The sequence below is a fragment of the Xyrauchen texanus genome, chromosome 1, assembly GCF_025860055.1.
Source record: "Xyrauchen texanus isolate HMW12.3.18 chromosome 1, RBS_HiC_50CHRs, whole genome shotgun sequence".
Classification (NCBI taxonomy): domain Eukaryota; kingdom Metazoa; phylum Chordata; class Actinopteri; order Cypriniformes; family Catostomidae; genus Xyrauchen; species Xyrauchen texanus.
The window spans coordinates 15,406,392-15,478,480 of record NC_068276.1 but is presented as its reverse complement, the minus strand read 5'-3'; the positions used below and the strand labels follow the sequence as shown (position 1 = coordinate 15,478,480).

Below are 72,089 nucleotides of genomic sequence, written 5' to 3'. Positions count from 1 at the left end.
CATGATTACTCAAGGATAAGGATAATGTTGGAGTGATGGCTGCTGGATATAGGACCTGTCTAGGTTTGATCAAAAATGACTTTTTTCAAATAGTGATGGTGCTGTTTTTTACATCAGTAATGTCCTGACTATACTTTGTGATCAGTTGAATGCCACTTTGGTGGATTAAAATACCAACATCCTTCCGAAACAGCAAAATCTTATTCCAAACTTTTGGCCGCCAGTGTGTGTGTGTGTGTATATATATATATATATATATATATATATATATATATATATATATATATATATATTAACACAAATGAAACAACAGTTCAAATAAGTTATTTTATAGCACTCAATTACAGTATTTGCTCGGTAAACATTAGGTTATATTAACAAAAGATGTTGTTCTACTCTATGCTCATACTGGACTTACATTAAGATGACCTTTCGTACATGTATTGGATAATATTCTATCTGTCCATTTGTATGCTTCATTATACTTTTCATGAGTAGGGTCCTCTGTAGTGCCCCCTGAGTTATTTTTGCATGTATCACTGCACAGCCGGTTGAAGATTATTATTTCTTGTCATAAAAAATACTGTATATAATATAGTAAAAATGTGAACAAATGGGTTATGCCTGCTGTACTGTATTTGTTATATTTATTTAATTTTTATAGCTGTAAAAATAAAAGAACTAATATCATCAATCTGGTTTGATATCTCAGACATTGTGTGTGTGTGTGTGTGTGTGTGTGTGTGTGCGTGTGTGCGTGCGTTTGTGTGTGTGTGTGTGGGCATGTTTATGTGGTTTACGAGGACAATGTTTTAGGTTACAAACTGGTATCACGCTATACTGGTAAGGGTATTATGCTATAAATGTGATTTATGAGGAAATTTCTAGTGTCCCCGTAATTTAAATAGATTAAAAAACATATTAAACAATGTTTTATTTAAAATTTAAAAATGCAGAAAGTTTTGGTGAGGGTTAGTTTTAGGGGTTGGGTTAGGATTAGGGGATCTATAGTATACAGTATAAAAATCATTATGTCTATGGAAAGTCCTCATAATGATAGGTAGACCATCGTGTGTGTGTGTGTGTGTGTGTGTGTGTGTGTGTGTGTGTGTGTGTGTGTGACAAGTGCTAATGTAAACAGACTTTGCTGCGTGCATTGGATAATCGTGCTCGATAAGCATTTTTTCACTGAGTTATACAAGTTTAAAACTGTAATCATGGTGCTTTTTTGATAATTTGGCTGTCTGTTTCAGAAAACAAACGTATTATATGCCTGAAAAGACTGTTTGAGTTGCTGTTTGTGTGAATGAAAATCACATACCTAATCAGCAGACGTGGCTGTGTGCAAGGGAAGATCACGTTTTTATATGATAGCTGTGCATTTACAAGCTGTGTTCAAGTTTGTAGTGTAATTGGCTGTTGCTGAAACACATATGTGTGACGCTACCCTGCGGAGCCCTTTTATTAATCATCACATGTGTGATGGTACGTATGAAAGTGTTAATGTGGAAGTTTATTAGTTGAAGTGTCATTTTGACATCACTTCTTATTGATGATGCACTTCTCACAACAAATCAAAGTCCTCATGCAATATAATAATTTTTCTGTCAGCCTGTATGTGCTCATCTGCACAGGCAACTCTACACCTACACATGCATGCATAATCACATAAAGCTGATGTGGTTTCAAACACAGAATACACATCTAAGGTGTGATGACCACACCATCTTTTTCCAAGGTCATTGGAATTTATCTTAAGATCTTAAGAAGAAAAAAGAAACCGCTACAAATGTAAAATACAACAATGAAAATGGGGGTAAGTCAAATTAAGAAGTGTTTGAATCAAGTAATTGTACATATCTGTGCAATTAGGCTGAAATGTTCAGCGAAACAGAGCATGAAATAACCTATCCAAACTTGTTTTGTTACTGAAAGTGGCAACTTTGGAATTAATAATTCTTAGTTCATACAGACTTCGTGTTTGTGCATGTTTTTTGTTATTTGTGTGTCAGTTATTAAACCAAAAAAAACTGTTACATTATCTTGCCTTAAACTTGAGAGTGGCATCATATACCCGAAGTCTTTAGTTAGAACAGCCAATTAAATTTGACTTTGTCATATAAGAATATCAGAGAGCCACCAATCAGGTCCAGGATCAGTTTCCATTTGATTTGGTCTACTTAGATTAGTTACCTTATCATGCCTCATTATTTACTTTCAAATCAAAGCAACATGAACACAGTTTACTTCCTTATCTTTGTTTGTAAGTATGATTGATAAATTTATGGTAGATTTTTAATTCATTATTATTAATTATGATTGATTGTAATTGCAATACCAATTACTCATTTTCTACTTTTACACTTATATGTATTCATTATCAAATGCTTTATATCCAAACCAATTAAAATACTATATAAGTTTATGTTAACAGATTGTGCACCACTTCATTCTGATTATTGCTGCTTCTTGAATTCAGGTTGTATCGGGGCAGAAAACATTGGGCAACCAACCAGTTTACAATTTTCTAAACTTGGAGATAATGTCACAATTGAGTGCTACTTACCAGAAAAAGACTTTAATAACATGGTGTGGTATAAGCAGGAGTTGGAGAAGACACCCCAACTTATATCAAGATGTTACAATTACAAGAGACAAGCTACATTTTTTGATGGATATAATGATGGTCGTTTTAATGTTACAACAGACAAAGGAATTTTTCATTTACACATTTCAATGACAAAGAATGAGGATATAGCAACATACTTTTGTGGATTGATAACATTAGGTGAGCTGCAATTTGAACCTGGAACATTTTTGATGCTTCAAGGTAGGTTTACTTTTCGTTCTAAAATTACTAAGACAAATATTTTGTTTGTGTACTGTAATATCTGCAGGAGATTGTCATGTAAATTATGAGGGCTGGTTATAATGAGTACCCCATAAGTGCGCCTGCAATACAAATACTTATTCTGTGAAATATTTTGTGATTTTGCTTTTAAGGAGAGCACACCAATACAACAGTTCTTCAGGAGCTCATTTCAGACGAAGTTCATCTTGGAGACAAAGTCACCTTCATGTGCAGAGTAAAAATAGTACACGAGAAATGTTCAGGAGGATACAACGCATTTTGGATCAGAAAGGGCTCAGAAGAATCTCATCCCAGTATCATTTACACTGATATAGTGAAGCAGTGTGAAGAGAGCTCTGACAATGGTTCTACTACAAAGAGTTGTATTTACAACCTGATAAAAACGAACCTAAGCATAACTGATGCTGGCACGTACTACTGTGCTGTATCTGCATGTAACAAGATAATGTTTGGAAATGGGACTACACTGGAATTCAACACACAAACAGGTAACATTTGTGACCATATTAAATGAATTAAAGATTTCAAGAAATAACAATATAAATGTAAAATATGTGTTTCAAAAATATTCATAAATGATCATTCATTTCAGAAGTTCAGTAAAAAATATTCGTTTGCTTAAACGGATTTAAATAAATGGAAATTTTGTAAGAATACAAAAGTAATAAATTAAAAGTTTCAACCCTAGATGATCAGGAAGAGTGACATCTAAAAATATATTTCTCTCTTAAGGTATCACTTACTGTATAAGAGTAAATGATGATGCACTTTGCCTTATATGCCTTACATATTTTTAGGTTACAAACTGATAATTTCAAGGGTATTATGCTATAAATGTGGTTAATGAGGACGTTTCTAGTGTCGCCATAATTCAAATCGCTTAAAAACATACTAAACAATGTTTATTTTTTAAATATAAAAATGCAGAAAGTTATTTGTGAGGGTTAGGTTTAGGGGTAGGATTAGGGGATAGAGTCTACATTTTCAGAATTTTTTTATACTTACAGTATAAAAATCATTGTGTTTATGGAGAGTCCTCATAAGAATAGCTACACCAACGTGTGTGTGTGTGTGTCATCATGTCTAATACTACTATTTATACAGTACATACTACTTATAGACAATTGTTTTGTTGCAGATAGCAGCTTCACAGCAGCATTGTTGAATCCAGTGTTTCTTACACTGGTCTCATCAAACATCATTTCTCTGATAATAATGATCTCACTTGTGGCTGTGAAATGCAAACACCAAAACGTCTCATCAGGTATCATATTTAAAAGTTCTCAAAATATTTTGAATCAGATTCCTAGTTTTATCTGCAAGTCTACAAACATCTGTGTGAATGTTCATATGTTGTCTCAGTTTGTGTCAACAGATCTGATCAAAATACATCTGAAGGTACTCAGGTAAATCTTAAAAAAATATATATATTATTCTTTAGTTTAAGAGTTATTTTAATGGTATTAAATTAAATATAAATTAATTATGACTGATGACTGTACATTATTGTAGTTCCTTGAAAAATATTAACAAAGTGAATAACTGTAAATTAACTTTTTTTCTCAAGTCCAGTGTGATTCCTTAAATGCATTTGTTTGAATTATTTACAGAATTCAGTTTACTTACAAAGCTTATGAGCAATTTAATTTGCTTAAAGGAAATCTTTCTCTAGCAGGTTGGAGACACAGAAACCTTGACATACACATCTGTGAGTTTCACCAATAAACCATGGCCCTCTTGAGGTGCTGAACAACAAGACATTTCCAAACACAATGAGTTGTATTCAAAGATCAAATCCTAATAAAATAACTATGGTATACTTTAAGTCTTTTATTGTTGTGTGTCTTTGAGTGATCCAAATATGAAAATAAAGACAATCTAAATGCAATTATTGCATTTCATTTCACCTTTTGTTTTTTCTGAAATGATGGTGGGAGATGCTTTAACCTACACATTTAAATGACAAAAAGTTAAACTGAAGTTTACACAATACCAGTAAAAAGCATATTTACTGTAGCTGTAAATTGGAGTATTATAAGTTAACTTTTTATTTACAATATTTAACTTTGAAAGTCTCTTAGAGAATGAATATACAGCATAGATGCATGTCACTGAGATATCACATACTGTATTTGACATGAGTTCAAATAAAGAGTTAAATTAATAAAATATTATTTAATAATTTACATAAAAACAAGTGTCAATAATTTATTTATGCCAGCAGTGTTGCCACAATATATAGTAACAAGGACCTGATGGACTTTAATGGAAAACACCTGTGTCATGTGTGGTGAGGGGACAGCCTAGGGCAAGGGTACTCACATTTCTATGGAATGAGATCTACTTTTTCATAATGATTTATAGCAAGATCTACCAAACACAATAAATACATTGTCTGCATTGAAATTTGACGATTCTCTATACCTATGCCTATACCTATACCTCTATACCAAAATAAATTGGTGGTAATGCTTTACACCTCGGGTGTGCATTATTTTTCAATAATTCAACGGTCCGGAGTCAATTATTCCGCTTTTACCTTGATTACCCCAACTTAATGCATCATTCAGGGTTTTATCTCAAAACATTTTATGTTTTTTGTCCCTAAAACACTCTTGTGAGTGGAACTTCTTTCTTCCACCATGGATTCAGCATCTTGCTTTGAGACAGCTCAAGCCTTTGTTGCTTGTTTGAAAACGTCACTTTAGAACTAGCAACAGAGGATTGCAAGGCTTGTGCTGCTTTAGTCAAGGACTTACTGGAGTAATAAGGTAGTGTGTTTGTACATGTATGTATGAGTTTGTGTGTGAGTTTGTTTTTGAGAGATTGAAAGAGAGAAACTGAAATAGTTTCTGGGATTATCTTTTATGTTGCAGCTCTAATCAGAAGTAACATCGCTTCAAAATTGCCAAGATGTAAGTTTAAGCACTTCTCAGCAGCAGTGAGTGTTTCCGTTTGAAACCTTTACAACAGTTTTCAACCCCACTGAGATGCAGATGTGCACTGACATGACGGCTGTTTTTTGCTTGTGAGTGTGTGTATTATGCATATAATGTCTGTGTGTACACGTGTGTGAAATCTTAAGAGAGGGGAAGTGGAACGTGAGGTTGTTTCCCACAGATATTTCAGATAATATAGAAACGGTTGTATTGATCAAGTATATCTAGCTTTGATAAAGCTCAAAACTTTGTTGCTAGTTCAAAAACATCACTTTGGAACTAGCAATGGAGGATGAGCTGCTTTTTGGAATTGGTGTAAAAAGGTAGTGTGTGTGTGTGTGTGTGTGTGTGTGTGTGTGTGTGTGTGTGTGTGTGTGTGTGTGTGTGTGTGTGTGTGTGTGTGTGTGTGTGTGTGTGTGTGTATGTGTGAGCGTGTATTTATCACTTTGTGGGGACCAAATGTCCCCATAAGGATAGTAAAACCTGAAATTTTTGACCTTGTGGGGACATTTTGTTGGTCCCCATGAGGAAAACAGCTTATAAATCATACTAAATTATGTTTTTTGAGAATGTAAAAATGCAGAAAATTTTTCTGTGAGGTTTAGGTTTAGGGGTAGGGTTAGGTTTAGGGGATAGAATATAAAGTTTGTACAGTATAAAAACCATTATGTCTATGGAAATTTAAAGAAACACAACGTGTGTGTGTGTGTGTGTGTGTGTGTGTGTGTGTGTGTGTGTGTGTGTGTGTGTGTGTGTGTGTGTGTGAGAGAGAGAGAGAGTTGAATTGCCTATGTTTAAAGTGGCTCTCGTCAGGAATAACATCGCTTCAAATTGTAAGTATAAGTCTCGGCATCAGTGAGTATCACCATTCTTGTATGAATCTTTTCCATTGCTTTAAAATCCCAGTGAGTCGCGGGGGTGTGCTGACTTTGCTCAGGAGAGAGTTGTGTGAGAGCGAAACAGAGTGGGAGGGCGAAATACATTGAACCATTAAAAGTTGCACACATTAAAAGTTATTCCGGATAATAAAAACTGTTTTATTGATCAAGTTGTGGGGGTGTGTCTCTATTTGTTGGTTGCAACTCGAGTCTCGATGTGTGTGTATGTATGTGTGTGAGCGTGTGTAAGTGCAGGGGAGATGAGGGAGCACAAGGGCTCTTTTAAACTGAAATTGAAATAGATGTAGTATATTTTAGACATTGCATGACGTTATTAACCGATTAACCTTTAACCAATGTCTTTGTTTTAATTGGTTATTTTGTTGTGGAAGCCTGTAGATCTCTTTGAAATAACTGCAATAATTTAGCGAAGTGATATGGAACCGTTACGCGGTCAAAACCTGGAACTACTTCATAGCCGTGCTTTTACTTGAAAAATAATTGACAAATGTGAGACTTCAACTTCTACTGACTCCAAAAGAGGAGGCGGTGGGTGAGTTGTGACATGCGATATGAACATACACAGCCTTGGTGTTTTATGTATGCCACGGTCGCTGTGTTGTCTGTCCAGACAAACACATGCTTGCCCTGAATCAAGGGCTGAATCCTCCGAAGGGCCAGCAATACTGCCAGTAACTCTAAGCAGTTGATGTGCCATTGGAGTTGGGGCCCTGTCCAGAACCCTGATACTGCTTGCCTGTTGCACACGGAGCCCCAGTCCGAGTTTGAGGCATCTGTCGAGACCACGACGCACCTCGAGACCTCCAACTCTGTACCGAGAAAAGAGATGCTCCGCACAGGGGAGAGCTTGTTCTTCTTCAAGTTGACCTGAAGCCTGAGTCGGTCGAGGTGCTGAAGCACCAAGTCCCTATGCGCACACAATAGATCCAGCGGGTGAGCTAGGATTAGCCAGTCATCGAGATAATTGAGGATTCGTATGCCCTTCTCTCTTAAAGGGGCCAGGGCAGCCTCTGCGACCATGGTAAAGACACAAGGGGACAGGGAAAGACCGAAGGGGAGGACCTTGTACTGGAAAGCTCGCCCCTCGAATGCAAACCGAAGAAAGGTCTGTGTCGAGGAAGGAACGATACATGATACGATACTTCAGGTCGATGGCCACGAACCAATCCTGATGTTGTACTGATGCCAGGATGAACGTCTGCGTTCACATCCTGAATGGAAGCCTGTGTAAGGCCTTGTTCAAGGCAATTGTTCAGGTCCAATATTGGGCGCGACCCTCCCCCTCTATAGGGCACAACAAAATAAGGGCTGTAAAAGCCCTTATCTGACTCGGCTACGGGGACAGGTTCTATTGCTCCCGCCAGAAGGGCGGCAACCTCTGCTCGGAGGACGGAGGCACCCTCACCCCGCACCGCAGTGGAGAGGATGCCACTGAACCTGGTCAGGCTTCTGGAGAATTGGATCGTGCAGCTGAGGCGAATCATCCTGATGAGCTACCGCGAGGGGCTGGAGAGCTCTAACCAGGCCTCCAGACTCCCCGCCAGCGTCACCAATGGGACGACTGGATTTATCGCACCCGGGAAATGTGGTATTAAATGTAACATAAAACTACTTGCTACTGCTCTTAATTGTTTAATTATATTCCATTAATACTTTTTAAAACTACTACAGCCACGTCCACACTTATACGTTTTTGTTTAGAAATACATATTTTTCTCTACATTTTGGCTTTCCATCCACACTGAGACAGTGTTTTTGTCAGCGAAAACAGAGCTTTTTGTAAATTGCTATCACAAGAGAATAAATTTGAAAACGCTGTCTTCAAATTGTAGTGTGGACTGGGAAAACAAATACTATGATGTATTTGTTGTCATGTGACGCTGTCATGTGATCCATTCAACCAAAACAATCAAGATGGCAGCCTATGCTATAGCGTTGCTGTTGTGCCTGATATTCACTTTGATAGCATTGTTAAAGATAATGATACTTTGTACAACATTCAAATTGCAGTAAATGTTATGTAGATCCATGAGAATGCAAACAGACATCTTTCTCTACATATTTTAGACCTCCTTGGAAATAGCCCCTCACCAAACTGTTATTTTCTGCACATTATTTTGTGAAGATCCAAAAATATCAGAACTTTAGATGGGATATTTTAGATTGTCAGCAGTGTTAGCGTGTGGTGCTATTTAGTCATTAATTGTTGTTTATTTATTTATTTTTTTAATACTGATAGTTAACCCTAACACTAACGTTCTGCTTTGTTATCCCTAATCTTAAGAATTGGTTAAATAAGGACATTTGTCAGTGGTGTTACCTTCAGTGGTGTTACTGGTTTCCATTACCTGTCATTAAGTGTAACACCAGTAACACCCCTGACAAAGGAACATGTTAACCAATGGTAAAGAAATAAAGAATTAAAATAATTAATTCTACAATTATTTTGTGTGATTCATCTCACCCAACCCCTTTCAACACAAGTCTGTTCTAACCTCAATTTTCACCACAATTTCTTACCACAAAGAAGAAAATAGCTGAAAATAATTATCGCCCCCATTGAGGTAAAAGGTTACTTTTGGCCTGTATATTCTGGTCTATATAAGCCACTGCTCATAGCATGTCTCCCCTCAGAACTCTGAGGATGGTTTCTAGTGAGATGTGCTGTGAGATGAACTTAAATGTGTAAGTGAACTTCACTAAATTATATAACATTGGCTGTACAATAAATTTATCTGTAGAGTGCACCATATTTGCTTTGTTTAATGGGCTAATTGTATGCTGTTGTAGGTGAGAAAATGGATGCTAATACATGTGAAGTGAAATGTGACTCAAGCTTCTGTAAGAATGCACAGGGACATTGTGACTTCAGTTTGAGCATTGAAAGTTCAACAGGCTCCTTACGTTATCAATGCACGCTGATTAACCACTCCATTTGCGGATATTCAAGTCAAGTTTGTATAGGTAATAACCATTGCATTGCTACCAGTTAAAGGATAGAAAATAAAGTATTTTTAAGGTGTTTTTGTTACAAGAATTAAGCAATAGAAAAATCAGTCTTGTGAACATCAACTACATAGAATATTCACTAGTCAACCTCTTCCAAATGCAATATGCATACATATTCAATAGTTCTGGTTTCCAGATATCTCTGTTAAATGTTGCACATATTCAGTATTTGAAATTATTTGCAATGCTGGACACATAACCAACTGTCACTGCAGTTGATAATTTTGAGTTTCAAAATATTAACCGAGTTTTGTAGCCAACGCTTTGAAAAGGTTTGTTTGTGCTAGTGTTTTTTATATATATATACCATATATATATATAGTATATTTGCATAACCAAAGCAAATGTTTTTCATTTAATCAAGCTCAAAATGGGCTTTTCCATGTGGTGTTTGTCTGCAATACTTTGATTCTGCTCTTGAGTGGAATAGTCAACATACTTCTATGTAAAAGACTGAAGAGAAGAAAGTGTGAATTGTGTGCAGGTACAATTCACCTTTAAATGCTATTTGAAATGTTTTATCATTTAAATTTGTATTATTTTGATAAATTAAATTGAATCTGTTTTTCACTTTTGGTCATGCAATCAATGTTAATTCCCCATTTTATTTTATTTTTTTCCTTTCTGACTGTCTTTGATATTTTCCTTCTGCAGAACAACCATTCAAGCACGTTCCATCAGAATCGGACCCTACTCAAGTAGACACATCATCCCCTGATGTCAGTTCATCTCTTTTAAGTCTTGTAAGCTCTATCTCTTTTCATTATAATCACAATGACCGTGATGCTAAAACTTTTTTTAACTCTCTTTTTAATCACAAAACAGGTTAGTCTGCACCTTAACTACTCAACCGTGCAATTCGCTGGAGACAACACAAACAGAGAGAGCCAAGAGAGTGAGCCAAGAGAGAAAACAAGAAAGGATACCCTCTACTCCAGCCTTAAATGTCACACGTCAAACATCATTGATGAAAACTAAACCATTTATAGTTATTCCCATATGTTTTAATATTGAACCAAATATATTTCCCCACATTCTGAGGTGCCATGCATTTATGAATTTGTATTTAAGGTAAGACATTTTCAATAAGGTTCAATTCATTAACATTTGTTAATACATTATGTATCCTGAACTAACAATGAACAATATATTTTTTACAGCATTTTTTAATCTGTAAATGTTAGTTTACAAAAATACAGTTGTTCATTGTTAGTTCATGTAAGGTCTGTGTGCATTAACTAATGTTAACATATACAAATTTGAATTTAAAAATGTATTAGTAAAACCTTATTGTAAAGTGTTTTCCATATTTATCAGTTTGATAATATTAACCTGTCTTTGTTATTCTTAACCAGTAACAAATTTTCACCATATCATCAGCAAATGATTGCTAATGGGTCAGAAACCAACAGGATTATTACAGGTAGTAAAAAAAAAAAAAAAAAAGAAGAAAAAAAGATTGTGTGACGAGAAGGAGGGCCTGGCCGGGCTGTGAGTGTGCCCGTCTGGTGCTGAGCAGCCCAATCATTGGGAGAGAGATAAAAGGAGTCATCGGGATTGCTGGAGAGAGAGACACACACACACACTGAGCTGTGTGTGTCATCAAGTTATTATGTTTCACTTCAGTGTTTTAAGTTGTAATTAAAGTCTTGTTGAGTGTCAATCCGGTTCCCGCTTCCTCCTTTACCGACGAATAAGAGTCTTGTCTGCCACAGAATGATTGTCAATTAATGTCAACAAAAGATTGACGATGATGTTGTTTCTGCAGCTTTATATCTATTACAACAACAACAACAATAATAATAATAATAATAATAATAATAATAAAATACATAAAGCTACTCATTTAGGTATTACACAATTAACTTTCTGCTGAAGCTTGTGTGTACCATTTTATTGTATATCTTATCAAAAATTTAGCAAGTGCTGCAATATCTTTTACATTTTTTTTCAATATATTGAAGGAGTCTAACAATGTACACCAATCAGGTGTATTATTTTACAATTATAACAATTAAATATATCAAAGCTGATGAGTATAAAAAAACAAATTCACTGTATTAACATAATTTTTGTTGTTTTCTTCCTCGTTGTCTTTGTTTATGCCTTGTAATGGGGTCAGAGACAATTATGCACAGTATATGTAATGAGCTAAAGAAAGCTTCTAGTACAATATGTGCCCACAGGTATGAGACATATGTATCAAGACAGACACACTGTGTGGTTTCAGAGACAGGATGGAAATGTTTTTTTAAGTGACCTTATTTATCACAGCAAATCATCTACGACACGTAAAAGGAAAATAAAAACAGACAGCTATGATTTTTACTGCTAAAGATGAAAGGTAAGTATTTCAGCAGAAATTAATGTTTGATTAAAGCATAAATAATCATGTTTGCGAAGGCCTTTATTACTCCTTTGACTAAATGACTGACTATTAAACTATTCAAGTTGTTTAAAAATCTCCATAAGTATGATTATTAACTGTGTTTTCATTTGGAAGCATAAAAATTATTAAAAGATTTTAAACCAGAATCGTTAAGTGAAATCATAACTTGAACCAGATTAAACAATTCACATCCTAGTGAGGAAGTGCATATTTGATTATGATGATTCCAACTGTGCCATTCTCATCAAATGTATCTGCTACTAATCAAATAATGAATCTATTAGCATTTTATTTATAATTTACCATTAATGCGTAATTCTGTCTGTGATTTTGTGTAAATGTGTATATATGGAAATACAGCTTTAAAAGTTTAGCAAGCTAATTCATCACATTCATTAAAATTGCAGAGATATATTATGAATGATCACAGGCTGATTTTATAATTATTGTCTCTCTGCTCTGAAAGGTCTTTCTAGAAAAGCCTTACCCAATGGTGGAGAACCAGCTTTTGTGATTCTTTTTGAATTCATATAATACCAAAAATAAAACACAGCGATAATGATTAAAAGAAGGAGAGTTCTAACAATGGAAAGCAGAACGAATGTCATCATCTGTTCTGTGGAATCTGCACCTGAAATAGCAACCATTGTGAGTTTAGTGTTAACACATGATAAAAGTCAAAATGCGATATATCTTACAATAAAAAAATTAAAAATCATACCTGTAATGTCCAGTTTGGTTCTATTTTTAAAGAGTACTTCCCCACATGCAACAACAGCACAGTAAGTCCCAACATCAGAGAAGCTTAGGCTCCTCTTAGAGAATTTGTAGACACATCTACGTGCTCTGGAACCAGCCTCCAAGCTCCACTCACATTGATCAAAACTCATTCCATATGCTTTAATAATTTGTGGATGAGATTCCTGTGATTCACCTATGAGCCAGTAGACACTGTGGTTTCTCTCACAAATCTGATTGAGAACTTTGCACAGCACACTCACAGTATCTTCTGGATGAACTGGATATAAATCATGTTGTGTGGCAAAAATGTGGCCTTGTAAACCTGAATTAAAATAGATCATGATCAGCCACATATTCATATCTATAAAGAATACATGCACTGATTTATTTATTAATTTATTTTAGTTTTCAGGCTAAAATTTCTTAACCATTATTGAGTTAGTTTGATGATGTAACAGACATGTCATAGTAGTGATCAAGTTGTGATTAAAATGTCAACCCAAACATTGCAAACGCTATGTAAAGGCTATCAAAAGTTTTACCATAATATGCAATGGATTAACATTTTGCCAATACTAAACACTAAAATGACCCAATAACGAAGTTACCTTCAACTATCAATTTTGTCCCATGGATAAATTCCATTACATTGGAATAAGCACTTCCACAGTAGTATGTCGCAGAGTCTGAGAACTGTAGGTTATTTATCACCAACTGATGTATCCCTTTTTCATTTAGCACAGAAAAGCGGATATTATTCTTGAAATTATGGTAAAACATGGCTTTCTGATCATACTTGTAAATGGTGGAGATGAGCCTGGGATTCTGCCCAGGTTCATACTTGTACCAGGAGAAGTGCATGGCCATTTGGTTCTGGTAAAAGCAAGACATATTAACAGTTTCTCCAAGTTTACCAAAAACCTGGCTGTTACTTTGCTGCATTGCAGTAAGGCCTAAAACAAAAAGCAAACTTGAATTTTACAGGTCACAAAAAAATCAGCTTCAATATTGTAAATACAGTTGACAGATTAATTCTGAGATAATGATAGTTCAACTTACTGATTGGAAAGAGGAGCAAAAAAAGTCGGAAGTGTAGCATCTTTGGATCAATTTGTCCTAAATGAGTATGTTACAAGTGGGAGATGACAGAATGAAATTCATCACAGATGCATTATACAATATGAGCAGCCAATAGGATCTATTGTGCTGATGTCACCAAGAAAATAGCACTGTCCCAGATACTTTTCCGCTGATTTTTTCCTACAAAGGTGATAATAGTTTTAATTTCTTATACACATAAATGTACAGATAAGTAACACCAGTAGCTACCATCAGTAAAGATTGTATTTGTGCATCATTACAAATGTAAAAGTTGTTTAAGGGGTATGCTGAGGAAAAAAATATCTCTAAAAACATTATGACATGGAAGTGTGCTGAATGTGGTTTACTGCCCGTCATGTGGAAACTTGACCTTCTTTAGTTTTGAGTATGTGATCACAAAAGTGTGGTGTAATCAAAATTGTGATTTGCAAACAACATTTAATCCCCACAACCACCCCTCCCCATCCCCAAACAAATATCCCAGTGGTCACACATAAGTAGATCAGACAATCACCAAAGAAAATAAAAAATAAAAATATATATATATATATATATATATATATATGTATAATACTCAACCAAAACTACACTACTGTCTTCACGCCCCACCACAAGAGCCCTCCACAAACTGCAAATAATTGCCCCATTTCCTGACAAACAAATCGAAGTTACCCCGTCTTCCCTATGACCTCTTCAAAAGCTGCCACCCTCCCCATCTCCGTGCACCACTCCGGAAATGGGGGCGCACCAGCTGACCTCCAACCCCTCAAAATAATCTGCCTGGCGATCATCACACAGGTCAGAACCCAATTCTCTATGTGACTATTCCCCACATCGATTACCACCCCATCAACCAAAACGCATATCTGGGACAAAACGAAACCAGAGTGCCCACCATGTCAAACAAACCAATTCTGAATCTTCAATCAGAATTTCTGGATCTCAATACACCAATAAAAAAACATGGTCATGTCTCCATCCTCCGATTGGCTTCGCTAGCAGGTGGATATGTCTTTAAGGCCAAGCCTATACAACCAAGAGGGGGCCCAATATAATCTATGTTGTATCACCTATCTCTTTAACTTTTGCTACATGAAATGAGGGACCAAACAGACCAATTTTACTCTGGAGTCAGGTGTATTAAACAGAGTTACACAGCACATACAACTTCAACATGACACCAATAACTGATAGTCAAACATTCTAGAAAAAAAAAAAAAAAGTCCAGCTCCACAAAACACAGTCTTTAGTTTGCAGTCAGTTCGGACCATACCTTTGCTTTGTCTTTGTTAAAGAATTAAGTGAAAAAACAGTACTTAAATGCCAAGATGATTCCATAGCAAAGTTCAACCAGAAGAGAGATTTGGCATACCTTTTTGAAGTATAGATTTGCTTAACAAGTTACAGTCAAGCACTAGATGGAAATAAACTCTCTTAGTTCCAGTCTTCTCAGTTGTTTAAGCCATCAAGAAATCCATATATGCACAGAACACAAACCAAACTCTATAAACAAAACATGCAAAAATAACAAACCAAAAACATATACTATAAACATTCATTGTTAACAAAGCAAAAATACCAATGACAATTACTTATGGATGAGCTTAGAACTACAAAGTCCTTCAAACAGGGTAAAAAAGGCCTAAACCACCATGAGGTGGTTTATAGGTGAACTCATGCATTTCTTAAACAGAGCGCCCCTAATGCTCAGGTGAGTCATGACAATGACTCACTGAGAAGACTACTGGTATATCAGTAACAGGAAAACTGTTACAATGTAAAATCTTGAATTGTATAAGATGCACCCTTGCATCTCTAGATTCAGACTTGATGTTTTTAAGAATCCTAGCCCACACTCCCTCCTCCAATATTGTTGAAATCTTTCTCCCATAACCTTTTGAAAGAAGTTAAAGGTCCAACCCCTAGAATTAACAAGGAGTAATACACTGATGTCTCATTACCTTTCCAAAAGCAGTAATCACCACTCCCAGAGTATCTGATGCTTTGGGGAGGGGAGGGTGTATGCTACTCCCAAAAATAGTACAGAGTAGGTGGCGCAGTCGTAAAACCTAAAAACTGAGATCTGAGGATCCCAAAATGTTGAACCAAATTTTCAAAAGATCTCAACACTCTCATTCTCATTCTCGAGTGCAAATGCGAAATAACAGGGTGTAACTTAATTTCTCAAATTAGTTTGATAGAGAGGCTTTGCAATGGCGAAATAGGGGCAATAATTTCCTGTTCAATACCAAACCAGGGAGGGGTAGAAGTGACCAATGAGCCAAATGTCTGAGACCGAATGCATAATAATAAAACGTCTCGGGTTACATGTGTAACCCTTGTTCCCTGAAAAAGGCGTAATGAGATGTTGCGCTGCTAAGTGCTACGGGGAACAGCTTTCGCTGTGAGCCGAGCTGAATAATGTGTGTAACACGTCAATGAACATTGACCGGAATTTATAGCCTCGGCTGATGTAATCATTAGATGCACCTGAGGCCAGGCTATAAATGGATACGTCACCAGGTGTCGTCAGATACTTCTTTTTGAAGAGCAGTCCTGGGACGTCCCAGTGCGGCAAAGCAGCGCAACATCTCGTTCCGCCTTTTTCAGGGAACAAGGGTTACACATGTAACCCGAGACGTTCCCTTTACAAAAGGCTTCACTATGATGTTGCGCTGCTAAGCGCTACGGGGAACGCAATACCCACGCTGCCGCACTTGGGGCTGTCCGGACCCCTACGGTTGTGCAGTGTACTCACAAAAACGCGAGAGGTCTCAGACATGAGCTTGAGATGTCGACTCAAGGGCATAAGAGCCCGGAGTAGCATAAACATCTAAACCATTAAGTTTTTGATGAATGTGTGCGGAGAGGACCAGTCTGCCGCATCACAAACCTGTTCAGGCATGAGCTGAGATGTCGACTCAAGGGCATAAGAGCCCAGTGTAGCAAAGCATCTAACCCACAAAGTTCGATGAATGTGTGCGAAGAGAACCCTATCGCAACACAGACTTGTCATAAAAACTGATGAATGTGAGCGGAGAGGACCAGCCTGCTGCATCACAAACTTGTTCAGGCATGAGCCGAGATGTCGACTCAAGGGCATAAGAGCCCAGAGTAGCAAAGCATCTAACCCATAAAGTTCGATGAATGTGTGCGGAGAAAACTCTATCGCAACACAAACTTGTCATAAAAACTGATGAATGTGAGCGGAGAGGACCAGCCTGCCGCATCACAAACTTGTTTAGGCATGGGCTGAGATGTCGACTCAAGGATATAAGAGTCCAGAGTAGCAAAGCATCTAAACCATAAAATGTGATTAGTGTGTGCGGAGAGTGCCAACCTGCCGCACCACAAACTTGTTCGGGGTCAACTCAAGGGCGTAAGAGCCAAGAGTGGCAAGAACATCCAAACTATAAAAGTTTAATGAATGTGCGCGGAGAGGACCAACCTGCCGCACCACAAACTTGCTGCAGAGGGAGACCTCTAGCCAAGGCTTTAGAGGAGGAGAGCCCTCTGGAAGAGTGCGCCCTAAAACCTACTGGCGAAGCTTGAGCAGCGCCTCGTAGGCCCGGGCAGTAAGGTCCCTCACCCAAAGTGACAACCCAGTCACGGCTTCAAAGTGAAGAACTGCTGCCCTGACTTTACGCCACTAGCAAATGCGGTGGACATAATTCTGAAGGGCACAGACTGGACAAAGTCTGAGTAGTCTTTAGCTGCTCCGGCATTACAAACGGCAGGGAGCAGAAGGCTTAGAGAATGACTGGCCAAGGGTCGAGAAAGGCACCTTGGGCAGTTAGTCAGGGTGAGGATGCAAAGAATGCTCTTGGTCCTACCTGGGGCAACTCAAAAACAGGCCGGCAAAAGAGACAGAGCCTGTAGGTACCCAAGTCTCCTTAGAGACGTAATTGCCATATGAAAAACCATCTTGAGAGTCAGAAGTCTACCAAACGCTGACTCTAGAGGTTTTAAAAAGGGGGGTCTTACCCTATGAAGAGGTCCTAGCAAGGATGCCTCTTAGAGGGCACCCCGCCCACCAAGGTGTGGCAAACCGAAGTGGAAGCCACATAGAACCCGGCAGTGGCGAGGCAAGTGCCCGCTGACAGTTCTTTCCACAGAAAATCCAGAACTGAAGCAAACTGGTAGTTAGCTGGTTCTATAATTTGAACTTATTAGAAGGAAACGCATGCAGGCGCATTTGTGCCATGTATGCGCCACCACGATCAGCACCCCTGACTGGGTGACTCGGGGAGAAGTAGAGGAGACATTGCGCTATCAACAGAGGCGAAGAGGTCCTCTTCTGCCCTGTAAAATCTATCCAGATCAGTTCCAAGGGAGGGAGCCCTAACGCTTGCAATGGTCTCGATAACTTCAGGAGAAAGCCCTGTGAACCTCAGTTGGTACCCTACAGGGGCCAAGCATGAAAGGTTTCACAATTCGGGCCGGGGATGAATATGCCCCCTGAGCCTGAGAAAGAAGGTCCTACCTGTTCGGAATCGCCCAAGGCGAGCCGTCGAGGAGAGATATTAACTCCGAGAACCATATCCTGTTTAGCCAGCGCAGCGCCATTAATAGGAGGCAAGACCCTTGCTGGTGAACATTGCCAAGACTCCCGGGAGCAGAGAAACCGGGGAAAGAAATGCATACAGACGCATTCTGGGTCATGTATGTGTTTTAACATCCAGACCCAAGGGGGCTGGGTGATTTCAGGGAGAAGAAGAGGAGACATTGAGCTATTCATAGACGCGAAGAGGTCCTCTTCTGCCCTACGATCTCACCCAAACTTATTCTAAGTGGAAAAAGCCCGGCATTTAAAAAGGTCTCGATACCCTCAGGAGAGAGCCCTGTGTCCCTCAGTTGGTACCCTTAGGGGCCAAACATGAAAGATTCCACAATTTGGGGCAGGGATGAAATATTGCCCTGTGCCTGAGACAGAAGATCCTTCCTGTTTGGCATCGCCAAAGGTGAGCCATCGAGGGACGAGATTAGCTCCGAGAACCAAGCCCTGTTCGGCCAGCGCGGAACTATCAGTAAGAGGCAAAAACCCTTACTGGCGAACTCTGGGCAACTACTACCTTAGGGTGGAGTTCTTAACTCCCCCGTTGGTATTTTCTGTCTGGACCATAAATCTGCTCCCATATACGGGCATCCAGGGATATAACTGACCTGAGTGACAGGAGCTTGCCCTGGGCCCTAAGGAGAACCCAACGTGTCAGAAATACAGCTGACAAGAACGCGGGTCTCCTTGATGATTTATGTAAGAGGCTACCACTGCATTGTCCACCCGCACCAAGACATGGCAGCCTCAGGAGGAGGTATTTCAGGGCCAGAAATACAGCCATCAACCCGAGACAGTGACTGTGACAACCGAGCTGACGACCCTCCTATCCCCTTAAGCTGGACGACCACTTAAGGCCGCTACCCCGCCCATCAGGGAGGCGTCTGTCGTTAGCAGCCTGCGACAACAAGACGCACCTAGAGTGGGACCCAAGGCAGAAAACCGGGGTCTGAACCACATAGAAAGGGAACGAAGCCTGAGGCGCGTAACCCTATTTAGCCTAGGGGTTTTGGCCCTTGGAAGAAATCCCCTGGCTTTTGGCCACAACAAAAACGGTCTCATGAGCAGAAGGTCCAGAGGGATCACTGTGGACGCATTCGCCCTGAGACCTGGAAATCATTGATACTGATAACAGTGCAACCTTGACCTAGCCTGACTTTGCTCAGGGTGATCTAAATGGACTCAATCCTAGCGGGTGACAGTTGTGCCCGCATTGAGATTGAACTCCATACGATGCCCCGATAGACAGTGTTCTGAGTGGGAGAGAGGACGCTTTTCTTGGCGTTGAGCCTCAACCCCAGAGAAACAGATGAGCTAAGACGATGTCCCTGTGCTGAACTGCCAGTTCCTGGAACTGCGCTTAGGATCAGCCAGTCGTCTACATAATTCAGAATGCAGATGCCCCAGAGTCGCAAGGAGCCAGCTACATCATGCATTGTGAATGTGCGGGTAAAAAGGGCTAGGCTGAGTGAAAGAACCTGACCCTGGAAGACTTCGCCCCTGGAAGTGAACCTCAGGAACTTTCCATGTTGTGGCAGAACTTCTAAATGAAGTATAAAAGTGCGTCATAAGATCGATGGTGACCAGCCAAATGAGTTGTAGGGCTTGAGACACGACCGTCTTGACAGGCATCATCTTGGACTTGAACACCCACGGGTAGTTCAAGCTTTAAGATCTAAGCCAGATGCCACCCCTCACCCTCCATGGGAAACGGGAAGTATTTAGTGTAATAACCTAACTCTCTCTCTGGAAGGGGAACACATACCATGGCCCCTTTAACCAGGAGATTGAGTTATATATATATTTTTTTTACATAAAAAGAAATCCGGTTCACGGTAGTGAGAACATGCCGTTGAAACACGGAAAATCGGCGAGTGAATTAAATCCTGACGCCCTTATAAGACCCACAGAAAATAATATATCCGGCAGAAGTTCCCACGCTGCCAGGATCTCTGAGATGGGTATTATATTTTAACACTTCCTGTTGAGGGGTTGTCGAGTGTTTCGAGTCCTGAATAAAATGCAGGAACAGCGAAAACACCCAACTGGGAGGAACAGCATAGTGTGCAGAGCAGCATAGTGTGCAGAGCAGCACCAGCCTGACCTGCTGCTTGATAAGCCCTTCCCACTAAAGTGGAGGTTGTCCTACAAGGCTTTGAGGGAGAGAGGGCTTCTAAGTGACGATGCCGAGCCCGGCAGAGATAGCCCGCAAGTGTCTCTTCGACCGGCGGCATCACTGAATACCGCCGTGCCTCAGCACCCACGACAGTCGAATATAATGGCGTCGAGGGTATGTGAACACGGGAAGAAAATATATATATATATATATATATATATATATATATATATATATATATATATATATATATATTTTTTTATTATTATTTATTTATTTTTTTTTTATTTATTTTTTTTTTTTTAGGGGTTCTCCATGAGCGAAAAAGCTCTTAATGGAGGTTTATCAAAGAAGGGAAGGAACCCATGAGGCGTTCCCTTTCTTAGACTGGAAGATAAAATCTATCCCCTAATTTGGAGTGTTTGGGGGTCTCTTTTTCGCGTGGCCAGACCAATCTGGCAACTGCACGAGTAACAACATCGAGCAATACCTCCGTAGATTTTTTATCGCGGACGGAAAGCTCGGAGGCGGGAAGAGAATAGTGATCCACCTCATGATCCGAGAATCAAGCAAGAGCCCCACGAACGATCTTCTTTTCGAGAGTGCTGACTCCCGGAAGCAAGCGAGGAGGGGACAACGCACTCTGCCTGTTAAAGCAAATCGCAGTGCTCGCACCCACCCTGCTGCAACGCGAGAGCAGCGTGCTCCCAAACAAACAGCAAAAACTGATGTGTGTCGGCTTTAGCTATAGAGCGAGAAGAGGGGAACACGCACCGTTTGCGGCTTTCAGTCATTCTCTCTTTTTTTTAGAAATATATATATATATATATATAATATTTTGTAAACAGAAGAGAAAAGAGAACAAAGAACAAAGTTCACTGCACACTGTCTAACTGATTCTAACTCCTAACAGAGGAAAGAAAGTTTTGACAGGGTGTGTGAAACACACAGAAACAGAATCACTCGAAAAAAGAGTTTCTGACGACACCTGGTGACGTATCCATTTATAGCCTGGCCTCAGGTGCATCTAATGATTACATCAGCCGAGGCTATAAATTCCGGTCAATGTTCATTGACGTGTTCCACACATTATTCAGCTCGGCTCACAGCGAAAGCTGTTCCCCGTAGCGCTTAGCAGCGCAACATCGTAGTGAAGCCTTTTGTAAAGGGAACAACATTTTGTGTAGGCCTACCCCACCTTTGTCAATCAGCCTATGTAACTTATTGAAATGTAATCTGGGAAGCTTACCATTCAAAATGAAGGACTTCGCTATGCTATCAAATTGCATAGGGGGACATATATAGGGAGAGATTATAGCAGGTAGTTAAATTTTGGAATACAATACATTTTTATTTATAGATGTGTCTACTGGAAGGCACCAGCTGGAAAGACGTTACTGGGCAGTATGCGGTAAGAGCCAAGATTGGATTTAGACCAATTAACTCTGTATCCTGAGAACTTGAATAAAATAATGTATAATTCTGTGGAGGCAAGGCATAGAACTAGTAGGGTCGGAGACGAAAAATAAAATATCATCTGCATAAAGCAAAAGCTTATGTGCCACATCTCTTACCACCACCAGTAGGGAAGAAATAATCTTCCCTACTTATTGTGGCTGCTAATGGTTCCAGGGCAAGACAAAACAATAATGGGGAAAGAGGGCAACCCTGCTGGGTGCCCCTATTCAGAGTAAAATAATCTGAAATTAATCCATTTGTTTTTACTGCCGCTACCATGTATCTATAAAGTAACTTAATCCATTCAATAAAAGTGTTCCCGAACCCTTATATTTCCAAAATCTTAAAAAGATAATCCCATTCTACCATATCAAATGTCCTTTTAGTGTCAAGTGAGATGGCAGCGACCACAATATGATCATTCATCACTGACCACATGATATTGATGAAACGCCTAAAGTTATCAGAGGAGCTACAGCCCAGAATAAACCCCACCTGATCTGTATGTATAAGAGATGTCATAACTTAATCGATTAGCCGTTTTAAAAAAAGAAATTTAACACCTAGTTGGATGAGGGAAATTGGGTGGTAACTCTTACATTCGCTTGAATCTTAGTCCTTTTTAAGAATCAGATTGATCCGGCTTGTGTCATGGTTGGCGGAAGCTTTCCGTTCTTTAGTATTCTGTAATCTTCTAACAAAAGATGAGCCAGTTCTGTAGCATAAGATCTAAAACATTCAGCCATCTGGCCCTGGAGCCTTGCCTGTAGGCAGGGCCTTAATTACCATGTCACGCTCCTCCAAGGTTATCTCAGAATCAAGAGAATGTTTTAGCTCAGTCATCAGTTTAGGGAGATCTAATGGTTTCACAAAGTTTCTAATATCTTCATCAGTAGATGAAGACGTAGAACTATAAAGATCAAGATATAATTCTTTAAAAGCATTATTAAAATCAATGGCCAAGGTTGAATTTTCACCAGCAGCAGATTTCACTGAGGGAATGGTAGAAAAAGACTCTCTGCTTTATATATCTTGCCAAAAGCTTCCCTGCTTTGTCCCCAGACAGAAAATATGACTGTCTTGCCCTAAATAACTAAAACTCCACCTTCCGCGACAAAATATCATTATATCTGTATTTCAATCGGGTCAATTCTCTGAGGCCATCAGATGACATTTTGTGCTTTTAATATTCTCCCACAAGTGGACTAACACGTTTTTTTACTGAGATGAACTGGGATAATTTTAAAATGTCACAATCTGATGATGATAGTTCAGTATTACAAAACACTGATGATGAACATTTTGCTGGGATTAGTGTGCATGATGTTCAGGGACAGATTCAAGAACTCAACAGAAAGCATGACAAGACCATGGCAGCTATCAACAGTTTGAATAGAGAGCCTACCAGGTCTTAAGTTAATGTGTCAAGAGAGCATCACATTTCAGTGATTTCAGCAAAGAAGGATTACAGATGATGGACAGCCAATATGTGTCCACTGTAATGGTGTAGGACACATAGCTAAGAGTTGTGTGAAGAAAAACAAACAGACTGTCACAGAGAATGCTACATAGTCAGTGCAGCAGTGAAACCTTGCAACCTCACTTGCTGTGAGCCAGGCAGAGCGAGGGGAGTCCATAGGCATGGCCAATACCGGTACTTGTCATTAACAACTACTCCAGCATGCTGTGGGAAAATGTCCTGTCACTAATCTTAAGATTAGTGGTGTAATGGCCTGTTGTTTTCTTGATACAGGAAGCCAAGTCAGTGACATTTCTGAGAGTTTCTTCAGAGAACACCTGTCTGGTGTTGGCTGAAGATTACAGCTGCCAATGGTTTAGACATACCTTACCTAGGTTATCTTGAGTTGGAGGTTGAACCATGTGTATTACCCTACCAGAGCATGGTTTTCTAGTAGTCAGAGACTCACAAAACATGTGTGCTTTACCATTCCTCAATTGGCATGAACATCATTAGCAGATGTAGACAATTGGTTCATGCAGAGTTTGATAACACCCTAGGTGGAGAGTTGCAGTCTGATTGGATGGAGGCATTTCAGCAGATGCAGACTGCCAGCCGTCTAGAGAAGAAAAGCTTAGTCCGAGTAACTGGAAAAGAAATGTGTCGATTACAGACATCTGAACGCAAATACCAAGTGAGATGCATTTCCTCTGCCTAGGATAGATGAAAGTTTTTATGCACTACAAGAACTTTTTAACAGACTAAAAGAAATAGGTCTCAAAGTTAAGCCTGAAAAGTGTAATTTCTTGCAGCAAGAAGTAACTTTCTTAGGTCATCAGATCTCAGATTGAGGTATTGGTACTGATCCAGGTAAAGCTGAAGTAGTCAAGCAATGGAAAATTCCCAGTACACTTAAGGAATTACGCTTGTTCTTAGGGTTCTGCTTTTCCTACAGAAAGATCATTGAGGGTTTTTCTAGAATTGCCGTCCCTCTTTATGACTTGGTGAACCTGTGTATCAAGCAGATTGGCACTACACACGAAGAGTTTAGTGCTTTGTGGTTATCAGAGTGTCAATCAGCATTTGAGCTGCTGAAGGTGAAGCTTACTTCTGCTCCTGTGTTAATTTATGCATATTTCAATTTCCTTTCACATTGGAGACTTATGCGAGCAGTGAAGGCCTGGGCACTGTCTTATACCAGCAGTAGGGTGAATGTAGGAGAGTCATAGCTTATGTCAGTAGGAGACCTCATAAATCATAAAGGAATTACATAATTTACAGTAGCATGAAGCTTGAGCTACTGGCCCTCAAGTAAAATCTCTGAAAAATTCTGTGGTTATCTGCTGGGTTCCAAGTTTGTGGTCATCACAGATAATAACCCACTGTGCCATCTAAAAATGGCCAAGCTTAGTGCAGTTGAGCATAATTACATAATTAGCCGCCTTTGCTGATGCCCTCTCTAGGCAGCCATCAGCAGGGGAGCCTGCCACTCCTGAGGATGCAGAATATGACGATTGTATTGCCATCTGCAATATAATAAACAAAGGAACAGCCTTAGAGCCTGACTTAGTTGTGGTTGGTGAAAAGTGCTGAAGGGTTAGACAGATTTGTGCTTTAGAGTGTTAAGTAGAGGAAGGCAGTAACCCTCAAGGAAGTACGCCTACTCTGCCAGGTTATACAACAGCTGAACTGTAGGATTTTAAATAGAAAGATCCCACTCTCAGTTCTTTCAGAACCTTTGAGGACTGTAAACGAAAGCCCATCACTCGTGAGAGATCTGGTCTATCAAAGCCTGTACTGTCACTGATAAGGCAGTGGAGGTGTGTTAGAGAGCTGAAGGCTTTCTTTATCGCATTGTGAATGACCAACATCTTGGTGAATGTCAACAGCTGCTCTTACCCTCATGTCTAAAGAGCAGGTCCTTGAAAGTGTTCATGACAGTATGAGACATCAGTGCACACAACAACATTTGAGGCAACAATGCTTCTGGGTTTGCATGTATAATGATGTGGAGCAGTGGATCAAAAAGTATCAAGGGTGCATCTTAACCAACATGCCACAGCCAATGATACATCCTCCTATAAAGCCATTAGTGACTTCAAGGCCTCTTGAAGTAGTGGCAGTAGATTTTACTGTGTTGAACATGCCTCTGATTGCCCTGAGAACGTGTTAATAGTGACTGTTTTCACAAAGTTCACACAGGCATTTCCCACCAAGGATCAGAGGGCTGATACCACTACCAAGATCATTCTGAAAGAGTGGTTCATTAAATATTGTGTGCCTGAATGATTACATTCTGATCAGGGCAGAAATTCTGAAAGCAACATGTTTGCCGAGCTATGTAAGATGTAAGGTGAAAACCCACACCACACCGTTTCGGCTTCAGGACAACGCTCAGTGTGAGCGCTTTAACAGAATGCTCCAAAATCTGTTATGTACACTTCTCCCTGAAAAGAAAAACCATTGGCCAGAACACCTTCCTGAGTTGTATATGCTTATAATGTAACACCACAAGCAATCACTGGATACTCACCACATTACTTGCTGTTTGGAGTCAACCCACATCTTCCAGTAGATGCACTGCTAGGTCAAGAGCAAACTGTGGACTGTTGGTTAGTGATTCATCAAGACGGATTGAGAGAAGCTTATGAGTCAGGAAATACGAAGAACAAAAGGCTGCTGAGAGACTTGCCCTTTTGAATGAAAAGGTCTATTGCCCTGTGATTGATGTGGGTCAGCAAGTATACTTGCGTTACAGAAATTGGGTAGGACCAAAATGCAGAATTCATGGGTTCCTACTGTATACAGGGTCATAGATTTGCAGGGTACCACACATACAGTTGAGCCCCTTGAGGGTGGACCTATAAATAGGGTCCATAGCGTTGACTTGCACCCTTGTGCTAACTCTGTTCCTGAGCCAGAGGTGATGGAAACCTGTTCTCCCACAGCACCAAAATTGAGGGGATTCTTTGTTTTTGAGCAGGTTGAGATTGTGCATTCTGATCCTGCTTTTGTTGTCTTAGAAGTTGCATGGTCCAGAGAGGGTTGAGTATCTGAACCAGAGATGAAAAAGCCTGTACCAGCACCAAGAAGAACTGAAAGATCAATGCTGTTCACTCAGTCCTGAAGTCTTCTCTCAGGTGTTAACAAGCCTGGGTAGTGTCTTCTTTAGAAAAGCTGTTAAAGAAGTGAAAAACATGTATTAATTCATCAGGGACAAATCACTTTTAGCAGGGGAGAATGTAGCCAAATGGATACATTTCATGTAATTTAACTCTAGTAATAAATTGGATGCGACCCCTTTAAGGATCGGAATTTACGGTACTCATTCATGTTAAAAGCGTCAGAGCATGCGTTGTGCTAGAGAGCTCCCGGTTTTGTCATCATTTGAGAGTTCTTTGGGATGCATATGGGTCGAGTGTGTAGAGTTTGACCACATTTGCTGCGCATGCAAAGATCTGGGTGTGTAGATTTATAATTTCTCATTTAATGATTTATAGCCCAGTGTTTTCCAGTTTAATAAGTGACTGTGATGCATGTTGTATGTGAAGACGTGTAATGCAAATTTTCATTGTTTTGAACTGTTGTACATGCCCTTAAAGCCTGGTTGAAAATGCATGGAATGCTTTGAGAGATTTAAGCATTTGTTCAGTGCATAAATATTGTGAGTAAAAGCATGTTAAATTCATAAAAAAGCTTTTAGTGATATTAGAAAGTAGTTAAGTGCATAAATTGCTGTAAATTATATAAGCATGTATTAAGTATGTATGCTGAAAAATATGGGTGTGACGAACTGGACATTGAGGCAGATTAAAATCCAAATGCAGGAAGTTTATTAAACAATATAAGCAAACAAATCCAAATCGATGTGTGGAGAGACATGGTCAATATAACAAGCAGAGATCCAGTAACATGTAAACAATCCAAGATGGCAAACCAGTGATCTAAAGACAATATCCAAATAAACAGGCACAATGGTCATAATGTGAGGCAAGCATTGTCCCCTCTTCCATTTGTGTCCAAAGAGTTTAAAGGATGAGTTCACCCAAAAATTCATAATTTAATCACCCTCATGCATCCCAGATGTGAATAACTTTCTTTCTTCTACTGAACACAAATTAAGATTTTTGGAAGAATATTTTAGCTCTGTAGGTTCATAAAATGCAAATTAAGGGGTGCCTTAAATCACATTTAGCCATCATAAAAGTAATCCATAAGACTCAAGTGGATTAATTAATGTCTTCTGAAGCGAAACACTAGGTGTTAGAAATAGATAAATATTTAAAACTTTTTTTTTTACTAAAAATGTTCACTTCCGGACAGCTGTTTTTTACATATTGAAGAGGATGGAGTTCAAACTGCAGATCACGTGATGGAAGCGCAGTGTTGTTTATAACAGAGGAGCATAGATAATCATACAAAGATACGTCATTGGGTTGGTTTGGATCTGTCAACTGCGGTGCCATTTTGAAATGGTAAACAACGTGAGCTGTTTGAATATATTTCAACTGAATTAAAACAATTGAGAAATACTGTATAAAACAATTGATTTTAAGATGTTTATTATAAGGTTAGAAAAAATATATAAAAAAAAAATTTCGCAAAATATTCAGATATATACAATACATAGTTTGAGAGTGAATGAAGACCAACTCAATTGCATCACTCACAGTATATCATACAATTGGGCAGTCACTGTGATTTTTTTGGGGTTTTTTTGGCTGCAATTCTCTGATTGTTGGAGCATTTCTCTTCAGGATCATGGGTAGAATAGTTCTTTACCAAGAATTCCACTATTAAATACTATTTCTAAAAGTGCTAAAAAGTTTAAATAAAGCGGGCTGGTGACTTCAACAGAACAACCTTGGAGCTCATGATAGGTCTTTATTTTATAAGTAATAATTTATTTGCCTATGCAATGGCATAGTTCCCCTTCTGTCGCTCTCTCCACGTTGTGTCGGAGAAGCGACACTAGGGGTCTCTCTTGAGCGCCGATATTCACCTCTGACCTATTGAAAAGGGCCAATGAGAGTTGGCAGTCAGTATTTGCATACCCCGCCCCCGCATACGGGTATTTAAGCGGGGCAAATACGGAAGTTTAGTCAGAAAATTTCTTCGGAGCCGATGGTCTGTCTGCAGTTTGCTGCGAGTCTACACTGTTTCCGGTTTCCTCTGACGATCTGCATGCTGTTGGATCTTGACGGCGCACAACAGCGGCTTTCTCCTTAACATTGCACGGCGTGCATTGTTGCCCCTGAGCGCTTCGACAGCGCAGACACTTACACACACACTGTGTATTAAAAGAGTAATTTCCCTAAAAGAGCAAATTTCTCTAAAAGAGCAAACACAGTGGCGTTGAACGTCCTTTTGAGGACGCGTCTTTTTCAAGATGCCCTTCCGCCCCTGTGTCGTTCCTGGATGCGGTAGAGTGCTCTCCGCTTCAGACGGCCACAGGCGCTGTCTCGTGTGTTTGGGCCGCGATCACACCGAGGCGGCATTTGTGGATGGTTCATGTTCTCACTGCGAGGACATGACCATGACCACGTTGCGGTCGCGGCTTGCTTTCAACAGAAAGTAAGCCACCCCAGCTGCACCCCGCATTGCTCCTTCTTCCCACGGGATTGAGGACGATGCGGTTGGCGCTGGGGGCGATTTGGAGGCGGCAGCGGGTGCAGTTTCGCCGGGTAGCCCCCCGCGAACCTCCCGTTCCCCGACACGCTCGCTGGTCCCCGTCCATGCTCGCGGCGATAGCGGCTCGCCTCACGGCCTGGCTGTCTATCCTCCAGAGTCCGAAGCAGATGAGCTTGCCGCTGCATCGGAGAGTGCGGTGTTTGATGCCGAGGACTCCCCTGGACTGCCGCCTTCGGGCCAGCAGGCCCAGGCTGAGGCCGACGCTCAGATGTCCGACATGCTTTCCCGGGCCGCCGTGAGCGTGGGGTTGGATTGGAACCCTCCGTCCTCCCCACAGCCTTCACGGTTTGATGATTGGTTCCTGGGGGCAGCGCGCCGTTCGCGGCCTCGCATCCCCCGGTCCCGTTTTTCCCGGAGGTGCACGATGAGCTGACGTCTACGTGGAGAGCCCTGCTCTCCGCTGGTCTAGGTGCCACACGCTCCACTCTCTCCACCCTCGACGGCGGAGAGCGCCATGGATACGATGCGATTCCCCAGGTCGATAGGGCAGTTGCGCACCATCTATGCCCCGGTAGCCTACCTCCTGGCGTGGTCGCCCCGTACTCCCATCCAAGCCCTGTAGGACAACATCCTCGCTCAACGCGAGGGCCTGCAGTGCGGCTGGAAGTGCTGCCTCCGCCCTGCATGCGATGGCCCTCCTGTAAGTCCACCAGGCCAAAGCTCTCAGAAACATGCACGGGGTGGACCTGATCCTGATGTGCTGCAGGAACTGCGCTCAGCGAGCGACCTCGCCCTGAGAGTGATGAAGGCCACAGCGCAGGCACTCGGACAGACGATGGCCACCCTAGTGGTCCAGGAACGCCATCTTTGGCTCAATCTGGTCGAGATGCGTGAGGCCGATAAAAACCGCTTCCTGGACGCACCTGTCTCCCAGATTGGCCTTTTCGGCGACACCGTCGAGGACTTCGCCCAACAGTTCTCTGCGGTGAGGAAGCAGACGGAGGCCATCTCCCACATCATGCCCCACCGCAGACCTGCCGCTACGGGCCCTGCCCCGTCTGCCCGCCGAGGGCGTCCCCCTGCGAAGAAACCAGCTCCTGCTCTGCCTCAACCCGGGCCCAGCTCTCAGCCCCAGCGTCGAGCACCCCGCAGGTGGCGCACGCCCCCTGTCTCACGAACCCCCTCTAGGACCCGGAAGGCTCCCAAGCGTTCCTGAGACAGCCGACCCAGAGCCGAAGACGTTAGCTCCGGAGGTGGTAAGACCGCTCCATCCCCCGGTGGAGGGCCGGGAGGAGAATCCTTTGTTTTTTCATTTGCCACACCCCCTGATGGGGGCTGTGGTACCCACATTCTCAATAAAAGAGCTATTTCCTTTGCCTCTGGGTCACCTGGCCCGCAAATGCCATTCTCACGGCAATCTGCTTTCAGATTACGACAGTCCCGGTACACCGGACGCGGCGACCCCGCCTTCCACCTGCCCACGACTATCCCCCGGCCGGCCGGTTCAGACGAGTCCAGAGGACGCCAGCATCAGACCTCCTCCTCAGTCACGAACCCGCCCCCTGCCGGGTGCGCGGAGCAAGGTAAGTGCTTTGAGTCTATTCTCAGCACCTCAGCCTCAGGCCGCAACGAAGCCGCCCGACGCTGCATTACCTGTTCTGCCCCGCTGCGAGGCCCTGCCGGGTACGTCCAAAATACTCGTCCCTTTGGTGCCCCTAGCGCAGAGCTGGGAAGCGTGGCTTTCGCTTCCCAATGCATCACGCTGGCTGCACCGGACCATTCGACTCGGTTATGCGATTCAGTTTGCCCGGCTCCCGCCCCCCTTCAGGGGCGTCCACTTTTCCGCAGTACACGGCGAGCATGCCAGTTGCCTGCGCACGGAAATCGCAACCCTCTTAGCCAAGGGCGCGGTAGAGCCCGTCCCTCCAACCGAAATGAGGAAGGGTTTCTACAGCCCTTACTTCATTGTACCCAAGAGTGTGCGGCTTACGACCAATCCTGGACCTGCGAGTTTTCAATCGGGCCTTGTTAAAACTCCCGTTCAAAATGCTCACGCAGAGAAATATTCTGGCTGGTGTTCAGCATCTAGATTGGTTCGCAGCGGTAGACCTGAAGGACGCGTACTTCCACGTCTCAATTCTGCCAGGACACCGACCCTTCTTACGGTTGGCGTTCGACGGCCAGGCATTTCAGTACAAAGTCCTCCCCTTCGGCCTGTCTCTGTCCCCTCGCGTCTTCACGAGAAGTAGCCGGCATCCGCATTCTCAACTACTTCGATGACTGGCTCATCCTAGCACACTCTCGAGAGTTACTATGCACACACGGAGACCAGGTGCTCCGGCACCTCAGCCGCTTGGGGCTTCAGGTCAACTGGGAAAAGAGCAAGCTCACTTCCTTCAAGCCAGGCACAGTGGTCCCTCTAAAACTTTTCCAGAGGCTCCTGGGGCATATGGCGTCCTCCGCGGTGGTCGTGCCGCTGGGGTTGATGCATATGAGACCACTCCAGCACTGGCTCCAGACTCGAGTCCCGAGACAAGCATGGCACCATGGCACGCATCATGTAAGGATCACCCCCGCCTGCCTCAAAACACTCCGACCCTGTACAGACCTCTGCTTTTTATGGCCAAGAGTGCCCCTGCAGCAGGTGTCCTGATGCGTTCTGGTCACAACCGATGCCTCCCGGCCCGGGTGGGGTGCCGTGTGCAGTGGGCACGCAGCAGCCTGGAGTTGCTGACCGTCCTTCTCGCCCTCAGGAAGTTCCTCCCGTTAGTTCGGGACAAACACGTCCTCGTGTTTACGCTCCCGCCACATGTCACAACTCGCCCGCCGTCTCCTCCTATGGAGCCAGCAGCGACTCAAGCCACTCACATCCCCGGCAAGCTCAACGTCGTAGCGGACGCGCTATCACGACAACGCCTGCCTGGCGGGGAGTGGAGGCTTCACCCCCAGTCGGTCCAGCTGATTTGGGAACGGTTTGGCAAGGCCCAGGTAGACCTGTTTGCCTCCCAGGAAACCTCCCACTGCCCGCTCTGGTATGCCCTAACAGAGGCTCCCCTCGGGACAGACACGCTGGCACACAGCTGGCCCTCGGGGCTGTGCAAGTATGCATTTCCCCCAGTGAGCCTTCTTGCACCGGTGCTGTGCAAGGTCAGGGAGGACGAGGAGCGAGTCACGTTAGTGGCCCCCTACCGGCCCACTCGGACTTGGTTCTCGGAACTCAGACTTCTCGCGACAGCTCCTCCCTGGCAAATTCCCCTGAGAAAGGACCTCCTCTATCAGGGACGGGGCACGCTCTGGCACCCGCGCCCAGACCTCTGGAACCTCCACGTCTGGTCCCTGGACGGGATGCGGAAGAGCTAGCCGGCGTACCGGCGACCGTTGTGAATACAATCAACCAAGCCAGAGCCCCCTCTACCAGGCACCTTTATGCCCTAAAGTGGCGCTTGTTCGCAGATTGGTGTTCTTCCCGAACTGAAGACCCGCAGAGATGCGCGATCAAGTCAGTAGAGTCACTCTCTAGTCACTCTCTACAGGAGAGGCTGGACAGGAGGCTGTCCCCGTCCACCCTCAAGGTGTATGTTGCCGCCATTGCTGCCCAACACGATCCTGTAGACAGCAAGTCTTTGGGTAAGCACAACCTGATCCTCAGGTTCCTGAGAGGCGCCCGGAGGTTGAATCCCTCCCGGCCAGGCCTAGTTCCCTCCTGGGATCTCTCGGTAGTCTTGGCAGGACTCCAGAGACCCCCCTTCGAGCCGCTTGAATCAATTGGACTCAGGGCCCTCTCTCTTAAGACGGCCCTGCTGATCGCTCTCGCCTCTATCAAGAGGGTCGGGGACCTGCAAGCGTTCTCTGTCAGTGACACTTGCCTGGAGTTCGGTCCGGTGGATACGTCTGTGATCCTAAGACCGCGACCGGGCTATGTGCCCAAGGTTCCTACCACACCCTTCCGAGATCAGGTAGTGAACCTGCAAGTGCTGCCCCAGGAGGAGGCAGACCCAGCCCTTTCATTGCTATGTCCAGTGCGCGCCCTGCGCATTAACCTGGACCGCACACAGAGCACCAGACGCTCTGAGCAGCTCTTTGTCTGCTTTGGGGGATGGCAGAAAGGGAATGCCGTCTCCAAACAGAGGCTCGCCCACTGGGTTGTCGACGCCATCACACTGGCTTATCACACCCAGGCCGTGCCCCTACCCCTGCGGGTCCGAGCTCACTCAACAAGGGGTGTTGCATCCTCGTGGGCACTGGCCAAGGGCACCTCCCTAGCAGACATCTGTAGAGCTGCGGGTTGGGCAACACCCAACACCTTCGCAAGGTTTTACAACCTCCGCGTTGAGTCGGTTGCGTCTCGTGTTTTATCATGTCCGAGCCCATAGAACTCGGTAACACGTAGACCGACCGGCCGGGTGGATCGCTTGCGCCCAGCACCCTTTTCCTGACGTCAAGGTAAAGTAGTGCGCCTTTTTTCCCAGGGCGCGCCACTCCGAGTCGGGACCTTGGTCGATTCCTCCCCAGCCCTCCGGGTCCGCGGTTCAGCGGAGGAACTCGCCGACCCAAGCCACTGCGGGTACCCTGATGGCTACCCTGTACTGGTATAGGTGCTCCGCAGGTAAGGCCTCCTGTTCGGAATCCCCCTGTGTGTAATTCCACAGTTCTGTCCCCCTTACGAGCGGACCCCCCGTGTCTCCCTTAGGCAGTTACAGCTGCCCCGGTCGCCGTGCTGTAGCAACTCCCCCCTTTCGAGGCTGGATCTACCACCGCACCATACTTTCCACACGAGCCCTAAGACGGCCATGTGAAGTCTCTACCACTTTTCCTCCCCAAGAAAAAGGACAGGTGTGGTCTCCGCAGGGTCTGGGTAAGACCCCCTTCCCTATATGCGTGTAAGGGCCCCGGCCGTGATTGCTCTATGCAAGAAACATAGAGAGAAAAGAGGCCCAGCCAGGCTGGCCCATTCCCATGTTGGCAAACATCGCCTTGTTCCCCTCCCAGGGTAACTAGAAGGATCCCGATGTTCTTATGGGGCATTGGGGAAGGGTACGTGCAGCCAGGTACAGACGATGCGCGGCACTGGATGAAATCCCTGCCCGCCTCTGTATCGGCGGTTCACGTACACGGTTCAGCACATGACAAGATTGGAATGGGTCCCCTAGTGTCGCTTCTCCGACACAACGTGTCGTTCCCTCCCTCGGGGAACGGAGGTTACATACGTAACCAAACGATTTGTCTTGAACAATGGGCATTTACATTGATCATGGTATAAGTATTGGGGGTACTTGTTTGTTTTGATTATTGAAATATACGCCCTTTTGCCTATGGAAAAATGAATGGAATTTTTACATCCGGAACCCTACTGTTGTATGTAAGTCTCCACAGTCTGTGCATATGATGTGTTAGGTTAAATTTACAGGGTTATAACTGATCTCAGGTCAGTTTTAATTAGTTCATAAAACTGAAATGATTAAATTGTGTTTGGACTGATCCATGGTCAGCACTTACCTCATGATGCATTGCTTATCACCTGATGTGAAATCCTGTCAAAAAATACACAATAAAGATAAATAAAAATGTCTATATAATGTAGGGAATTTTTTTGGGACAACTTTTAACGTTGAATTTGGATGGTGAAATAAAAAGACCAAGGTCTATTGTGTGGGACCATTTTGAAACAACTGAGAGCAATCTTGTGAAGTGCATGATTTGTGACCAACAATTGACCACAACAATACTTCCACTATGTTGCGACACCTGCAAATGGACATTGACAAGACTTCGGTGGACATGATTATCAAGGATTCACAGCCAATTTTTGTGGAGAAGGATGATTCAGGGCATTTGTCAAGAAGCTTGACCCAACATATGTGCTTCCTTCAAGGAATGGACTGAAGGACATGGTTCCTGCAAGGTAGCAAAAGAGAAGGTGGTGGCAGAGGTGAAGTAGGTCAACTGTGTTCATTTGACATCAGATATGTGGACATCTATGAACATGGATGCATATTTTGCAGTAACTTGCCATTACATCAATGATGAAACCATGCTGTCCACTGTTGTACTGGGAGTTTTAAAGATCCCTGAAACACACACTGCAGAGCACATTACAGAAGTTTTGCTGGAGTCATGAGGTATAAGAAACGTCTCGGGTTACATATGTAACCCTTGTTCCCTGAAAAAAGCGGAATGAGATGTTGCGCTTTTGCTAAGAGCTTTTGGGCACAATCCTAGTTGTGACCGAGCTGTGAATATGTGTGTAACACGTCAATGAACATTGACCGGAATTTATAGCCTCGGCTGATGTAATCATTAGATGCACCTGAGGCCAGGCTATAAATGGATGCGTCACCAGGTGTCATCAGATACTTCTTTTTTCTGAGCAACATCATAGTGAAGCTTTTTGTAAAGGGAACAAAGTTACATGCCTCAATACGGACCGTGCTTCAAATATGACACTGTGCACAAACCTCCTTCAGGTGTGACATATTCCATGCTTTGTAAACACCTTAAATCAGGTGGTGAAAAAAGCCCTCTCACAAACAGCAGAGCTCAGTGCCATTAGAGACAAGTGCCACAAATGAGTCACCTTCAGATCAAGCACCAATGCCAGCAGCAGATGGGCAAGCCCAAGATGAAACTCCTTCAGGAGGTAAAAACAAAGTGGAACATTAATTTTTTAATGATTCAGAGACTATGAAGAATGTGAAGCAGTTGGTGCCGCTTTGACCTCTTTGAACACCAACATAACTCTCTTAAGCAGTGAACAGTTTGAAACCATCTCCCAGAGCCTCCATGTCCTTTCATCATGAAACAGTTCTCTGCAAAGTAAGTGGTCACAGCATCAAACATAATACCAATTGTCAGGATGATTTTTCATAAAATCAATGAAAGAGCACACAAATTGACATCACCAACAGCAATTGAACTAATAAATAACTTGTTAACAAACTTAAAACAACAATTTAGAGCCATTGAGTCCATAAGGATTTTGGCCAAGGCAACACTTTTGGATCCAAAATTTAAGCCAATGCTGAAGCCGCGGTCTAGGACTGCATTGCTGAATGTAGCACCTACATCTGTGCTAAGGCTACACTGCCACCAATGGAATCACTCCAGCCATCAACTTCAACAGAAGCCACTTCAGCAGGAGGACATGGAGAGGAAAATCTTTGGAAGCTCCTGGATCAGAAAATAGGGGAGACACAAAGAGTTAACAGTGTCACTGCTGATGCGGCCGCTGAAGCAGGGGCGAAAATTTCATAAAAATGTTGGGGGGGACAATAAACATAACAATTCTCAAGAGCAATTTTTTAAGGGGACACCAACAATACAGGCACAATTGTACTTGCAAGGATACGTGTACACCGAGGAAAGCCTTACTACTATTATTAGTGTAGCATGGAGCTAAAACAGGCAATATGGTGTCTAAAATGTACATCACTTAATATCAACTTCTTGTTTATTAAACTTGTATAAAATCAAAATCACATTTGTTATCATGCTGATATCTGGAGAAAAACTGCACTCTTCGTGTGATATTATATTAGATTAACTATATTAAATGATAAACTGACTAAATCACAGTGAAAGCATTAAAATTGAAATGTGCACCCGGACTAGTCTAATCGACAAGACTAAAGTTACATCACGTAGTGTATGCGTACACTCTATGGGTGTGTGTGTGAGTGGGGATATACTACTGTATTAAACAAGCTAGGGAAACGCATAGACTGTATTAAACAAGGGTAATGTTAAACGTTATAATCACTAACATAGCAGACTGCATCAGTGACAAAAGTACATTGGTACACAAGTACACAATCATATATTTGTTTTTTGACATGATTTATTAATGACTCAGCATCATCTATATTAAAGAGAAAATAATCACTTCATCCAATGTTTAAAGTGAATAAAATAACATTGACTTACTGGAGTTCCACAACTACTCAAAAACGTTGTTCTTCTCTCCCGCCACCGGAATGTGTGTGACGGTGGTGACGTAAAAGGGGCGGAGGCTGTGGACCAAAGTACTGTGAGGCAAGGGAGGGGGGACTCAATATGTTTAAAAAGTTTTTTTGTTGTTGCCCCGTTTGCATTTGTATTATTTTATTTCTTAAACAATTATTTTAAGAATATATCATTATATTATTTACAATACTCATATTTTAATGATATTTTATGGGGGGACAACCCTCAGATGGTGGGGGGTCCTGACCCCCTGACTCCCAGCGATTTCCACCTATGCGCTGAAGTACACAGTTACTTAAATACACAATATCTCACCAGAACAAGTGATCCACTGGACTACTGGAAAAAACACGAGACAACATTCACTCTCCTGTTCCACCTGGCAATGAAATACCTGTCAATACTAGCAGCATCTGTGCCATGTGAAATAATTGTTCCCCCTCTGTCTCTCACTCGACGATGTGTCAATTTAGTGACACTAGGGGTCGCTCTTGAGAGCCCCAAACACCTCTAATCTTTGAGAAAAGTCCAATGAGCATTGGTGAGTGGAATTTTCATGCCACTCCCCTGGACATACGGTTATAAAACGAGCTTGAATGTGGCCACTCATTCAGATTGTTTCATTCAGAGCCGAGCGGTTGTGTATCAGCGAGCTGAATCTCACTGCTGTTCCATTCACCTCAGAAATAAGAGTTTGCTGTTGGATATGCGGTGCATTCCAGCGGCTTTCTCTCCTTCTGCACGCCTAGTGCAGATTATGCCCCTGGGCGCTTCGACAGCACTACTAAGAGAGTTTATATTGCTGCAAAGAGTATATTTTCCTCTATTGCTATTAGATGTATACGTTTTTTTAAGGACATTCCTTTTTAAAGCTGCCTTTCCATCTTTGTGTGATTCCTGGATGCAGTCGTTATCTCTCCGCCTCCGACAGCCACGAGCGTTGCCTCGTGTCTGGGCCGTGATCACACTGATGCAGCATTTCTGGATGGTTCATGTTCTCATTGCGAGAACATGACCATGGCAACGTTGCGGTGGTAGCCCTTGGATGGTACTCGGAAGACCTAAGTGGCCTACCACCAGCAGTGGTAGATATTATCACTCAGGCCAGAGCTCCCTCTACGAGGCAGCTTTATGCCCTAAAGTGGCATTTTTCGCAAGACGTGTTCTTCCTGAGCCGAAGACCCCCAGAGATGTGCAGTCAGGTCAGTGCTTTCCTTCCTGCAGGAGAGGCTGGAGGGGCTGCTGTCCCCCTCCACCTTGAAGGTGTATGTGGCCGCTATAGCAGCCCACCATGACGAGGTGGATGGTAAGTCCCTAGGAAATCACAACCTGATCAAAATGGTTCCTCAGAGGGCCCGGAGGCTGAATCACCTAAGCCATGCCTCTTATCCTCATAGGATCTCTCCATGGTCCTCCTGGCCTTCGGAGAACCCCATTTGAGCCGCTAGAGTCAGTTGAGCTGAAAGTTCACGAAACCTTGAACCCTGTGTTGGGCCTCATGTATTCAGATGCAAGACAAAGGCAGGCCTAACACAGTCGTAAAGCCTGACTGAGGCCCACAAAAACAAAGTCATAAATCTTGCTGATAAAAACCGCACCAAAATCAAACAAAGGGAGTACAAAACCGACTACAAATCCCAAGAAGCCTTGCTCACTTTACAACTGTGTGAAATTCCAAAGGATCGAACTCTCAACTCCTATTGGATGACGCACTCAACAGAACGAACCTCAACTATGATGTCATCAGGAGTAGAAATACCTCAGAAATCATTCTCTACCCCGCTTCCAGTGACTGTGCTCGCCGTGCATAGACGCAGTTAATCGCTGCTCTCAGGTGTTGCCTCGTTGTGCAAAGAAGTAACGTGCAAATTTAAACTGCGGCCATACAATCTCCATCTTGCTGTATGAGTTGAGATTACAATGTGTTCCACCGAACACTTTAACGGATCCGAAGGAAACTGCCGAGCAATCCGCATCTTCATCCGTTTGCCTGCAGAAGTGAAGCGAGAAGGATCCCCTTCCCTCTTCAATCAAGTTGACGTCGCTGATTTCTCCGCCAGCCTGCCGAGAATGAGCAGCCGTACCCCCCGCCGACAGAGCGATGAAACGCACCCCTGCACGCCTAGTGCAGATTATGCCCCTGGGCGCTTCGACAGCACTACTAAGAGAGTTTATATTGCTGCAAAGAGTATATTTTCCTCTATAGCTATTAGATGTATACGTTTTTTTAAGGACATTCCTTTTTAAAGCTGCCTTTCCATCTTTGTGTGATTCCTGGATGCAGTCGTTATCCCCCCCCCACCGTCATCACCTGAGCCTCGAGGAACCGAGTCAAACATCCATTAAAGAACCAAAGGCTGCGGGACGGGTTACGTGTTCACCGCGTCTCTGAGTGATAAACTAGTAGTTGCTTTCTCTCCCACGATCGCGAAACTGGCTTCGGTGCCTCCACTTTCTCTTTCTCTCTCTCTCTCTCTCTCTCTCTCTCTCTCTCTCTCTCTGTCGTACTAAACACACACACACACACACACACAAGTCATACAATCGAAGACACGTCGCACACGGGCAGACGCCATTAACCGGCTTCTCTCCACCCACATTCGCGGCCATACTCTCTGGCCGGAAATCTCACGTGACGTTCTCTCCACGAGAGTCACGTCCACCATTTCGTGCACGTCACTCCTCACACATATGCACACATACCGTCCTCTCATGTGTTATAGGCTTATTTTGGTTACCATATCTAATCACGTCACTGTTTAGTTTGTAGTTGAATGTCGGAAGTTTATTGACTGCATTGTATTGATTATTAATTGATATTATATTTTCAATAAACTTTGTTATAATTCTATAAAGAGAAGTGTTTTGGTTTGTTTTGCATACACATGTTTCAAAGACTGGAAGGGGATGCCAGTGTTCGAATTCAACCCTTCGTTGTTCCCTATTTTATCTTGATGATCTACAGACATAAATTTTCCTAAGAGAACAATCTAATATTGAGACTGTTATACTGTCTGGTTATTAGTCCCTGATTCTAGGGTGGTGCCCCGTCGACATTAATCCTAATTAATATTCTATTGATTTTGATAATTGACAATTATCTTTGATTGTTAAATTTGAAGGATCAGTAAGCTAGTGTTAAATCTAATCAATGTTTAATTAATTTTAATAATCAATTATTATCTTTGATAATAATTAATATTCTATTAAATTTTATGATTGTTGATTTAAAAGATTAAAAAAGCAAATATTGATTCTAATCAATGATCTATTGATTTTAATAATGAATAATTATCTATGATATTTATTAATTATTGCTAATAACCAAACCCACTCCTGAACCCTACACCTGAATATCCTTCCTCCCTAGCCCTGTGGCTCGCAGATTCGGTGGAGGAATTTGCATTCGGACCCACTACAGGTGCTAATATGCCCTGTATTGGGATAGCTGCTCCCCAGGTGTTGTTACTCCGATAACCCCCTGTGATGTATTTTCCACAGTACGGTCTCCCTGTTGGCAGACCCGCGTCTCACTTGGCCAGAGCTCACTCTACCCTGGTCGCTGTGTTGTAGAGCTCCTTTGCGACTCTCCCATGTGGGGCTGGTGAGCCCACGTGATGTATTTGCCACATGTTAACCTCCCCCTAGGGCAAGATGTGTTTTCTGTGGGGTCTTTTCCCCCTGAAAGAATAGGAAAGGAAAAGAACACCTTCCCTGATGTGAGCAGGATAAGCAGGATAAGCAAAAACAAAGTGGCCCGAGAGGACCACTGAGAGATCCCAGGAGGGGAATAGGCTAGGCCAGGGAGGATTCAGTCTCCGGGCCCTTTCAGGAACCTGTTCAAGTTGTGCTTACCTAGGGACTTGCCATCTACTGTGTCGTGGTGGGCTTCGATAGCAGCTACATACACCTTCAAGGTGGAGGGGGACAACCTCCCCTCCAGCCTCTCCTGCAGGAATGAAAGCACTGACTGAACTGCGCATCTCTGCGGGTCTTCGGCTCAGGAAGAACACCAATTCGTGAACAAGCGCCACATTAGGGCGTAAAGTTGCCTTGTGGAGGGAGCTCTGGCTTGGTTCATCGTGTCTTCGACTGCTGGTGGTAGATCCACTATATCTTACGCATCCCATCCAGGTGCAAAATGTGGAGGTTCCAGAGGTCTGGGCGCGGGTGCCAGAGGGTGCTCCGTCCCTGAGAAAGAAGGTCCTTCCTCAGGGTAATTTTCCAGGGAGGTGCTGTCGTGAGGAGCGTAAGATCCGAGAACCAGGCCCGGGTGGGCCAGTAAGGGGACGCAAGGGGACAGGGACAGGCCGAAGGGGAGGACCTTGTACTGATACACCTGGCCGTCCAACGGTAACCGTAAGAAGGGTCAGTGTCGAGGCAGAATGGAGACGTGGAAGTACGCGTCCTTCAGGTCTACCGCCACAAACCAATCTAGCTGTCGAACGCAGGTAAGAATCTGTTTCTGCAAGAGTATTTTGAACGGTCTTGAATTTTGTCTGTGTAAGGCCCGGTTGAGAACTCACAGGTCCCTCCACCTGGTGTCTTGGTACCAACTCTGGAGCGAACATCTGACTGCCTGGGTTGCCCATCTCAGTAGAGCTTCAGAGTTTTCCTGGTCCTGAAAAGGGTCCTGGAGATGGGGGGTGTACGCCGCCTACGAAGTGCTCAATGCTGGGGCTGAGAGCTAGGCCCAGGTTGAGGCGGAGCTGCCTGTTGTTTGGTCGCAGGCGGGGCGCGCTGGTTGGGCGGTGCCGCGGCATGATGTGAGAAATCGACTCTGTCTGCTTCTTCACCGGCGAGAACTGCTGAGCAAAGTTTTCGACGGTGTCGCCAAAGAGGCTGAGCTGGGAGACAGGGGCATTGAGAAATCGTGACTTGTCAACGTCGTGCATCTCAACCATGTTCAGCAGAGTTTGCGCTCCTGGAACACGAGGGTGACCATCACCCGCCTGAGTGCCTGCGCTGTGACCTTTGTGGCTCTGAGAGCAAGGTTGGTGGCAGAGCGCAGTTTCTGCAGCACGTTGGGGTTGGGACTACCCTGGTGCAGATCTTTAAGTGCCTTGGCTTGATGGACCTGAAGGAGAGCCATGGCATGCAGGGCAGAGGCGGCCTGTTCCGGTGGCGCTGTAGGCTTTGGAGGTCAATTATGACGTCATCCTACAGGATTTGGAGGGGTGTACCGGGCGGTCCCGACAGGTGGCGGCGTTCTCAGGACACAGGTGGATCGCAACCGTCCTATCCACCTGGGGGACCTCCGTGTACCCGTGGACCGCCCCGCCATCCAGGGTAGTGAGAGCGGACGAGCGGAGGGGTCGGATACTGGCAGAAAAAGGTGCCCCCCACGACCGCATCAGCTTGTCATGCACTTCCGGGAACAAAGGTACTGGGGGTTGTCGTGGCTGGGAGCGGCACCCTGACCCGAGGTACCAATCGTCGAGCCGTGGAGGCGCCTTCATCGCCAGCCGGGTCGTCCTCAATCCAGTGGGAAGAAGGAGCGACAAGGGGGGCGGCTGAAGTGGCATTCACTTTAAGGAAGGAGAGCCGCGACCGCATCGCTGCCATGGTCAAATTCTTACTGTGATCGCTGCCCAGGCACATGAGGCAGCGTCTGTGGCCGTCGGTCTTGGAGAGATATCGACCACATCCAGGAACTACACAGAGGCGGTAGGGCATCTTTAGACGTTCAACGCCTGCTTGTGTATTGCTCTTTTATGAGTGAAAACAAATTCTTTTAGAGAAATCAAGGATAGAAAACACTCTTTTAGACAGAGAAAGTGCTGTTGAAGCGCCCAGGGGCATGGAATGCACAGCATGCAGAGAGAGAGAACGCTGCTGAAAATGCGCCGTAGGATCCAACAGCAGTGCTTCTTGCCAACAGAGGTGAGTGGAACAGAGGTGAACTTTAGCTTGCTGCTGTACAACCGCATGGCTCCGAAGAAAAAATCTGACTGATAGCCACATGCCCACTTCCCTTTATACCCGAATGTCTGGGGGCGGGACATGCAAATTCTGTCTGCCAATTTTTCATTGGCCTTTTCTCAAGTTCAGAGGTATTCGAGGCTTCCACGGAAGACCCCTTGTGTCACTTCATTCGACACAACGTCGAGTGAGTGACAGAAGGGGAACTAAAATTATGCACACAATGACATTTGATAACAATACAATACTATGTGAGCAATAGCATTGTTAATGATCATCATGAATACATGATAGTAAGATATTGAGTACTGATGACAACTTGTAATGTGCAATTCAAATAAAACTGAGATGATTAAGAGGAAATGAGCAAACAATGTAAAAATACACACAAAACAGTCACATAAGTATTTCTTAAATGTCTGCGTGCCAGTGTGTGCACCATTTAGCATGAGTGCATCACGGTTTGACTGTTTTCCACCCACTAGACTGACCGGCCCCTCTCTCACACCCCTTGCTCACTGCAACTAAACCACACAAACAACATTCACACTACATATGTTTCACATCCCTTTCCATAACCACAGCCAAAATACCCTTTATGTTTTGTGTAATAGCAAGGCATGGATTACAATAACTTAAATAATAATAAATCAATATTATTGAAAATGTGTTTATGAAACATCTATTAAAATATCAGAATTTACTATCTTTGCTTGAACATCTCAGGAAGGAAAATATTTTAGTCTCTAAATAAAATGTTATTAGTAATTTATTTTTTATATTTTTATGTTAACATATAACATAATGGGTGCATTTGCAGTGACTAAATGCAGAAATGTAAAAAAAAAATGCATGCATCAATATTCTGATTAAAGCTAAAGCTGAATGCATTGAGTGTCAAGAGTGTCAATAGGTCAAACGTTAAAAGAAGAAAGATGACAATTCAAACAAGGCCTTCTAATTGCATGAACTTCATGTACTTTATTTTTTATGTATCTCAATTTTTACAAATTAATCCTTGAGGAGCAACTCCCCCTGCTGATGACAGTAATAACAACAGTGGTGATGTGAAAATTTATTGCAGCCCAAAATGTAATACAACCATATTCTTTTTTAACTGGGAAAAACGAATATGTATATATGAGAGTAAGTAATTGTTGTCTGTTGGATTCTGGTTACTGTGTGTCTTTCTGATTCAGCTCCAAAATAAATGCTCTTGTGAAAACGGTCCAGGCCGGTTGATGAAATTAAACCTCTTAAAAATATCTGTATAATGGGAATCAATCTGAAAATAAAAATACATAATTTATTTTTTAGACTTCAAGTCTGTGTAATTGCCTTTATTTTTAACTTTTGTATAGTGCTTTTACATAGTATGTTTATAGTACTGTCTTGTACATGTGCAATTTTGTGCATTTTCAAGGCATGCAGTTGCATGCAGCCCACATGTTTGTTCCTTTCACTCAGTTGTCAAAAGCTTTCACAAACAGCCGTGAACCAACAAACACGTTCAGAAATAAATTATCTCAAACCACTGCGCTCAGGCTGCGGTCAACCTTTGAATCGAAAAAAAAAAAAAGAATACACACATTGCATTTAGCAACACTGAGGGCAAAAGTTTCCATATATCATCACACAACTGTCAATGCTAAGAGCAGACACTTCTGATCTGGCCATGGTTAGAATTGTTTTACAGTAGTGATTATTCCTGACCCTCATTTAAAATCATGAATTATTGATTGTGAATAGGTTTAAAACGTTCTTATGACAAGAAGTGTTATAACAAAAAGTATATATTTAAGTATATAATTAGATAGATAGATAGATGGATGGATGGATGGATGGGCATGCATGCACATACATTATGGGGTGCCTGTCCATTAGTTGCCTTGTATTACAGGATAATTATTTATTGTGTAAGTGGACATGGGGGAGCTATATGCTATAGCTGATTGCAAGGACCAGGCTGAGGTGTGTGAGGTTTGAAGGTAACAGGGTAACAGATACTTGGCTGCACTGTAAAGCCATAAATGTGTTTCTGGAGATTAAATATTAGTTAAGCAGCAATGATTTTATGTGCTGAGGGTGTCATATAGAAGATGCAGGTAGGCTGGTGTTAAGTAAGAATTAGGGGGTCTGTGTAGAATAATGAGTATGGGTCTATTTTTATATATTTATATATTAATTTTTTTTTGGGACACATGCTCTAAGCAGTTGACCAATCACAACAGACACGGCCAGCTGACCAATCGGAGCAGACTGGGCTTTTCGGAAAAGGGGGATTTAAAGAGACATGAGCTAAAACAGTGCATTTCAGACAGAGGGTGAAAAGAGTTGCTGCAGAAATGTACAATATGAGAAAAATAATGTGTTTTTAGAACATTAAAAGCTTGTAAACCTATTCTAGTAGACAACAAAATAAAATTATTAACCTGTAAATGAGCATAATATTTAAGTGCAACCAAAGATTATATTCTGTGATGTGTTCGATAAATGTGAATTTTTCATCAAAGAGACCAGTGTAAGTATCAGAATGTAAAGGCCAACATACCATAACACGCAGACATGTATAGGCCACATGTTTGATACCGTATCTGAGAGAACAACGTGCAGTGTATTGTATGCAATGTAAAATTATCACAAAAAGATTCATCGCTGATGTCGAAAACAGCTTCCACAACGTTGAGTGTGTGACAGATAGGGAACAGCTTCCCCTGGTGTCTCTTGGTTTCTGACCATGGCATTCTTAAAGATGGATAGAATTAGCATTAAATGCCCTGTGCTTAATACTTTGGATAAACTGAGAGACTGATACATGAGCATGTAGGTATTGTAAAGGATGTAGTCACAGGTAGACAGGGGTTTTAAGTAATTCTGCTTTTACAGAGCATTTACAAAGTATTGGAAATGTACAGAAGAAACCTAGGAACAACAACAAATAAGCCACACCACCTGCAATACATGTTTGGTCAGATGTCTTTACGGAAATGACAACAGCCAATCAGCTAACCATCATCTAAATAGCAAGACAGACTCCCTTAAACCCTTAACCCAGACGTTTCACACCCAGATGTCTTACTCCATAAGATGTTGGTAGATGTAAAGTCTTTAAATATGTTAACATTTCTTTTGATGCTTTTTCTACCCTTTAGGACAGGTATGTGTGCTGTGGAAAAAAGATTGTTTTGGTCAATTCATACCTTCTCATATTTTTGTCTAGGTGCTATTTACAGTAGATGCAGTTGACATTTCCATCACAGCTTGTACTTTTGTGCTCCACAGACTACCTCTCTTCAGCTGCTGTAGTTCAAACCGATGACCTGAAGACATTTTCTGCAGGTGAAAATATAACTTTAGAGTGCACTATATCTCAAAGCCATGAAAACTACTTCTCCTGGTTCAAGCAAACTCTAGGGGAAGCTCCGGTGTGCATCCTTAGTCTGTATGCTGATACTTCAACAGCAACATTTTTTGGAGACTTCAAGAAGGACAAAAGATTAACAACTCAAAAGAGAGGGACCCTTTTTGCTTTAATTATACAAGATGCAAAGCCATCAGATACTGGAATCTATTACTGTGGTGCTCGTGGCTATGATCTTATCATCTTCAGTAATGGACTGTTTTTGAATTATGAAGGTAAGCCATCCAACCAAAAGGCAAAAAAGTGCAATATTACATAGAGGATTGTGGTCATTAATGGAGTACATATTGAAAACCTGAAATTCAAAATGTAATTTAAACCTGGAAAATAACACACACACACACACACACACACACACACATTACAAATATATATATAAATATATGCATATATATAGTAAAAATGCCACATTAAATACTTTTGAATGCATTGTGAGGTTTATTTGCAATTAAGGCTCACATGATGTTATTTTTGGAACATTTTTAAATCATGCTGGGATAAAATGGGTCATCAGATTTTGCACAAACTTGTGGAATCCACTTTGAAAAAAGACTGGTTTGATTGATTTTATTTTTTTACTAAATTGTAATTAATTTAACTAATTTAATATAAAAAGTAAAAAAAATCAAATTTACTTAATGACATAACATTGATTAAAGTTACAGACTAAATGTACATTTTTAATATCAGTAAATACAGTAACTTTAACTTACAAGTTTAATGCACATGGTACTTAAATAAACTTTATTTAAACTAAATTTTATAAGAACATTTCACATTTAGAAGACATGTTTAATTATGTACCACAAGACTTTTACAGGGAAGCTTAATGTATGCTACAGTATGCAGTTTTTTAACAACAATGTCTTGCATTACTGGCAATAGAAACAAGGTACAGACCTTCTTGTAATCTTGTAAAGATACCAAAAATTAATTCATTAGAAATATTTACTTATTATTATTTAGTACAAATGTAGAATTTACTTAATCTTTTCTGTTATATATACTTCAAAACTAAATATTTTTTTAAGTGAATGCCAGCAAGATTACATGCTGCTGTTAAAACAGATTATCAGAAAATTTTAATTCATTTTAATTTTTCAACGTAATCTATCACTCAGATTAATAGATCTAATGTAATACCCGCTTATCCTTATACCCGTTTTTTTTTCTTGAATTGTAACAATATAATTTATAATAATAATAATAACTGCACTAAAATGTAAAAATGATTCATAAGACACATTTTCACAAGTGGATTTACAATACTTGTGAACCCCAAACAGTACACCACTAATGTTGTGGCTTTTCTAATTCTAGGAACAAATATAAGACAGCATCATTATATTGGGCAATCTTTGTCTGGATTGGGCTCAGGTACTCAAAATTATCATGATTTTAACCCAAGAGACTTAGTAAATTTGCATTGTTCTGTCCATACTACGACATGTGTTGGGAATCAGAATGTCTACTGGTTTAGACATAAACTTGGAGACACTCATCCTGGAATTGTTTACACGCATGGAAACAAAAACGATCAATGTCAAAAAAGCTCTCAGAAAGATTCCCATAACCAGACTTGTATGTACAGTCTCCCCAAGAGGAACCTCAATTTAACTGATGCTGGTACTTACTACTGTGCTGTGGCCACATGTGGAGAAATACTGTTTGGGAATGGAAGTAGGCTTGAAATTGGAGGTAAGAGAAATATATACCACTCTGAATAGTTAAACTTGCTTTCTCTCTAAATTAATTTTCTTTGCAATCTTCTTTTTTTTTCTCCAGATACTGAGTCCACCTGGTCTGACTTAAAAGTCCCATCTTTGGCAGCATCAAATATATTATGCTTGGTGATCATCGCTGTCCTTTTATATAAAAGAATGGCAAAAAGAAAAGAAATAGTTTCTGGTAAGTCATACCTACCATAAAAAATATCTATTGATGTCCATATTGTATAATTTTATATTGAATAATTAACTTGCTCTGAATGTCTAAAGATCTTGACACTGATTGTATGGCTTATATTTAATATTATTTAAGAATAAATATCAGATTACTGTTAGTAACATCAGATCCTTTACAGACACTGCCCTAGATACACCGCTGTCTGTGTCTCCTGCTAATGAGGTATAATATGCATAAAACTATACTGTTTGTGTGTGTGTGTGTGTGTGTGTGTGTGTGTGTGTGTGTGTGTGTGTGTGTGTGTGTGTGTGTGTGTGTGTGTGTGTGTGTGTGTGCTGTGTGTATTTATCACTTTGTATAAGGATAGTAAAACCCGAAATGTTTGACCTTGTGGGGACATTTTGTCGGTCCCCATGAGGAAAACAGCTTATAAATCATACAAAATTATGTTTTTTGAAAACGTAAAAATGCAGAAAGTTTTCTGTGAGGGTTAGGTTTAGGGGTAGGGTTAGGTTAAGGGGATAGAATATAAAGTTTGTGCAGTATAAAAACCATTATGTCTATGGAAAGTCCCCATAAAACATGGAAACAATACATGTGTGTGTGTGTGTGTGTTACAATTGATCTAAGATTCTTTTGGACAATATCATTGAATGATAACATTTAAAGGATAGAACACTGTGCTCGTCCTTAAATCCCATGTTTTATTTATTAAGTTATGTATGGAAGATTCTCTAGGCATAACTGTCTAATTGATCTCTTTAGGGTGTGCCAGAGGAGTTAAGCTATGCTGCAGTGAGTTTCTCTGGGAGGAAATTTAACAGAAACGAGAGTGAACGAAGCACAGACACACATGTACTATACTCCACCGCTAGAGGTTTAAAATAAATAATTCTGTTGAATGCCATTGGGAATAATATTAAGAGCAATATAGACATTATTATTATTATTATTATAAAATGCATTATTAGTAGTAATATTGACAATTGTAGCCTCATTTTAATTTCTTATTTAGGAAAGTATAAAACATCTTATAGAAGAATTAAAGGATACTACGCTGAAAATCTTTGATGTACATGAGTTCTATTGTATTATTTGTTTTTCAAATGAATGCCCCATTTTTACTATATATTATGATCTGTACATTTCTAAGATTTTGAAAACCCTTTAGTTTTTTTTTTTTTACTCTGTACACGAAATTTCTAGATTTGTAATCAAATATTTCATTTGTGTTTAAAGTGCATGTTCTAAGATTTTATTAAAGAGTTGTTGTTGTTGTTATTTCCATACATTTTGGTTTCATAATGTATAAATTAATTTATACTAGTATAGAGTATAAATACTCTCCCCATTTAATCCCTATTGTTACATTTGTGACTGAAATTTTGTGTTTGAAATTTCATGGGTCTAAAAAGAGTAGTTGATGTATTATGCACTGAGTTGTCAACTATAAATGACAGTACAGACTGTCTTGATTTTATATAAGCATTTTTACTCAGTTGGTGCAAATAGTAACATGACCAGAGCCATATGATTCCACTGTGCCCCTCTGAAAGACGATGTCATGTAAAACCTTCATAAAAGGAAGCAAAAACAACCTGTTCTAATGCACATACAACTATCACATTTGCTATACCATGTTTAAAGGATCTGTTCTTGATTCATTAAAAAGATTGCTCTGGCTTGACAAGGAAGCATCTAAGTAAAGTGAACAGTGGGAAAACACAGAGCCTTATTTTTGTAAAGGTGACTGATTGAGTACCATTATAAATTGCTGATTTTAAAGTATTAGTTGTTACAATATATTAAAGAAAGTCAAAGTAAATTGTTACACTGGGCTATCCAATGAGTGAAAGACAAGTCTTCGCTTAGAAGCCTATAAGTGTGGAGGTATTTGCTTGAATTTGAGAATATAAAATTTTTCTATCAGTAGCGAGTCCAGATGGGTGGCCTGGGCGGCCCCGGGCATCCCTAGAATTTGATAGCCCTCCCTAGATGCCACCCCAAAATCGAATCTATAATTGAATATTTTCCATGTCAGAGGCAGGCCTTTGAAAAAAAAAAAAAAACAGAACCTTGTTGGTTTAAACTGGAGTGGGAAGCAGTGTTAAGAACGTCATGGTTACTGTTGTAACCTCCGTTCCCCGAGGGAAGGAACGAGATGTTGTGTGGAATGAAGTGACACAAGTGGTCTTCCTGGGACGCCAAATGTTCCTCTGAACCTGAGAAAAGGCCAATGTCAAGTTGGCAGACAGAATTTGTATGCCCCGCCCCGGAGATATGGGTATAAAAGGAAGCGGGGCAGCGAGTGCCAGTCAGGATTTTGCACTGAGGAAATAAGGTACGGACGTTTACAGTGGTAGGTCTAGTGCTGTGGGAGGAGGGACACAACATCTCATACCTTCCCTCGGGGAACGGAGGTTACAACAGTAACCATGATGTTCCCCTTCTGTCACTCACTCAACGTTGTGACGAATGAAGTGACACAAGGGGTCCCATATAAAAACGGCACGCACTGACTGTGTTGCGTGAACTGCAGAGACAGGTGCAAGCAGGCTACTGCGTGCTAGAGGCAACTGTTATTGTAGAATAATCATTTTTTAGATGGTATAATAATCATTCTTAGATATCAAAATACTTATATGAGTTTCTAGGCCTTTGTGTGAGCCAGGAGAGAGCATATGAGGTTACTAAAAGTGTTGATGCTGCAGAGAACACAAAGAATGGTATACAACCTTGAAATACAGGATGTACTTCTTTAATCAGTTATTATATGAATGGTGTCTTGTATTTTTGCAGCTGGTGTTTTGCTGTTTCTGTTAATTAGTAGTATTCTGACATATATCTTTGGTGTATTTCCTTTATGCTGACACGTATCTCTAAAATATATGGTGTGTCTCATTAAAATACAGGATGCACTTCTTACGAAAACACTTTTAATAAGTTAGATATCTCTTATATGATATGTTTCTGGCATGGTGTTTTACCTTGATGAGTTAAATATCTTTGGAGCTTGTATTTTCTTTCATTAATCAAATGATACTGTGTATGAACAAACAAGGCCGCCTCATTATGAGGGTACACTGAAATGTAGGGCAAAGGTAAAAGGTATGTGATGGGGACATGGCTGTTTGTCTCATACACAGGTGTTTCTAAAATTGATGCACTTTTACCATGAACTATGACTTATGTCAAAAATAAGTGGAGTTACCAGTTGATGTATGTTTTTTAAAAAATAATTAGATGGGGGATTTTCCACCAATATTTAATTAGTGAGGAAAATAGAACATATTGGTGGCGAAGGAAAGAGACAAGAGTAATTATTCTATTGGTCAGAGATAATGGGCAAGAAGATAACAAAAAGGTATATAACTGAGAACTCAGGAGGATAGAGTCAGAACGGACAGCTGGCCGGTCTCATGTTTGTTGGTGTTCAATAAACTACAATTTTGACATCTGGAACTCAAGACTCCGAGAGTTTTCTTACAACTTAGAGAGATTCATCGCGATATTCCACGACACTGTGTAGGCTGCACAAAGCCCTCCCCAATGCCCCCAAAGAGGTGTCACATACAGACCTTAGGTTCCCCGCACTCCTGAGGGGGGTCTCTCACATATGACGTGAAGTGGCTGAACGCTATAAAATGCATCGAGTTTGCCTGAAAAGGGAACTAAGCCCATGAAGCCCGACCCCAGTACAGAGCACCTGTGACTTGGTAGTGGGTCTGGACGCAAATCGCTCCGCTGAATTCACCGGCCAGAAGGCTAGGGAGGAAAACATCCAGGGAGCGACGCTTAGTGGCTAATCTGGGATAGAAGGCGCACTGGATCAACTTGGTGAAGGGCGCTGTGTGCAAGCGGAATACTCGGTCGGTTGTGCCGTGTTACCGAGTTCTACCGGCTCGGACCTGACAAAACACTGGACAAAACCGACTCATCCCTGAGACTGTAAAATCTGGCAAAGGTATTGGGTGTTGCCAAGCCTGCTGCTCAGCAGATGTCTGCTAAGGAGGTGCCATGGGCCAGTGCCCACTAGGATGCCACACTTCTCGTAGAGTGTGCTCGAACCCACAACAGGGCAGGCACGGCCTGGGTGTGATAAGCTAATGAAATAGCATCAACGACCCAGTGAGCTAACCTCTATTTGGATGTGGCATAGTAACTGGATGTGTGCTTCCCATAGCGGGGCAAGGGCTGCCTCTGCGACCTTGGTGAAGACACGAGGAGACAGGGACGGGCCGAAGGGGAGGACCTTTTACTGATACGCCTGACTGTCAAATGCAAGCCATAGTGAGGGTCGACGCCGGGGCAGAATATAGACGTGAAATACACGTCCTTCAGGTCTACCACTGCGAACCAATCTGATGCAAACGCAGGTTATAATTTGTTTCTGCGTGAGCATTCTGAACGGGAATTTGTGTAAAGTCCGGTTGAGAACTTGCAGATCCAAGATTGGCCGCAACCCACTGTGTGTACGAAGTAAGGGCTGTAGAGACCCTTCTCCATCTTGGCTGGAGAGACAGGCTCTATCACAACTCTGAGTAGCAGGTTTGTAACCTCTGTATGTATGGTGCTTGCATTTATGTCATGCATGAAGTGGAGGGAGATCGGCATAGACGAGTAGGATGTTCCTGTCCAGCCAACCCGACTGGTTTGGTAGCGAGGGGCACTAACGCGATGATCGTTTTGACGTACCGAGTGGGGCTTCACAGCGGGGGGGGGGTAGGCAGATTCACGTCCCGAGGTTTGGGTGCTTAGAAAGACTCAAAGCACTTACTTCCCTCTGCACACCCGGCAGGGGGCAGGTTAGAGACTGAGGAGGAGGTCCTGTAAGAACTCGTCAGCGTTGGCCTGCCGGGGCTACACAGTCACGGGTCCGAAGGTGAGATGATTGTGTCCGGGGAGCAGGGACTGTAAGACTTTGGTGCCGGGTGCCGTGAGAATGGCGCGCACCAGCTAGGGAGAGGACGTCGTAAGCGGTGTGCGAGGAAGTGAAAGTGCGGCAAGAGGGTGGTGGTCCATGCTAGGCTAAATACAAACCCTAGACGGCCGGCTCTCCCATCTATCCTGCTCTCAGATGTTTGCTCCACTGGACAATAAATTTGACTACATCCGACTCATCAGACTACGCAGCGTGAGTTTAGAGACTGCTGCGTCTTTGTTTTCACAGAGACGTGGCTCAGCGACAGAGTTCCAGATGCTGCCATCACCTCATTTGCCGACAGAAATACAGCTCTGTGTGGTAAGACTTAAAGGTATTGGTAAAGGGTGGTGGCTTGTGTGTTTGGAATGGTGCAAGAACTCTATGCTAGTCTCTAGCTACTGCTCATTGCTGGTGAACCATGTGACTGATGCAGACCTTTTAATTTAACACAGGAATTCACCAGTGTCATATAACTGGTGTTTACATTCCCCATTTCAACCATGCGAATCTCAAGATAGTGCTCCCTAAAGTCCAACAGTATGTGGACTTTGCAACGAGAGGGGCGACCACACTTGATCCCGCCCCCACCTCGGCTACTCAGATCACATCTCTGTTATGCTAATCCCAGCATACAGACCACTCGTCAGGCACACAAAACCACTTCAGAAGCAGGTGAAAACCTGGCCAGCAGGAGCCATCTCTGCTCTTCAGGACTGTTTTGAGTGTACTGACTGGCACATGTTCAGGGAGGCTGCAACATATGGCGACTCTACCAACTTGGAGGAATACACAGCATCAGTGATCAGCTACATCAGCAAGTGCATTGATGATGTCACTTTCTACAAGACCATCACCACACGCTCCAACCAGAAGCTGTGGATGACTGTGGAGGTGCGTGCACTGCTGAGGACCCGAGACTCTGCCTTCAGAGCAGGTGACAAGGCGGCACTAAGAACATTGAGGGCCAAACTGTCCCGGGCCATCAGAGAGGCAAAGCGCACACACACCCAGAGAATCCACAGTCACTTCCAGGAGAGCTGCGACACGTGGTGCATGTGGCAGGGCATTCAGGCCATCACCAACTACAGGACAACATCAGTTGCCTGTGACAAAGATGCCTCCCTTCCAGATGCGCTGAACAATTCTACGCTCGGTTTGAGGCGCAGAATGACGTGGTGGCGAGGAAGACCACCCCTCCTCCCAACAACCAGGTGCTCTGTCTTACCACGAGAGGCTCGTCATGAGGCACATTAAGACCCAGCTTCCCCCCTCACTAGATCCACTGCAGTTCACGTATCGTCCCAACCGTTCAACAGACGACACCATCGCCACCACCCATCGCCATCTGGCCCTCACCCACCTAGATAAAAAGGACTCATACTTTCGAATGCTGTTCATTGACATCAGCTCAGTATTCAACACAATCATTCCTCAGCACCTGTTTGGAAAGCTGAACCTACTGGGCCTGGACACCTCCCTCTGCATCTGGATCCTTGAGTTCCTGACTGGGAGACCTCAGTCAGTCCGGATCGGGAACAGCATCTCCACCACCACCACACTGAGCACTGGGGCCCCCCAGGCCTGTGTTCTCAGTCCACTGCTGTTCATTTTTCTGACTCACGACTGTGCAGCAATGCACAGCTCGTACCACATCATCAATTTCGCTGATGACATGACCGTGGTCTCATCAGCAAGAACAATGAGTCAGCATACAGAAAGGAGTTGCAGCGGCTAACGGACTGGTGTAGATCCAACAAGCTGTCTCTGAATGTGGACAAAACAAAAGAGATGGATGTTGACTTTAGGAGAGCACAGTGACCACTCTCTGAAAATCGACGGCTCCTCTGTGGAGATCGTCAAGAGCACCAAATTCCTTGGTGTTCTTATGGCGGAGAACCTCACCTGGTCCCTCAACACCAGCTCTATTACCAAGAAAGCAGCTTCTCTACTTTCTTCAAAGGCTGAGAAAAGCACATCTCCTGCCCCCCATCCTCACTACATTCTATAGAGGGACTATTGAGAGCATCCTGAGCAGCTGCATCACTGCCTTGTTTGGGACTTGCACCGTTCTGGACCGCAAAGCCCTGCAGAGTATAGTTAGGACAGCTGAGAAGATCATTGGGGTCTCTCTTCCCTCCATCAAAGACGTTTACACAAAACGATGCATCCGCAAAGCAACCAGCATTGTTGTCTCGTTTCGCTGTGTACTGTACTAACTGTATATAGTTGAACGACAATAATAAAAAAAATATTTAAAAAAAACTTACCTACACCTACCTCCTGCCCATGGATGAGTCATTACAGCAATAATGAGTATGTAATACTAAGAAATATTTTTCTTATTTAAGATGTATTTTGTTTTCCGCTTATGTTGGATTTCATATGAAATACTGTATGTTCATCTCTAGTCCATGAAACAAAATAGATAGAGTGTGATTAAGCTTTTAATATCCATCTTACTAGCTTTTTTATAGAAAGCATAATATTATGCTATGTTTTCATAGATATTTTGTATTTTATGGCTAGTGTAGATAAATAAAAGCAATTATAAGATTTCATCTGCTGAAGATTTATATTTAGACTCTCAAATAAATCATTTGATGAGTCAGTTTTGTGGATTTCTATGATTTTATTCTGTAATGTGCAATTTCAGAGACACTCAGAACAAATCCTGCTACAGAGCAGGTTAGGCATGTAATGTAAGTTACTCTTGTGAGATCTGATAACACTCCAACTGGTATATCCCCCACCCTTAGCACAGAGTACTGTCATAAGAAACGAACACTGTTTAATTTCGTTGTAACCAGATACCAATTGGAAAGTAGGCAGTTGAACCACACCACATCCGGAATTAAAAAATTATTCTGCTTAGAATGAACTGAAATGAAAACAGTTCATTTTTAGTACCTGTTACTAATATCAGTAAACAATTCGAGGCTGTGGTCTGAACTGGGCAAAGTGGAGAAAGATTTAGAAAAATCAATGCTTAACATGTCTTTTTTGGGAGCTGTGCTGTATCTAAACAGCAGAAGATGGCTGAAACTGCATGTTTAGATATAAGTTTATGCATTCATTACAAACACATTAACATTATTTTATACATATCTGCCTCCTAAAGACTATTTCGTCAGTTGTGAAGGTTTGTCTTGGCCAATAGTCCCTTTTGCAATTACTAAGCTCACTTGTGCTCTCTTTCTTTGTTTTCTTCTGGGATTTTGTAATCCTGCAGTTTGGCCTATGGCTCTTACAATTGTATTATAGTTTCTAAGCCTCTTGATGGCTTCCTTGACTTTCACACAACTCTGTTCCTTGTGTTTACAAAGCGCAATAATAGGCTACAAAGTTTGTCAAAAGCATAAATTAAAGTCTAGATTACGAAAGCTAATTTACTCTCTCAATAAGGGAGCAATTAAACACATCTGAGTAATCACAAACACTTGTGAAGCCATGTGTCCCAAATATTCTGGTAAACTAAAATGTCTGCTAGCTGTCTTGAGACGTCACACAGGACACATAAACTGCAACACATTGAGACTGTATCACCTAGATATCACGTATAGACTGTGTGTTCCCCAAACTACCAAACACAAAACCCTCACTAAATCATTTAGAACATTTTTGATAAAGGTCAAACTTTTACAAAGCAAACAAATGAAAGATAAACATCTGTGGCAGTGGGGGCATGGTCATGCGTCAAGAGAGAGGAAGCGGTAAGGGCGTTTGCTAATGAAAATGACACATTGGGATTAGCATTAATCAATATTCTTAACTCTCTTGGAGTCAGACAAAATGTAACAGGACCAATTCATCGCCATAATCATATGCTATATTTTATTCTGTCATACGGCTTTGATGTTGATAATATAGAAATTCTGCTGCAGAGCGATTGATATCTCGGATCATTATCTCGTCTCTTTTATGCTATGATCAGCTAATGTTACTCAATCTACACCACGCTATCATTCAGGTAGAACTATTCTTTCGACCACCAAATTAGTCTTCTCTAATAATCTTCCAGATCTATCTCATACACTCTGTAAACCCCAAAGCCTAGAAGAACTTGAAGAAATAACAGAAAATATAAATACAGTCATCTCTAGCAGTCTTGATAGTGTTTAAATTTAAGAAAAATGCCCTGTGCCATGGTACAATGTTCACACTCATGCACTCAAGAGAGCGGCTTGGAAAATGGAGCGCAAGTGTAAGAATACCAAATAAGAGGTATTTTGCGGTGCATGGAAGGATAGTGTCAGTAGCTACAGACAGGCACTAAAAGCTGCCAGGTCAGCATATTTTAGAAAAATCATAGAAAATAACAACTATCCTAGATTTTTATTCAGTACTGTGGCTAAATTGTTTAGGAATAAAGCCTCAACAGAACCAGATATACTGTCGCAGCACTTCCTGATTAGAGTAATGACTTCTTTACTGATAAAATTGAAATAATCAGAAATAAAATGGTATTATGCAATCATCTGTCATAGCACCTCGGAAAACCATGTCTCATAATTTTCCTCATGTGAAACTTCAATCCTTCTCTGTCATTGGTCATGAAGAGCCAACAAAACCTATCGAAACATCAAAAGCCAGAACATGTTTGTTAGATCCAATACCAACCAAGCTCTTAAAAGAGGTATTCCCGGTCATCTCAGAACCTCTTCTTAATATTATTAACTCCTCGCTATCCTTAGGATATGTCCCAAGAAACTTTAAAATGGCAGTTATCAAACCCCTTATTAAGAAGCCACAACTTGAAACCCATTTATTTCGAAAATACTACAAAAGGTAGTATCCTCCCAAATATGTTCAATTCAATAGATAAATAGTATACATGAACAATTTCAGTCAGGATTTAAGAGTCTGCACTTTTCAGAATTACAAATGACTTGCACTTATCATCTGATCACGGCTGCATTTCACTTCTAGTGCTTTTAGATCTTAGTGCTGCATTTGACACAATAGATCTCGACAAATGGGGAACTGTCAAACCAAACAAAAGTAAACTATGGAGTGCCACAGGGATCAGTTTTAGGGCCTCTGCTTTTCTCCTTGTTTATGCTTTCCCTGGGAGATATTATCAGGAATCGTGGAATAAGTTTCCACTGTTATGCCGACGATACACAACTTTATATTTCTTCAAAACCTGATGAGATTTCACAATTCTCCAAATTAGCAGAGTATATCAATGAAATAAAAATTGGATGTCCAGAAATTTTCTTCTACTCAATTCTGACAAAACAGGGGTACTAATTTTATTAATACCTTTAAAAATAAGCCCCCAAAATATAATTTGACTCTCGATGGATGTACTGTTACATCATCTTCAACAGCGAAGAATTTAGGTGTTCTATTTGATACCAATATGTCATTTAAAAATCAAATTACAAATGTTTGTAGAACAGCATTCTTCCACCCAAGAAATATTGCTAAATTACGACACGTGCACTCTGTTGCTGATGCTGAAATCTAATTCATGCATTCATGACCTCAAGACTAGATTATTGTAATGCATTACTGGGAGGATGTTCAGCAAGATCAATAAATAAACTTCAATTGGTTCAAAATGCAACAGCCAGTTTCGTATTAATTTAAAAAATCTTATAACTATGTATAAAGCTTTGAATGGTAAAGCTCCGCAGTTCTTAAGTGACCTTCTACCACTCTATATATTCCATCACGTTCATTACGATCGCAAAATTCTGGCCTGTTAATAGTTCCTAGAAATTTCAAAATCCACAAATGGAGGTAGATTCTTTTCATATTTGGCTTCTAAGCTATAAAATAGTCTCCCTAACACTGTTCATGCAGACACACTCACTTCATCTATTTAGCCAGGCATACACCTAATTTATCCTTCAACTCACAATTAGGCTGCTTTAGTTGGGTCTGCCAGAACCAGAAACAGTTATCATGATCTATAACTCTTCAATAAATTGAATGGCACTGTAGAGCGGAGGAGGGGCTGGATCGATTAATTTAACCAAAATAGCTTTCAGCTGTGTTTGATATAATTGCAAGTGATTTTCTAGTACCAAATTAGCGATTTAGCATGATTACTCAAGGATAAGGTGTTGGAGTGATGGCTGCTGGAAATTGGGCCTGTCTAGATTTGATAAAAAATGACTTTTTTCTAATAAATGAGGGTGCTGTTTTTTTACACCAGCAATGTCCTGACTATACTTTGTGATCAGTTGAATGCCACATTGATGAATTGAAGTATCAATTTCCTTCCGAAACAGCAAAATCTGTACATTATTCCAAACATTTGGCTGCCAGTGTACCTCTCCATATAATATTCGATATTAAATTAGGAGTGACACACACCTGATTTTTTTTACAATATTCATGTAGCTTATTATCAAAGATGCAAAGTTACATACATTTTGCAAGGGAAAGAAGTGTTTAACCACACTAATAACCATCATTTCACACATCAATTAATGTGTGAAATGCATTAAAAAATTACCCATAGGACTGACCCCTGCCTCTACTTTTACACATTGTGCTGCTTCAAAACCACAAACATCCTACTTTCACAAAAAATATTTATTTTTATGATAAGACCTAAGTCAAATGGTGATTTCAACATTTCATATCTTTTATGGTAGAAACATATCTTCTAAAAAGAGAGAAAAAAGCTTTTAAAAGTATTTCCTTTTTATTAACTTTAAAATGTTTAAATGCTTTATATTTGAGATCAGAAGGTCATATTGTGAAGCATACTGTAGGTCAGGGGGAAAACTGCCCAACCAAAATTCTCACCCTGGACCCTGGAGTTTAGAAAATGCATTTTTAACTCCCTCTGCTGTTGAGACTGGTAACAGCAAAAGCTGTTTGTCTCAAAATGCAGGTAGAGGCAGATTGCTCATGCCCCTGTTTGTGTGATATGCAACTGTATTGTTCAATACACTCAAAGGTATTTTCATTATCAAATAAAAATAAATGAAATCAATTTCTCCATGTATTACATTCCATTGCCAAGTATTAAATAGTCTCACAGTGTTAGACAGGTCATTTAACAGCATAATAGCTTGTTTCATTGCATTCTATCCATTTAAATTTGTCAAATGGAAGTTTACTTCATGCAATGAATGGTGGCCAGAACTCTGAAGGTCCAAAAATCATATAAAGGCAGCATAAAAGTAATCCATACGACTCCATATGGATTAATTTTATGGTGCCTTTATGTCATATTCTGACCTTCAGAGTTCTGGCCACCATTCACTTTCACTGTGAAGAACAACAGTGCTGAGATATTCTTCTTAAAATCCACAAATAATCCTTAAATACACAAAGGATAATGACTAAATGAAACACGTTTATTCAATGAGGACAATGAAGGACAGCTGATAGTGATGAGGGCAGGGAATTATGGGAAGTGTAGTCCAGGAACAGATGACATGAATCTGACAGTGAATCGTGACAGTAACACAGATCCAACCCAGATTCAATCTTGAATTTCTGAACGTCGAGCAAACAGACATCGCTGTATACTTTTGTGGGACAATTATTTACAAGAAGATGTACTTTGAAAATTGAATAAAACTGATGTCTGAAGAGAATTCTGATGATAAGCATTGAATAATCCAATGTTATAGGAGCCTAAATTAAATGTTATAGCCTTTGCATTTACATTTATCATTATTATTAGTGTTATTATATGTTTAACGTCTTATGCTTTTACTGTAGAAAAGAGAGACAATTGGTGTAGGGTACACTTTGATGTTTTATAATTTTTTTATAAATACCATAGCTGAATAGTATAAACTGAGCAAATTGCTGAAATTGTTTTATTTTATTGATCAAATATTTAATTTATTTATTATTTTTTATGTCACTATAATCTATATTTGATCTCATGGTAGGGGAACAGTTATTCATCTATGTAGTGCCAACATTTTGAAATACACCGGGGACTCTTATTTTGAATTGTTTGTGCTTCACTGCTTTCAGCTACTCTTTCAAACAAATAAGGGATATAAAATGTGCACTTCTACAATAATCTACTACACAATATAAACAATTGAAAGTTAAACATCATATTTCATCAACAGCACTTTATCGTTATCAACAGTTGATCATTAGTAATCTCTTGTCATAAATTGATTGACGAACTGATGATTGTGAACTGCTCTGCAACAGCTGGAAACACACAAGCCTCCGCGTGCTTGGAGAAAATACATCAGTGCCGCGTTATCTATTTGAAGGATGCAGGGAGATCTTTTGAAGTTTGATACTCACATTAGGTCATATTACGATTCCTGTCTCTCTGCCTCCAAATGTAAGACCTCTTTCAATAAAAATTAAGACTTTTGTTATACCATTTAAGATATTTAAGACTTTAATGACTTTAAATATTGGAAAACTGAATTTAAGACATTTGAATACTTTTTAAGGATCCGCGAGAACTCCATCTCTTCTAAGAGTGTAGACATATTCACTATATGACATTAAATACACTTTTCCTGTTTGTCATAAATACAGTTTTATCGATTTGCATATTAACTTTTCATTTTAAAAGCTTAAAAAAAAAAGGATCATAAAAGTACTCCATGCAAATCATGCATCATATTTCAAGTCTTCTGAAGGAATTTGATGGTTAGATTTTTGTTTAACATAATATAGAATTTGGGAAATTACCTGATTGTTGATTGACTGTGGGCTTTCAAGCCATCTATTTATATCCCACAGTTAGTTCTGGTCCTCGAATCTGATTGGACAAGAGACGTTCCATGAGCATTGATGGTGTGACAGCATCAGCACTCGGACGCTTCACTGTGTGTGTATCACTCTGCGTTCATGCTGTTCTAAACTAAAGTGTATCTGTAAGGAGTTACTGGCTTTATTTTTGAAATTACATATGTTAGCCAGCAGGTGGTGGCAAAAGATTATTTTTGTGTGTAATATGAGCCAGTTGGGGACGTAAAGTGAATCCCTTAGTCATTGTTTACAAAGAACTGCACTCAGTGATCGCTCATATTACTAATACATTACCAAAGCATTACTCAGTTTTTTTTTTTATTTTTTTAAATGTACTTGTTCATTGAACTTTTGTACATAAGCATGGAGCTTATATAAGCATGGAGCCTATGGCACTCGGCCTGCGGCCGAATCACAGCAGTGATGTAGGGCCATATCCCACTCTTGCTCGTGTGATATTGCTTAAATATCCCTCCTGGAAGCCCGTCTTCTCTATTTGATGATTGGTCAGGCTTTCAAAAGTGCTGAACCAGGAAAAAAATGACCAATTCAATCGCTGTCATTCAGTGATTAGTGGTGCAGAAGAAGTTGGTTGTGGTTTATGTAACACAATTAATTTAGTGATATTGAATCTTCACTTTTGCCATTGACATATATGTATGTTGTAAATAAAATCACAAAAACAAGGTTCTGTATTTTTGGTATTTTATTTTCGCTCAGTAATTTCATTGGTTAATATTTTTTGAGCTTTTGGGTGAAAATGGCAGACACTGCTAATTGTTTACTTAATTTTGGAGAAATCATTTGAAACTCGCAACTATATGGAGTAAAGAAATAGTCCAAGCGGGACCCAAAATGATCTTTTGCACCACTGAACTCAATAGGACACATTTCTGCCTTAAAGGGTTAGTACACCCAAAAATAAAAATTAGCCCATAATTTACTCACCCTCAAGCCATCCTAGGTGTATATGACTTTCGTCTTCCAGCCAAACACAGTCGGCTTTACCAAGCTTTATAATGGGAGTGAATGGTTACTTAGATTTAGATTTTTAGATTTTGCCCAAAAAAGCGCATCCATCCATCAAAAAAGTAATCCATATGGCTCCAGGGGGTTAATAAAGGCCTTCTGAAGCGAAGCGATGAGTTTTTGTAAGAAAAATATCCATACTGATAACTTCATAAACTATAATCACTGACTTCCGGTAACGGCCATCCGCACATTCACGAGAGAGTCAATCAGCTTGTGGCCTGAGAATGGTTGAGCCTCTAATCTTGCTCCCTTGCTAAAAATGAAGGCCTGCTTATGCAATGATGGCCATTATTGATACTACAATCAATGCAACAGTGAAATCAGTAATAGTAGCAAGGCTTGAAATAGACATATAAAACCAATAAACAATTATTATATGTTTAACATAAATAGACTCCATAAGAGGTAAAGGCCATGCTTCAAGATCTATTTGGAAAGTTGATGTGTCAGGAAAAATCGATTGGAGAACTTTTCATCAACAAATGGTCAACCCTGAGCAAAGGATCTGGATGAAAGAACATAGCCCATTGAATTAAAAGGAAGCAGCTGAATTTGTTCTTGAGTCTCTGAGGAGTGCCATGGTAAAGTTGGGCAGGGCTAGGTGATTTAAACCCAATAGACATACTTCATGAAGCCTGGGAGGGTGCAGGAGACCAATGTCATATTGTGTTGGTGAATTTAGAGACCAGATCAAATAAGATAATTTTCAGCTCAAGCCCAACAAAAGCCCCGTCATGATCTTCCAAACTGATCAGAAAGCATGGTGGTGTGCAAGGAAATTAGCAAGGGAAAAAGAAGGTGTTGAGGAAGACCTATTTCTTTTGAAACCTCCATGTCTGACTATTGAAACCCTGAGCAGGTCTTTCTTTTTAACCTAAAGGAATGGGCAGATCAATTCAACCTAGGGCCGTACCAGCTATGGACGTTCTTATTCATCAGACGATAAGGAACTCAAGGTGTACTAAACCACACTCTTTTGCATGAAATTTACAATTTGTCAGCAATTCATCTGACTTTTTTGTATTGTATAGTCATGAAGTGGTTTTCCATTCTGTGAGAGGCAAGTTCAGAGCTATTTAGCTATATATGAAACCAAGGCACAGACAGAGTAGACAGGATTTCTCGAGGAGTGAGTGATTATGAAAGGCTTCTTACTTCATAGTGAACAAACAAGCTACCCTATGTATAAATAAAGCATAAATGTTAGGGGGAAATGGTTAAATAACTTTCCATCCACAGAGCTGACCATTGTCTCCACTATGCTACGTAAAAACCACAAACACTCTACTTTTAGAAATGCTTTTCACACCTCTCTTCATTTGAGGTCACACACAAAAAAACAAAACAAAACTCTCCTGGTACTGACTGATGACATCTATTACTCTAATACAATTTAAGAAAGAGACATTTTAGAACACATAACAATTTTTAAATAACTTTAACAAGCTGGAGAGAAACAGATTTGAGGATCAGAAGGTCATAAAAAGATGTACTGTAGCCTTTTAAAGAAATAATCTTCTCAATCAAAATGCTTAAATGGGCATTAATGCTATGTTTGGAATATCTTATGAAGAAAAATTCTAAACATATTTGACAAAAGTCCTATTAATTTCTTTAAGTGTACGTTTTTTTAATGGAAACATTTTGTTGTAGACATTGTAACACTTTTAGGATGAGTGTGTGTGTGTGTGTGTGTTTTTGTGATTTACGAGGACAATTTTGTAAGTTACAAATTAGTAATTACAAGGGTATTATGCTATAAATGTGATTTATGAGGACATTTCTAGTGTCCCCATAATTCAAATCGCTTAAAAATCATACTAAACAATGTTTTATTGAAAATGTAAAAATGCAGAAGGTTTTCTGTGAGGGTTAGGTTTAGGGGTTGTGTTAGGTTTAGAGGATAGAATCTATAGTTTGTACAGTATAAAAGTCATTATGTCTATGGAAAGTCAAGTTGTATATATAAATATTTGAAAGGTAACACCTTACGGCCCCATATTGTAGTCGTATCTTAGGATGCAGACATCATCCTTAGCTAAACATAAAAAGGGATTTATTTTTGAAACTATATAAAAAAAAAAAAGATGCTACATGTGTACAATTGAAATGTGGAACCCTGTGATGCACAGACTGTGTTACTGAGCATGTGTTGAACCTGTGCATGTTAAGATTTGGAAAAGCTTTGTAGTGGAAGTTTCCTTTCACAGGGGGTTCAAGGTTTCTGCTGACTTCCACTGACTTGTTCTGTCATTTCCGCAACATTTGAAAGAAGTATTTTATTTAGTTAGTTAGTTATACGATTATCCACCTTTATAAGAGCAGCTTGCAATTTTTTTGGGGGGGGAGAAATGTAGCAAATGAAAATGTAGGCAACAGCAAATGTTTTCAATCCAAAACTTCGCCTCTGAAGCTGACATCCCACACTCTTCTGAATATGAAGATCTTGAACTTCAAATGGTTCTGTCTGAGAAATGTATGTTTTTAAATTTGATGACCTGAATTCTGTATAGAAAACTATTTTACTTTTGTGCATTCCATCAGTGTAATGGAATATACAATATAGTTTATGGTGTCTTCTCTCTCCATTGCATTGCCCTATTTTCACACCACATCTAAACCTGTTACAGACAGTGGACTGAATAATACAGTATATTGCAGGCATATATTGTAAGATTACTGTGAGTAGGAGACATTAATTGAACAAAGTGTGTTCTGAATCAAACTTAATTGATCGATAGAATTAAAGGCCCACGATAACTGGATTTATGCACTATGCAAATTTATACATTTATGTTATGAATAATAAAACATCTGTACAAGAAGCAAGACATTCTGTAGATTTTTTTTTTTCACAAGACCACATCACAGGAAGCTCTGCTCAAAAAATTCATGTTGCATTTTAAGGGAAGAAATGCACGCAGAGCACATACAACATGACTAAATTAATATACTTCATATGTTTTGTCCTTTACCATTGTAAGTATACACTGAAGATTTGAATGCATTTAATAATTTGGCAGCTAATTTGTATTACTAGTGAAATTAAATGGATCACATAGAATTGACTAATGTACATATAGTCAAAAACCTTTAAGAGGAGTTGTTTAAAGTGATTTTCCTGGTGCAAGCTACAGTTCCCAAGTTTCATAGTATGGAAAATGACACTCAAAGTTGATGAAAATCTATTTTTAGGTGCTTTTGCTGTGGACGCTTTATTGAAAGTCTCACAACCAGTGACAGCAGTAAGAGTTCAGCCTGGATCCTCCACAACTCTTCAGTGCAACACACCAGAGGACGGGCATTTTACAGTATTCTGGTTAAAATTTCAAAATATTTCTGCTCCAGCCGTTGTAGCTATGACTCAATCAGACAAAGCTGAGATATCAATGGAAGAACAATTCCAGGATCCTTCAAAGTATAGAGTTACATGGAAACAACCCAGCTTCAATCTCACATTTCTAAACGTCGAGCAATCCGACATCGCTGTGTACATTTGTGGGATAATTATGTACAAGAAGATGTACTTTGGAAATGGAACAAAACTGATGTTTGAAGGTACGCGTTTTAATGGTAAGTAAATAATAATCCAAAGGTCAAACAACATTGTACACATTGAATTAATACAGTATACATCAGTGGTTCTCAACCTTTTCGACTCCTAGGCCCCCCATTGTTGGAGAAAATATTTGAAAGTCACCTCATGTAGGCTATTTGATTTTGATATTATAAGATATATCTATTATAAGATATTTCCTTAATACTTGTGATTCCAGAAATGTCTAGAACAGTACATTCTTCATAAAAAGCAAGCTGTTGAAGGGAGTAATTACACTTCTAGCATTTTCAATAAGATGAATTATAATAATTATATAATAATCTATTATATTTAAATCATTTTAAGAGATCTTGAGGCCCCCCTAGTGTGTCCGACCCCCTGGTATACATAACTAATATCATTATTAATTAGGACTTTTATTATTTATAGGAACTGAAGCAGTAAAAGAAAAGGAAGACAATTGGAGTAAGTACACTTTGATGTTTATAATATTTAAATACCAAAAAATACCGTAATCTATATACTGAAATAAATATATTAATACATAAATAAAATTAACTATCTTTATAGAATTAAAAAAATATATATTTTGTTTCTGTCACATTGAAGTCAAAATATTGAAAATGACTATGATTAATGTGAAAATTACAGTAACAATTCTCTGTATTGTATCTCATGTTAGGGAAACAGTTATTTGTCTATGTAGTTCCAATACTGGTGACAATTACTTTGGTGTCAATACTCCTAAACACCATCCTGTATCACATGTTAAAGAAAATCAGAGCAGGTAATAATTATTTTCTGTCTACTGATACTGTCTTTGAGCATTCATATATTTGTTTATATAATGTCCCATTTGACAATTTCTCAGGCATGTCACAATCCTATAGAAGTCAAGAAGTAAGTAAAATAAAATTAGTACAGTCCAGTCCATATTTTCAAATTCTGTTCTATGACCTGATGCTTAAAATGAAATAGAACAATATAACATATGAGACATTCTGATTGATTTATTTAATAACTTTTTTCAGCAAGAATCTGAGGACATGAACTATGCAGCACTAACATTTACTCACAAACTGAGGAAAACTCAAAATTGAAGAACGAGTCCCGGGTAATATATTGTACTGTGCGACAATTAGAGTGTTAGTGATTTTATCTGAATTCAGAGATTATTCAGCTTTGATTTACTGTTTTTCTATGTGATTTTAAAAGAATAAGAAAAATATGTTCATATTTTAAAATGTTTCAATTGGTACACTGTTTTAACACATCAATGTTAGTGTATAATATGTAATTGATCAATTCTATGAACAATAAGGATCTGTATGCATTCTTTATATTATTAAACAGTTTACATGTTGCATCTATTGTCTGGGTGATATATTTTGAGGGTGATCATAGCATAACCAATTTTAAGCACTTTTTTTTTTTCAACAATGTCAAATGTTAGTTTTGACATGCACTGAATGCTAAAAATATACTATATGGTCTAGAACGTCATAGTTACTGTTGTAACCTCTGTTCCCCGAGGGAAGGAATGAGATGTTGTGTCGAATGAAGTGACACAAGGGGTCTTCCTGGGACGCCAAAACATACCTCTGAACCTGGGAAAAGGCCAATGTCAATTTGGCAGACAGAATTTGCTCCGCCCCGGACACACAGGTATAAAGGGAAGTGGGGCAGCGAGTGCCAGTCAGGATTTTGGACTGAGGAGCAGAAAATAAGGTACGGCCGTTTACAGTGATAGGTCTAGAGCTGTGGCAGGAGGGACACAACGTCTCGTTCCTTCCCTCGGGGAACAGAGGTCACAACAGTAACCATGACATTCCCCTTCTGTCACTCACTCGACATTGTGTCAAATGAAGTGACACAAGGGGTCCCATATAAAAATGCCATGCATTGACCGTGTTACGTGAACTGCCGAGACAGGTGCAAGCAGGCTACTGCGTGCTAGAGGCAACTGTGTCGGCTGCATGTAGCCCTCCCCAACGCCTCCAAAGAGGTGTCACATACAGACCTTAGGTTCCCCGCACCCCTGAGGGGGGGAACAGGCACTACATGACTAGCATGGGAGCAAGCCTGGCAGCCGCGCCTTTTCTCTCACTATGTCTCTCACATAGGACGTGAAGTGGCTGGGTTCTATCTTAACACTAATCTTACACTATCTTAGCACGGCGACTGGGGCAGCGGGCTGCCAAAGGGAAACGAGGGTCTGCCAACAGGGGGACCGTACTGCGGGAAATACATCATGGGGAGTTTGCCTGAAAAGGGAACTAAGCCTGTGGGGCCCAATCACAGTACAGAGCACCTGTGACTCGTAGAGGGTCTGGCCGCGAATTGCTCAGCCAGAAGGCTAGGGAGGAGAACATCCAGGGAGCGACGCTTAGTGGCTAACCTGGGATAGACTCAACATGCAAATTCTGTCTGCCAACTTGACATTGGCCTTTTCTCAGGTTCAGAGGTACGTTTGGCGTCCCAGGAAGACCCCTTGTGTCACTTCATTGGCACAACGTCGAGTGAGTGACTTAAACGGAACTGGTTTTTCTAACTGTAGCACTCAAAATACAGCATTTATTTTTAATGCATTTGAGAGTTTGACCAGTTTTTCAGTCTGTTTTGGTGTACTGTTTTATACCTAGAGTATATAAGCAACAGGGTGTAATGTTTTCGTGACAGGCTTTTTCATGGTGGTTTAGCATTTTAGTTGTGTATATTAGACAATCAATGTAACAGGATCATAAAACTTTAGCAAGTGTTAGAGGATTGGTCTCTTATTAACTGTTTTAAACTTCAGCCTCTTTGATTGATGGACCGGGAAAGCTTCTCAAGAAAGTGAACAAGTAAGGTAAAACCATGTGGATGCATACTTAAATATATGGTATACAATTTGTAACCTTGAAAGCAATTGCTGCAGTTTTTCAAAATGCACCCCAAAACTTTATGATTGTTATAACTAGTGACTAAATCATCAGTGAATGATTGGGTCACTGAGGATTGACCAGGGTTGAATTAGACCTGAATTGTTATATACTCTATTGTCTAGAGTGAACAATTCGGAAGGAAGGAAAAAACATTGTGTGTGTGTGTGTGTGTGTGTGTGTGTGTGTGTGTGTGTGTGTGTGTGTGTGTGTGTGTGTGTGTGTGTGTGTGTTAAACTAAAAATTACACAAAACACCTCACGCATGTAAGAACACAACTGGACTTGAAAACATTAACATTTATTGATTAAGAGGTTATACATTGTATGATAAATATGGTTTTATTGTATTATTGGCAAAGATACTATGACTTAAATTGCATTTCTATAAATAAATACAAAATCTGAGGTAGGGCCTCAAGGATAAATGACATTTAAAATAAATTATGCCTTTCATAAACATTTATTTCCTTTTTGTGTGTTTTTTATTAATTTTTTTTAAATGTATTTTAGTTTTCATTTATTTTTTGTCCGGCACAAATTTCAAAATCTATACATTCTTCATATTTATACTCTATAATTCAAATCAAAGGATGCCATGACATTTTGGAGGTACATATCTGTATCCATAGGCAGATTTACCTCTTGTAAAACACACAGAAATATATGACATTACCCAAGTAATAAGAAATTTTACCTATGCTCTGATAGGTCCACAGTAAAGTGCCAAATGACACAACATACATTACATTTTAGACTGACCACATAATGACTGATTGGAAGCTACTGTATCATTATTCTGAAATACATACAATGGTTTATTTCCAGAGGACATCTATAAGGCCAAAGGTTACCTGAAGATGTCATACGTTTAACATATTGGCACACATCAATAGTGATCACTAAGTAAAGGATGAGTGGCAGTATCTCAGTCTCTTAAATACACAGAATAATATATAATTTTTTTCATATATCTATCTATCTATATATATATATATATATATATATATATATATATATGTGTGTGTGTGTATATATGTATTTTTCTTTTATAATATACGTTCTTTTTTTAAGCTTTTTCAGAACCCTTTGAGAAGTTCTCCTTCTTTGGTTGCCTACTGCCTGGTGTCACCCTGTAGGTAGGAATAGGTGGTAAACTCAGCTGCAGCTGCTAAGTAAGGGACACATTTGTGGGGACAAAAGGAGCATAAAAGGTAGAAAGCATACAAGGACAAATAATCCACAGCAATACAAACAGCACATGCAATTGGTTTTCTCACAGAATACTTGTTTCGTGAAAAGGTTGTAGCAATAGCTCTCGTACAGGCATACAGCAACACAAGGACTAACCAAAACTTCACCCACAATCTTAAATATTATAACAATGATCACAGCAGCTAAACACCTTCTACAGACATTAGGATGTGCTTTGTGTACTGTTTGTTGTGCTACACAACCCCTATTACATCAGGAGTTTCTATTTAACTAAAAAGCACTACTGTCTCTTAAGTTCTTTTGTGCACAAAGAGCAATAAATGCACTGTTTTGTTGGATAGAGATCTTGCAAACAAACTCACAAGAAACATTTGCAAATATGTTGCAATTGCACAAAGAACCAAGTACACAGAGAATGGGACCCCAGACTGACAGTTTCAACTATTTGACCTATTTCTTTAGCCAAACAGCCTTTCACATGGTCTAGGACTGGATGGATGGATAAGTATAAATATTAACAGTAAGTTCTGCACATTAATTCATACCTTCACACAAGCACACACATACACATACAGTACACACAGAGATATTAAGACTAAACATATATCAGAAAAGCACCACTTTTGTGGCACTAAGTACCATTGAACATGTTTTTTCTGTGTTATTCTTTAAACCGTAAATGCTCTATATTCAAGGTGATAAGTGTAGCGGACCTAAATATTACATGGCTTTTGAAACGTCACTCAGTTAGACCAGGAAAAGTCATTATTCGCTGTGTTATTACTTTTTAATTATTTGCTTTGCATGAGCAGTGTGCCTCCCTTCACTTGAGGAATTATATACATGTAGTAACTATCATGTACTTGTATAGCATTGTGGGGAAGAACAACCCCTTATTTCATATATTTAATCAAGGTGCTTTTAATGATTTGCGTTGAGATTTGGTCAGCTTTGACTGACCAGCACAACAATAACAACAACAATAAAAACACTTGCCCAAAAGCAACACTGCAAAAAAATTATTTTCTTAATTAGTATTTTTGTCTTGTCTTTCACTAAACTATTTAAATATTCATAAACCATGATCTATTTACTTAACAAGCAAAATGGCACAAGATATTAAATCTTGTTTTTTTAAAAATATGACAGAATTTAATTTGATCTTGCCAACTCTCGGAAAGATCTAGCATGTTAATGTGGGTATGACATTGATAGGATATTAGTCTTGGTGGACTAGGCCCGCTACACTGCTGCTGCTCCTGCAGAGCAAGTACAGAGACTTGCTACTGTTAGAAAATACACATTCTTTTCTATGTTAGCATGTGGAGATGCTGCTGCTGCTGCATATATAGACAAATGCAAG

At 40.9% G+C, this 72,089-nt stretch overlaps 3 protein-coding genes across 4 annotated transcripts; 2 read left to right on the top strand and 1 right to left on the bottom strand.

The window, feature by feature from the left end:
• The first annotated feature begins 2,220 nt into the window (after positions 1-2,220).
• LOC127647474 (uncharacterized) lies at positions 2,221-4,641 on the top strand. Of its 2 annotated transcripts, XM_052131740.1 has the most exons (6): positions 2,233-2,263; positions 2,480-2,830; positions 3,004-3,360; positions 4,011-4,136; positions 4,235-4,278; positions 4,548-4,641. In XM_052131740.1, exons 1-6 carry the CDS (start codon positions 2,233-2,235, stop codon positions 4,611-4,613), a joined length of 975 nt encoding a protein of 324 aa, XP_051987700.1. In that variant the 3' UTR covers positions 4,614-4,641. The 2 variants fall into 2 exon arrangements, with proteins under 2 accessions (XP_051987704.1, XP_051987700.1); XM_052131744.1 differs by having other exon boundaries at positions 2,221-2,263; positions 4,011-4,278.
• A 7,881-nt stretch (positions 4,642-12,522) lies between these two features.
• Positions 12,523-13,791, bottom strand: LOC127645008 (immunoglobulin kappa light chain-like). The gene is made up of 3 exons (XM_052128501.1): positions 13,458-13,791; positions 12,830-13,171; positions 12,523-12,739 (listed from the first exon to the last, which is right to left on the bottom strand). The coding sequence occupies exons 1-3, from the start codon at positions 13,789-13,791 to the stop codon at positions 12,552-12,554; spliced, it is 864 nt and encodes a 287-aa protein (XP_051984461.1). The 3' UTR covers positions 12,523-12,551.
• A 32,373-nt stretch (positions 13,792-46,164) lies between these two features.
• On the top strand, positions 46,165-70,947 carry LOC127644998 (uncharacterized). Its single transcript, XM_052128490.1, has 8 exons — positions 46,165-46,213; positions 46,348-46,686; positions 47,792-48,169; positions 48,257-48,379; positions 48,555-48,598; positions 49,142-49,231; positions 69,638-69,675; positions 70,846-70,947. Exons 1-8 carry the CDS (start codon positions 46,165-46,167, stop codon positions 70,910-70,912), a joined length of 1,128 nt encoding a protein of 375 aa, XP_051984450.1. The 3' UTR covers positions 70,913-70,947.
• The last annotated feature ends 1,142 nt before the right edge of the window (positions 70,948-72,089 follow it).

Excerpts from the sequence above, each read along its gene's own strand:
- LOC127647474 (XM_052131744.1), top strand. The coding sequence starts at position 2,233 with ATGAACACAGTTTACTTCCTTATCTTTGTTT. Across the intron at positions 3,361-4,010 it reads GGAATTCAACACACAAACAG|ATAGCAGCTTCACAGCAGCA; the intron begins GTAACATTTGTG and ends GTTTTGTTGCAG. Across the intron at positions 4,279-4,547 it reads ATACATCTGAAGGTACTCAG|GTTGGAGACACAGAAACCTT; the intron begins GTAAATCTTAAA and ends TTTCTCTAGCAG.
- LOC127645008 (XM_052128501.1), bottom strand. The coding sequence starts at position 13,791 with ATGCAGCAAAGTAACAGCCAGGTTTTTGGTAAACTTGGAGAAACTGTT. Across the intron at positions 13,172-13,457 it reads GACAAAATTGATAGTTGAAG|GTTTACAAGGCCACATTTTT; the intron begins GTAACTTCGTTA and ends ATTTTAATTCAG. Across the intron at positions 12,740-12,829 it reads AACCAAACTGGACATTACAG|GTGCAGATTCCACAGAACAG; the intron begins GTATGATTTTTA and ends TTGCTATTTCAG.
- LOC127644998 (XM_052128490.1), top strand. The coding sequence starts at position 46,165 with ATGTTAACATTTCTTTTGATGCTTTTTCTACCCTTTAGGACAGGTATG. Across the intron at positions 46,214-46,347 it reads ACCCTTTAGGACAGGTATGT|CTGCTGTAGTTCAAACCGAT; the intron begins GTGCTGTGGAAA and ends ACCTCTCTTCAG. Across the intron at positions 69,676-70,845 it reads AAGGAAAAAACATTGTGTGT|CAACACAAGGACTAACCAAA; the intron begins GTGTGTGTGTGT and ends ACAGGCATACAG.